Source organism: Cetorhinus maximus, unplaced genomic scaffold (genome assembly GCF_964194155.1).
Source record: "Cetorhinus maximus unplaced genomic scaffold, sCetMax3.hap1.1 HAP1_SCAFFOLD_464, whole genome shotgun sequence".
NCBI classification, from domain to species: Eukaryota; Metazoa; Chordata; class Chondrichthyes; order Lamniformes; family Cetorhinidae; genus Cetorhinus; species Cetorhinus maximus.
Genome location: NW_027596408.1, coordinates 48,397 through 120,485, shown reverse-complemented (window position 1 = coordinate 120,485; position 72,089 = coordinate 48,397). Strand labels below are relative to the sequence as shown.

Below are 72,089 nucleotides of genomic sequence, written 5' to 3'. Positions count from 1 at the left end.
CTGATTCTGGTGAAGCTGCTAAATGTTTTCAATCAATAAGTAATTAGTACTCATTTTGACAATTTCACAAGTTCAATAAATTTGCATTTCCTGACTGGGAATCGAACTGGGGCCGCAACGGTGAAAGCGCCGAATCCTGACCACTAGACCACCAGGGAAACTGGTAAGGTCGTTTCAGTTTGGTTTATTGACGCTGCTTTTATCCATGTTTCCATTTTAAATGGAATGAATTCTTCAGTCAACGACAACAACGGACATGAAATTGACAGTGAAGTGAAATAGTCCCACAAGCTGCTCATGTGTAACCATCAATTTCCAATTCCCACCAACCTCATCACTGCGGCCCCTGTGAAACTGACAAGGGAACACACGGCAGACATTCATCACTGAAAGTAACGGAGACACATTCAATTCTAAACACTTTCATGTCACATCTGTTTCTGCTTCTGTCCCTGCCTCACCTCCAGCTCCCTCTGCCCGTCCAGCTCCCAGGTCAATTAGCTGCTCGATGCAGACACAGTCAGTTCATGAACCCAAGCTTTCCCTGGAAAGCAGGGACAGAGACTGTGGGACCCAAGGATTTTTAGAAAGAATGGTAAAGATTACATGGTAAAGATAATCTGGGATCTCATCTTCCTGATTCTCCCAGATACGGATTACAGGAATGTGCAGAGTGCCGATTATCCAGAGTCGCAGGCTCCTTCCAGTTTTGTGCACGTAGTTGAGCTTTGAACCCACTCGCAAGAGTGGATTATAAAATGGCAGAATGGGTGTGAAAGAAGTGGTGTTGGGAAATATCAAATTATAGAGAAGCAAAGAAAGAGGCCATTCGGCCCTGTGTGCTGCTTTCAAAGAACTCTGAAGAGTTATATGGAATCGAAATATTAACTCTGTTTCTTTCTCCAGAGATGCTGCCAGATATGATGACATTTTTTCCCAGCGTTTTGTGTTTTTTTTGTTCAGATTTCCAGCATCTATATTATTTTGCTTTTATCCCTGGATTCCTAGCCCAGCGACAATATCACTGCGCCAATGCTGACCACTGAATAAGAAAATACGGACATGTTAGTACGTGTTTTCTCCTATTTAAATGATAAATCCTCAGGCGGCAGGATTTGAACCCTTGTGTTCATTATTAACAACAAATGTAAATTATTGAACATTCACTCACACTTAAATGAACAAGCTTGGATAATGTTTTTGCCCAGTTTCAACCCGTTACTCTGCCACATGTGAAATGACCGTGATCCCCACTGCCCTGCACAAACCCTGCGCTTTAAAGATCCCAATGGAGCTGTCTGGAATGTTAAGCGGTGACGTCATGGAGCAGCACTTTGGGTCTTTGTTTTGAAGAAATGGAATTCGGCTGTTCTCATTAGGAATGCTGGAGACAGACTGATCAACAATGTCATCATCAAATGGCACAGCGCAGTAAGAGGACCTTCCACCCATTCTATTTATAACCAGCCTTTTACAAAGATCTTGCCAATTAGTTCCAATTTCCTTCCCTCTTTCCATGAATCAGAATGTTCTCCCTTTCAACCATTACCAAATTCCCTTTTGAACAAGGAGTTTCTGCAGAATCCACGCAGTTTGCCTTAATGAACATTTCCCTTACCCATTGAAATGAAGAGTTTGGCTTGGGTTCTTTCTGCAGTTTTCGATACAAACAGTAGTTACTTACGCAATTCATTTCATATCGAACTTACAAAAGACGTTTATTCTGATCTGACATGTCCTCAGTATTTTCTCAGTCATGATGACTATGAAACTATCATTGATTGCCGTACAAACCCATGTGATTCACCAGTCATTTAGGGAATTCAATCGGTCGTCCTTACCTGGTCTGACCTGCATGTGACTCCAGACCCACAGTGATGTGATTGATTCTCAACTACCCTCTGAAATGCTTTAGCAAGTTACACAGCTGAAGGACAATTCGGGATGGACAACAAATGTTGGCCATCGATGCTCATGAAAGAATGAAGATTCATGATGAAGAGCGATACAGAGTAATTTTGCACCATCTCTCCCACTCCCTCATGTTAAATCACAGTATCAGTTGCATCTATCTTTAGGATGACGCTAGTCTTTGGATCACACTGGTAGTCATCTTTCAGTCAGTAAGTAACTGTGAATTTGCATTTGTAAATTCATTAATTTCTGTTGTTAATTAAAGAAACTGCTAGTTTTTGTGCCTAGTCAGTTTCATCCCTCTTGATTTTGGGGGGGCTTTTTGAGGCTTGGCGAAGGGCAGATTTAATGTGGCGGTGAGATACTATATTCAGTTAATATTCAACAACAAATGTGAATTATGGAACTTTCCCTCACACTTAGATGTGTAAATCTCGATAATGTTTCTACCCATTTCCAGACAGGGGACCTTTTGCGTGTACGTAGTAATCACTGCACTACAGAAACAATGGGAAGAACCACATGGACTGACTTAGAATATCAAACCGTGCAGTCTTACTGCACTTCCGAGCCCTGTTTTGTGGAAGTACAATTCGGCTGAAAAACATAGACATGCGGCAGAGAAATTGACCTGACATTAGAATCATAAAATGACACATCACATCAGCACGTCGTTCAACACTTCACACACGTGTGAACTACCTTATTGCAATTCGTTTGATTTGTCTCTTTCTCATAACCATGCCTTTTGGAGAAAATCAGTCAAAGCCTGGGGAAGTGCCAATGTCACATGGCTGTGAGATAATGTATTCAGCTATTATTTAGCAACAAACGGGAATTGTGCAACTTCTCACAGTTAGATGACTTAGTTTTGATAATGTTTCTGTCAGTTTTCGAACCAGCGACCTCGCACATGTGAAGCAAATGTGAAATAACTACTTGTTTCTCTAATCATTTATAGGATGTAGACATGGCTGGCGAGGCCACTACACCACAGAAACAATTCATGAGAAAACGCCAAAGGGACTTGTATGGAATGTCAAACTGTGTAGACATGCTGCACTGCAAGATCCTGTTTTACAGGAATAGAATTGGAGTGGGACATTTTGGAATGCTGCAGAGAAATTGATCTAATTGTAAATTGTCACAGCTCATTATGAGGCCATTCGACTCATCGGGTGTGTGCTTTCTTCTATTTAGTTCCAATATCATTCGCTTCATTCATAACCCTTCAGTTTTATTTTCCATTTCAATTAATTGCCCAATTCCCTTTTGAAAACTTTGATTGAAGAAAGCCCATATTTAAAGAGGTGCAGGAGCTTCTACAGTGTCCATGCACAGTGTGTGAAAATTAACAAAGTTTCCCTGACCCAATTACACGGAGAGTTGGGCTGGAGATTCATATATGGTCTTCAAAATAAAAAGAAATAATTAGAACAAAGAGTACTCCTCATTCGATATCTACAATCTAGTTCCTCTTGCTGTACAACCTGTTACAGACGTTGTTATGGAAAAGAGGCTTACTGCAGCTACACGAAGCCCTGGTTAGATCACGCCTGGAGGACTGTGTATAGTTCTGGGAACGGCACCTTTTCAAGGATCAAAAATTGTTTTGCAGCATTGTCCAACCCATTACCCACTTTTCCACGGAACTTGGTTTCATCAGCTAAAACACAGGCTCCAGCGAGAGTTGAACTCACGACCCCTGGTTTACGAGACCAGTGCTCTAACCACTGAGCTATGGAGCCAAATGCCAAATCACATGCACGGAAAGTCGACCGTATTTTTTGCACGAGGACCAGGATAACATTTCAGGCAAATGGCATTTGATAGACCTGGAAATGTCTGAGAGGGAGAACAGGAAGTTAAAAGACGCGACATGAAAGTGGCAGAATTTGATGTGTGTCAGTTACATTCAGTGATGAATTTCTGCTGTGTGTTCCCTTGTCAGTTTCACAGGAGCCGCAGGGATGAGGTTGGTGACATCTGGTTGAAATGAGGAATAATGAGAACTGTCGTCTGCAGGATTCAAACCGACCAGTGGATTTCAAATCCATCACCTTAAACATTGAGTTATGACCAACAGCTGTCCGAGCTCAAAGGTGTTCTTATCAAATCAGAGATGGCGAAAAAATAAGTCACTCGGCCCATCGCGCCTGTGCTGGCTCTTTGGAAGAACAACGCACCCAATTCCACATACCCGACTTTCCCCCGCAGCCATTTATATTTGTATTGCCTCTCCCTGTTCTTCCTGTCAAAATAAAGGAGCATTAAACCAGAATCTCCTCTTGCTCACCTAAAGGAAATTCCTAAAGTGCCTGAAAGGGGGAATATGACCGAAACTGTGGCAGCGCTGGGATTCGGACTAACTCCTATATTCACAAAAAAAACAAGTATCTGTTGGAACTCGCTGGGTGACAGCAGAGGTGGCAATTTTTGTTATTTATTTTATTCTGTTTGTCACTGAAGGACCCAGTGACAGCCCGGAACTGTGTGACTATGAATGATGTTCCAGCTAACAGCAATCACTGTTGTCATTGGCTGAGGAAGTCGTTTATGTTCGATATAAACGTGTCACTTTGTGGGAGAAACGTGTCTCTGGTGAGCGAGGTCTGGAATGAAAATAAAAGGCACAGGTAGCACAGATCACCCGGTTGTGAAGTTTGCAAACAGTTTCTCTGGTGCAGTGGTGATTAGGGATCGGCGCTTTCGCTGCTGCGGTTAAATATATACTTTTTGACATAAACATAATTGATTTCTGCAATTGATTTCATAGCGAATTTAAAACAACACATTTTTTCATATCAAGCTACCCTCGCTATTTCTGGGCTGATATCTACAATCTGATTCAATGTGCTCTACAAATGGGAGAGCTGGATTCAGGTTCCAGTCTCTGGCGGAGTGGGTCCGAATCCCGCGGCTGCCAAAGTTTCAGATGCTTCCCCCTTTCTGGCTCTTCAGGAATTCCGTTTGGGTGGACAAGACACAACTCCAGTTTAATGCCGGACGAGGGTTGGGGAGAAGCGTGCGGATTGCAGTCCTTGATTTTGTTTGGAAGAACGGGGAGAGGCAATACAAATATAAATTGCTGTGGGGGAAAGGCGGGTGCGTGGAATTGGTTGAATTGCTCTTCCAGAGAGTCAGCGCGGACACAATGGGCCGAGTGACTTATTTTGTCACCATCTCTGATTTGATATGAGCGGGCTTGGACTATGGATGTGCTGTCAGTCGTGGACGAGTGTTTGAAGCGATGGTTTGAACATCTATCGGGTCTTCCCAATGTAGGTTGCAATCCTGCTGACTGCGGCTCTTATTATCCCCGATTTTAACCAGGTACCAACAGGATTAATTATCAGGTAAATAGAATAAAACAAAAACACTCGCGCTTTCTTATTTAAATTAATCTGTATGGATTCACGAAATCTGCAGTCACAAATGGAACAAACTGAGCCAGTTGGTGACATCCTTTCTTTCTGGGTGTTTGTCTCCCCTCAGGCCTCTGTCACTCTCGGTGTATATGCCTGTGTTTGTTCCTCTGTCTGTGTCAATGTGGTTCCGTTCCCCGTTTTTCACAATCCATACTTCATTCACCTTGGTTGTGTGGCTTCATATTAAAATCGTAGAGAGAAAATAAAAATAAATTTAAAAGATTGAAGAGGAATTTTTTTCTGTATTTTTTTTTGAGTGGAAAATGTTCAGCTACTAAGTGTCTATGTTACAAATTGGAAGGTGATTGAAATTTTCACCGAGCAACATTTAAACAGACATTCACCGGGTCCTTATGGTCGAGTTTTTAAGGAAATGGACGCTGGAGAGAGATAATTTGTAAATACAAATAGTCCAAACTCATATCCATCGGACATTAGAAACTATTTCTTCTCGAAGCTGTTCCACGTGTGACATTTGCAGCTCTGATGTGAAACTTCAACTCTCACTCCACTGATTCGGGCGGAGCTGTTGCGTGTTTCCGTTTTCAATCAATATGTAAATCAGGCCTGTTTTAACAGTTTGTACCAGATCAATAAATCTTTATTCTCTGACAGGAAACGATCCTGGACCGCGGTAGCACAAGTGCCGAATCCTCACCTCTAAATCACGAGGACAGCTGTCTATAACTCTTGCAACGTGCTTTATCTGAGCCACATTTGCCATTTCTTCTGACAATTTCACCAGAGACAATTTTTTCCTACGGAATTTTGTGTTTAACTAGAACTCAAACGACATCTTCAGCTAATGACACCCATTCTTTTTAAGGGGTGAGTACAGTGGAGGATTGGCACCAATAAACTGTCGTTCAACTGGTCTGATTCCAAATCCAGTGCCAGAAATAACAAGAAAACCCCCTGAAATTGCTCAGTGTCTTGACTTCAAAAGCGTCGGATAGAATGTAAGAAAGTACATTCCCCAATAGTGTGCAATAAAATGTCGGAATGACAGTGAAAGAAGTAACCGTGATGCTGGAAAAGATAAAATTATAGACAGTTCCAGCAAAGAAAGAGGCCATTCGGCCTGGCGCGCTGCTTTCAAAGGGCAGTTGTGATTGATTAGCCAGGAGTGAAATTTGTGTCAGTGTAAACAGTCGGCAGTAAAATCTCTCACTTTACCACAGCAGACATTCATCACTGAAAGCAACTGACACACATCAAATTCTGCCGCTTTCATGTCGTATCTTTTAACTCCCTGTTCTCCCTCTCAGACATCTCCAGGCCGATCAAATATCATCCACGTGGAACGTTATCCTGTTCCCCTTTCCATTTTTTATGGGGACTTAATGTACCAGGTGGTAGTGTTCCCATCTATCTGCTGCCATTGACCTTCTAATTGGTAGTGGTCGTGGGTTTGGAAGGTGCTGTCGAAGGAGCCAGGATGAGTTCCGGCAATGCATCTTGTAGATGGTACACACTGCTGCTACTGTGCGTCGGTGGTGGAAGAAGTGAATGGTGAAGGTGATAAGTGAGGTGTCAGCAAGTGGGCTACTTTGTGCTGGATGGTGTCGAGCTGGAGCCAACAGTGTGTTACTGGAGCCGCGCTCACCCAAGCAAGTGGAGACTCCTGAATTGAGCCTTGTAGGTGCTGGACAAGTGTGGGGATTCAATAGGTGAATTACTCTCCGCAGCATTCTCCGTGCCCGTCTTACCAAAGAAATGGTTGGTAGGACATGAATTTCTAAACAAGAGCACACAACAGAATATACTACCAATGAATATTGTCGGTATTAGGCGATCTGTAGTTACAGTTTGAATAAGAGAGAATAAAACCAAATGAAAACATTCTGGTGAAGATAAATCTTTTATCTTTGTGGAATGATGCAGCATGATTTCTTTTCACACACAAACACAAAACAGGCGATGTCTCATCTGTAATACTGTTGGCTGTAATGAAAATAAATATCAGTAGCTGCGCGGAACAAAGGGTCAATGGGAAACTTCTAGTTTTAGGCCAAAGTCAGAGGCCCATTTCGAGCTCGACGTCCACCTTATAGAGACACGGGCTAGTGCAGTAACAACAGAGACAGAGTCTGGTCTGGTAATTAATGAGACAGGACCTAGAGCAATTTAAGCAGAGAGATTACTAGTGCAGTAATAATAGAAACAGCATCTAATGTTACTTAAGCAAAGACAGGAATTAACTGAGACAGGGTTCAGTTTGATAGACACGTGGCAGGTTCTACTGGAGTAATAGCTGAGACAGAGTCTTGTGAAATGCAAATAAAAACATGTTCTAGTTTTCTATAACCAGAGACAAGCTCTAGTGCAGTGTCATCTGGGGCATGGCTTATTGTAACTTTAGCCGAGACCTGCTTCAGTGCAGTCATGACTGAGATAGTGCCAAGTGTATTGTGGCCCTAGTCCAGTACATAAACAACTGTGGCTGAGCCAATTAGAGAAACAACTGAGAGATGACCTTCTCTAATATGATCAGAGACATGTTTTAGTGTAATTGAAACAGAAACGGCGTCTAATTTAATATGAACAGAGACAGTGCCAAATGCAGTAATAATTGAGACAGCGCCTGCTTCATGTGATGTGAGCAATCACTGTTTCACTGCCATCCACTGGTCAAACTTTGCTACTGCAGGTGCTGTGAAAATGTCGATACCATTTCCTGTTTCTGAGATCAATGGTGAAAATCAGAAATAATGGAAAACGTAGTCGGCAGGATTTGAACCTGCGCGGGGTAACCCCAATGGATTTGAACTCCATCGCCTTAACCACTCGGCCACGACTACAGACCTGTACAGTGGAATATATATATTTCATAGATGAAATCATAGAACATTGTGACAAAACAAAAACAGAATTACCTGGAAAAACTCAGCAAGTCTGGCAGCATCGGCGGAGAAGAAATCAGTCAACGTTTCGAGGCTTCATGGCCCTTCGGCAGAACTGCAGCATAGTTTCAACAAGGGAGAAATATACATTGGTTTAAGGTGGGTGGGAGGGGGAGGGGAAGAGACACATTGAGGGTGTGGTGTGAGCAGATAATAATCAAAAGATGTCACAGCCAAAAGGGTCAAAGAGGTGTTGAAGGTGGTGGTCTTTGTCTGAGAAAAGTGCTAATTAAGAATGGAAAACAGGATATTCAAAGTACAGCTCTAGTGGGGGTGGGGTGGAAAGACTAAAGGTTTTAGTTTTAGATTTAAAAATAATGGAAATAGGTGGGGAAAGAAGAATCTATATAAATTATTGAAAAAAAAGCGGGTGGGGGGGAAAAGAAACGGGGTGGGGATGGGGGGAGGGGGAGTTTAAGATCTAAAGTTGTTGAATTCAATATTCAGCCCAGAGGGCTGTAAAGTGCCTAGTCGGAAGATGAGGTGCTGTTCCTCCAGTTTGCGTTGGGCTTCACTGGAACAATGCAGCAAGCCAAGGACAGACATGTGGGCAAGAGAACAGGGTGGAGTGTTAAAATGGCAAGCGACAGGGAGGTTTGGGTCTTTCTTGTGGACAGACCGCAGGTGATCCGCAAAACGGTCGCCCAGTTTGCGTTTGGTCTCTCCAATGTAGAGGAAGCCGCATTGGGAGCAACGAATGCAGTAGACTAAGTTAGGGGAAATGCAAGTGAAATGCTGCTTCACTTGAAAGGAGTGTTTGGGCCCTTGGACGGTGAGGAGAGAGGAAGTGAAGGGGCAGGTGTTGCATCTTCTGCGTGGGCATGGGGAGGTGCCATAAGTGGGGGTTGAGGAGTAGGGGGTGATGGAGGAGTGGACCAGGGTGTCCCGGAGGGAACGATCCCTACGGAATGCCGTCAAGGGGGGTGAAGGGAAGATGTGTTTGGTGGTGGCATCATGCTGGAGTTGGCGGAAATGGCGGAGGATGATCCTTTGAATGCGGAGGCTGGTGGGGTGATAAGTGAGGACAAGGGGGACCCTATCATGTTTCTGGGAAGGAGGAGAAGGCGTGAGGGAGGATGCGCGGGATATGGGCCGGACACGGTTGAGGGCCCTGTCAACGACCGTGGATGGAAAACCTCGGTTAAGGAAGAAGGAGGACATGTCAGAGGAGCTGTTTTTGAAGGTAGCGTCATCAGAACAGATGCGACGGAGGCGAAGGAACTGAGAGAATGGGATGGAGTCTTTACAGGAAGCGGGGTGTGAGGAGCTGTAGTCGAGGTAGCTGTGGGAGTCGGTAGGCTTGTAATGGATATTGGTGGACAGTCTATCATCAGAAGTTGAGACAGAGAGGTCAAGGAAGGGAAGAGAAGTGTCAGAGATGGACCATGTGAAGATGATGGAGGGGTGGAGATTGGAAGCAAAATTCATTGTGACAGTTCACACAGCAACAAGAAAACAACATTCCCTGCGGAGGGCCAGGAGCGGAAGCGTGTTTAGTTCAAACACAGGAGACTTGTTCTGCCAATAACAGCATCGAGTGTCTTAGACATGAACATGAAGTGAACAGTGAGGTGAAATAGTGGAATAGTTTCTTTACCCAGAGAGTGGTGGGAATGTGGAACCTGATGCCACAGGGAGTGGTTGAAGTGAATTGTACAGATACATTTAACTGGAAACTAGGCAAAAATTTAAGGGAGAAGGGAATAGATAGTTACAATTGTAGATTTAAATGAAGGAAAATTGGAGGAGGGTGGAGTGGATGATAAACCCCGGAGCGGACTGGTTGGACCAAATTCCCATTTCAGTTTCCTCCATCCTGTCAGAATAATACCAGGTTCTGCCACCTTTCCAGATGATTGAAATAGCTTATCCCTGACACTGTTCATGTGAATACTGCCTGTAACCTCTCCAAAGACTTGACATCTTTCCCAAAGTGGGAACATAATATTTCAGCTGAGGTTAAATAAATGGTTTACAAACATTCAGCACCATCAGTTTGCTTTTGAACTCCAAGCCTCCATTAATGAACCCAAGGACCACATGAGCTATTTTTAAAGAAAGCAGAGAGATCAACTTGTCCTGCTACCTTCGAAGATTTGTGTACTTACAGCCCCATGTCACTCTATCCCTCTACTCAATTCTCCACCAAACAACCTTTCACAGCCCGTGTGTGTTTTTTCCTTCACCTCCTCGTTCCGAACACTGTCCACAAGCCTTGCAGAATGGCTCGTCCACTCCAATTTTGCCATTTCCTCGCTTCAGACCCGCTTCACCAGGGATAACTTTGTCCTACAAAATGGCGCGTTTACTTGGAACAGGAAGGGCTTGTTCAATGGCAATTGTTCAGCCAATGAGGACAACGGTTTCTGGGAGCTGGAACACGAAATCGACAGTGAGGTGAAATAGTCCCACAAGCTGCTCCTGTGTAAATTTCAATTTCCAAAACCCACCAACCTCATCACTGCGGTTCCTGTGAAACTGACAAGGGAACACGCGGCAGAAATTCATCACTGAAAGTAACTGAGACCCATCCAATTCAAAACACTGTCGTGTCGCATCTGTTTCTGCTTCTGTCACTGCCTCTCCTCCAGCTCCCTCTGCCCGTCCAGCTCCCAGGTCAATTAGCTGCTTGATGCAGACACAGTCAGTTCATGAACCGAAGCTTTCCCTGGAAATCAGAGACAGGGAATGGAAGTCCCAAAGCTTCCGGAAGAGAAGGGTTTGCAAATGACAGTGTATAGATAAAACAGGATCTCTCTTCCTGGCTCTCCCACATACTGATTACATGAAAAGGACACGAGGGCAATCCACTGTCTGTTTAAATGTTGCTCAGTGAAAGTTTCTATCATCCTCCGCTGTGTAACATTCGGGCACTGAGTCAACAAGCAGTCTGCACTCAAAAATAAACACAGGAAGTGGCAATCATATCTTACAACATTAAAACCTGTTCATTTCCCTGTACCATTTACCACGAAGGTACATAACAAAAGTGAACAAATTTTGCGCTGGGAAAAATGTGTTCTTCCCTCGGTGAACTAAACCACACTGACACACACAGAGGAGCACAGACAGACATATACACCGAGAGGGACAGAGGCCTAAAGAGAGACAAACACCCATGTCACCAACTTGGCTCAGTTTTCTTCCATTTCTGGCGATTTAGTGAATACTTTCAGATGAACGGAAATGAAAGAGCGCGCAAGTGAAGCGGGGAAAAAACACGGGAGTATTTGGAAGCTTCTGATTTCATTTCACCAGCAATTAGCTGTCGAGACAACGAAAAGGACAAACAGGGAAACAGCGCAGTTGGCAGGAGTCGAACCTGCGTGGGGAAACCACAATGGATTTCAAATCCATCGCCTTAACCACTCGGCCACGACTACTAAAGGAGCATGAATGTTTTTGAGCTAAAATTGCAGAATGGTTACAGTGGGAAAAGCTGGCACTTGGCCCCACCCACTTCCGGTCACCCTGCAATTTTTATCGTCTCTCCTCGTTCTTCCTACCAAAATAAAGCACCGCAGGCGTCAGCTGCCCCGAGCGCATCCCAATGGATTTTCGAAAAAGACAAACTACTTGAAATTTCGATCGCAGTGGGATTTGAACCCACGCTTCATAAGACACTAAAACCCGCGTTTCATAAAACGCTACAACCGAATTTCAGGGCCTTGGGCCGCTCGGACACGCACCGACAGAGCAAACAGAAGCACCGTAACCATCGCCTTAAGTGGTATCAGCGCTGAATTAGACCATAACAAATAGGAGGAGGAATGGAACCATTTTCCCCCTGGAGCCCCTCATAGTATTACATAATGACAGCTAATGTTACACCACAGATAGAGGCCATTCGGCCGGGGTCATTGAAATATAGGATTTAGCAGCAGGAGGAGGCCATTCGGCCCTTTGCGACTGCTCCACCATTCAATAAGCTCATGGCTGATCAGGTTGTGGTCTCAACTCCACATTTTTATTTGCCCCAAACCCCCATAACCCCTTCTCGATCAAAAAGCTGTCTAATTCTGCCTTGAATAAATTCAGTGACCCAGCCTCCACTGCTTTCTGTGGAAAATAATTCCACAGGCTAACGGCCCTCGACGGGAGAAAAAATCTTCTCATCTCCGTCTGAAAAGGGAGGCCTCTTACTCTTCTGGAAAATAACTGACCTGGTCCCACTCGCCCAACTTTTCCCCGAAGACCTGCATTTTCTGTCCAATTCTCTTTTGAAATCCTCGACTGTATCTGCCTCCCCCACACTCTCAGGCCGTGCATTCCAGATCCTAACCACTCGCTGATTAACAAAGAAACCCCTTTAAAACTGTACACTTTATGTGATGTTACCTCTCCTCATTCTTCCAACCAACAGGAAACACTTCACTCTCCCTTACAGTGAATTTCAGGTACGTTTTAAGAGTTTACGCGAGGAATTCCTGTGCATTTAGACAGTTCACACAGAGGCAAGAATAAGGTTTTCCCTGACTGGGAATTGAACATGGGCTGCGAGCGATGAAAGTACCAAACCCTCCACACGGAACTCTCCGACTTCCAGTGAAGCCAATGGCAGTTTTTGCTCAGAAACCAGCGGCTGTGATATTAACAAAGTGGGATGGAAAGAGATTCAGTTTGAGCGGTGACACTGCCGGAGGAATGGGGAGCTGGGGATCACCCATGAAAACAGCAAAGCTTTAAAAAAGAGCCGGCGCCCAACGTGGGGCTCGAACCCACGACCCTGAGATTAAGAGTCTCACGCTCTACCGACTGAGCTAGCCGGGCACACACGGTGCTTGCTTCCTACGCAAAAATTCAGAGAGATCAATATTGTTTTCCACCTGGAGCCTCAGCTTGTTCTGAATTTCAAAGTGTCGAAGGTAATCGAGCGACAAAAGCCCCAAGGTTACAATACATTCCTCTCAATCATCAATAACATCATTCACATCTTCCTCTTCTTAGCTGCACCTCCTTCCAAACATTGCAAACTCCACTTGCATCGTTCATCCTGATATTTTTCTCTTTGACATTTTAATATGAAGCTGCACTACTAATGTGAGTTAAGTTTGTGATGATGAATGTGTGTTCGCCCCTCGGGGAACTGAACCACATTAACACACACAGAGCAACGCACACAGACACTTACACCGAGAGTGACGGAAGCCAAAGGAGAGACAAACACACAGAAAGCAAGGTTGTCACCAACTTGGACAATTATTGTTCCATTTCAGGGGCAAAATGTATTGAATGTTTGTAGATGAACAGAAGTAAGAAACACCGTGGGTTTGGGTGGTTTTTTTTCCATTTAACAGCCAATTTATTCTGCAGACAGTTTATGTCAATCAGGAATGAGAAGAAGGGGAGTTGGCAGGATTGGAACCATGTAGAAAAACGCCTTAAGCACTCGGCCAGAACAACTGTGTAAAGGCTGCATGTTGTTTGTTTAAAATAATAGAATGAATACAGGGAGTTCCAGTGAAAGAAGGTCTTCCAGTCCGTGCCATTGCCTCATCTTTTCCCAGTCACCCTGGGATTTACACTGTCTCTCCTCATTCTTCCAACTGAAATACAACACGGCACAGCTCAGCTGCTCCTTTAGCGCACGGAGAATTTTTGGGAAGCGCCTCAAATAACCAACCACCAGAAAGTTTGGCAGCGGTGAGAGTGAAGCTCAAGTCAGCAGCGAGATCGAAACCTGAACCAGCAGCTGAGCCCGCTCGGCCTCACTACCACATTCAGATTAGACACAAACATTGTCTTCACCAACATTGACACTGAATTAGAACATTAAAAAATTATCATCAGGAATTGGCCATTCGAGCATCTTCAGCTACTGAATAAGATCATGTGAAAACTTCAATCATCATCCACTTTGTAACATCCGTACGTCCAGTTACTGAACAGTCTCCACTCAAAGAAATATCCAGTTGCATCTTTTAAAACTGCTTTTTTTTCTCTCTGTACCATCTTAATATGAAGCTACAGGACTAACATGAATAAAAACGAGAGACTGAACCACATTGACACACACACAGAAATTCACAAATGTGCACGTTGTTAAGATTTGAAATTGTGAATATTTTTGCCATATCCTTCAATAAGCAGAAAGTGGAGCTGTGATCAGCTTATAGCTCAGAAGATGTACAGCAAGTATGTATATAACAGGCTGATGCTCACAGTGCTTGTTGGGGCTCGGTGAGCTGCATCTGACGATTGAAACCATTTAAATGTCATTCAACGAATCCGGTTCCAAATTCTGTGCTAGAAATGATAAGGAAACTCGCTGAATTTGCTTATTGTCTTAAATTGAAAGCATCACATGGAAGACAAGAAAGTTCATCTTAACCGTGGTGTTAGGAAACATAACATGACAGAAAGTTACAACAAGGAAAGAGGCCATTCGGCCCTGTGTACCGCTTCCAAACAACAGTGTAATTGGTTGATCTGAATAATCAAAGATGTCAGTCATTTCGGAAGACTGGGCAAAAAGGAAAACGAGGCGGGGTCGCGCTGTTAATAAGGAGCGAGATCAGTACATCGGTGAGAGAGGGTCTTAGATTGAAGGGTCAAGATGTAGAATCAGTTTGGGTGGAGCTAAGAAACAGCAAACATTGGTGGAAGTTGTTTATAGGCCACCAAACTGTAGTGATAATGTTGGGCAAGGCATAAATCAGGAAATTAGACCTGCATATGACATGGGTAATAGAGGAATAATATACTGCCTCGCACCACCAGCTCTATAGTCAGTGCTTTGTAACCTATCACAGCCCTTCTCTTTTATTTTCACCCCCTCATTCCGAATCAGGATTTATTCCCGAGTTTTGCCCTTGTGACTTTTCCAGCTCTGATGTGAAAATTCCACTCTCACTCCAACAATTCTGGCAGAGGTAAACGGTGTTATTTTCAACCAGCAAATCAATCACATTGATTTGATCAGCTCGCCCAGGAGGAATAAGCTTCAACTCCCTAACCAGGAATCGAACGCAAGTTGTGCTGGTAAATTTGCGGCATTTTAACCACTAACACAGCATTTGGACACATATAGGTTGCTTATGGCATTTTTCCATTCCAGATATCTTACACCAGAAGCAAGTTTCTTTGGCCAAATGGCCTCTATCGGGTGAACACAAGTGACGTCTTCAGCCAATGAGAATGACCGTTGCTTTTAGCCGGAACGTGAAATCGATACTTTCCTCCTTTACAACAGTTCTTAAAGCCTCACCCTTTGACCCAACTTTTAGTCACCTGACCGAATATGAGGCTCGGTGTCACACTTGGTTATATAATGCTCCTGGGAAACGCCTTGTGACGTTTCATTAGGTAAAAAGAGCTTTAAAAATATAAGTTGTTGTTGTAGCCCATGGATAGAAAGAGATAAACTCCTCTTCCCTCTTTCATCCTGATATCTTTCGCTGTAATATTGAAATGTGAAGTTGCACAACTAATGTGAATACAGTTTGTGTTCGGGGAACTGAACCACATTGACCCACACAGAGAAAAACACCGAGAGTGACAGAGGCCGAAGGAGGGACAAATGCCAGAATGAAATCATGTCACCAAATTGGCTCAGTTTGTTTTTTCCATTTCCCACTGGGGATTTGCAGAAGGCTGACAAATGAATGGAAATGAGAGATCACGGATATGTTTGGAGCGCTTTTCCTCGATTCAAACGATAATTAATTCTGTCTGTGCCCGGTTAAAACCAGAAGTAATGAGAAACGTAGTCGGCAGGATTCGAACCTGCGCGGGGTAACCCCAATGGATTTCTAATCCATCGCCTTAACCACTCGGCCACGACTACAGCTGTTACACCTGCATCACTATTATTTGTATGAAATTATAAAAGTTACAGCAGAGAAAACGGTCTTTCTGCCGGTCCTGTCATTGCCATTACCTAACTTTTTCCCCAGAACCCTGCAATTTATACTGTATCTCCTCGTTCTCCCAACCAAACTGTGAATGAAAGAGTGAGAATGATCCAACCCGGCCAATTACCGCCCCATCAGTCTCCTCTCCATCATCAGTAAAGTAATGGAAGGGGTCATCAACAGTGCTACAGGCGGCACTGACTGAGCAACAACTTGCTCACTGATGCCCAGTTTGGGTTGCACAAGGGCCACTCAGCTCCTGAACTTATTACAGCCTTGGTTCAGACATAGGCAAAAGAGCTGAACTCCCGAAATGCGGTGTAAGTGACTGTCCTTGACATCAAGGCAGCATTTGATCGAGTGTGGCATCAAGGAGACCTAGCAAAACTGGAGTCAATGGGAATCAGAGGGATACTCCCGGCTTGTTGGAGTCAGACCGAGCACAAAGCGAGATGATGGTGGTTGTTGGATGTCAGCCATCTTAGCTCCAGTACATCACTGCAGGACTTCCTCAGGGTAGTATCCTCGACCCAACCATCTTCAACTGTTTGACCAGTGACCTTCCTTCCATCATAAGATCAGAAGTGGGGATATTCACTGATGATTTGCACAATGTTCAGCACCATACCCGTACGTGGGGCAGATGTTTCCATTAGTAGGAGAGACTAGGACCCGAGGGCACAGCCTCAGAGTAAAGGGAAGACCTTTTATAGTAGAGATGAGGAGAAACTTCTTTAGCCAAAGAGTGGTTAAACGATGGAAATCATTGCCACAGAAGGCTGTGGAGGCCAGGTCATTGAGTGTATTTAAGACAGAGATAGATAGGTTCTTGATTGGTAAGGGGATCAAAGGTTACGGGGAAAAGGCGGGAGAATGGGGTTGAGAAACCTATCAGCCATGATTGAATGGCGGAACAGACTCGATGGGCCCAATGGCCTAATTTCTGCTCCTATGTCTTATGGCCTTATGGTCTTATACCCGACTCTTCAGATACTGAAGCAGTTCATGTCCAAATGCAGCAAGGCTTGGATAATATCCAGGCTTGGGCTGACAATTAGCAAGAAACATTCACAGCACACAAGTGTCAGGTAATGGCCATCTCCAACAAGAGAGAATCAACCATTGCCCCTTGATGTTCAATGGCGTTACCATCACAAATCCCTCACTATCAGTGCCCTGGGGGTTAACATTGACCAGGAACTGAACTGGACTAGCCGTGCAAACACTGTGGCTACAAGAGCAGGTCAGAGGCTAGGAGTCGTGCAATGAGTAACTCACCTCCTGACTCCCCGAAGCCTGTCCACCATCTACAAGGCACAAGTTTGGAGTCTGATGTAATACTCCCGACTTGCCTGGAGGAGTGCAGCTCCCACAACACTGAAGAAAATGGACACCATCCAGGGCAAAGCAGTCTGCTGGACTAGCACCACATCCACATTCACTCTCTTCACCATCGACGCGCAGTGGCAGCAGTGTGTACCATCTACAAGATGCACTGCAGTAATTCACCAAGGCTCCTTAGTCAGCAGCATCCAAACCCACGACCATTGCCAGCTAGAAGGACAAAGGCAGAAGATAGATGGGAACACCAACACCTGGAAGTTCCCTTTCAAGTCACTCACCATCTTGACTTGGAAATTTATCGGCGTTCCTTCACTGTCACTGGTTCAAGATCCTGCGTGAAATGTATTTGGACCGTCTCAGCCCAGTTCCTAGTGGATGCTAGTTCACAACCCAGTTCCTAGTGGATGCTAGTTCACAACCCAGTTCCTAGTGGATGCTAGGTCACAACCCAGTTCCTAGTGGATGCTAGTTCACAGCCCAGTTCCTAGTGGATGCTAGTTCACAGCCCAGTTCCTAGTGGATGCTAGTTCACAACCCAGTTCCTAGTGGATGCTAGTTCACAACCCAGTTCCTAGTGGATGCTAGTTCACAACCCAGTTCCTAGTGGATGCTAGTTCACAACCCAGTTCCTAGTGGATGCTAGTTCACAGCCCAGTTCCTAGTGGATGCTAGTTCACAACTCAGTTCCTAGTGGATGCTAGTTCACAACCCAGTTCCTAGTGGATGCTAGTTCACAACCCAGTTCCTAGTGGATGCTAGTTCACAGCCCAGTTCCTAGTGGATGCTAGGTCACAACCCAGTTCCTAGTGGATGCTAGTTCACAGCCCAGTTCCTAGTGGATGCTAGTTCACAGCCCAGTTCCTCGTGGATGCTAGTTCACAACCCAGATCCTAGTGGATGCTAGTTCACAACCCAGTTCCTAGTGGATGCTAGTTCACAACCCAGTTCCTAGTGGATGCTAGTTCACAACCCAGTTCCTAGTGGATGCTAGTTCACTACACAAAGGTTGCCCCATAATCAGAACTAAAATGACAATCTTATCATGGAAGGACAAGAGAATGCTGCTCTGTTAAGTGGAACAAATAAACTTTTGTTCAGTTGGGCTACTGTTCCAAAATGAGGATAAGATGCATTGTAGGGTGGAGTAAGATAAGTTTTATTTTACATTTAATTTGTTCTGGCCTTCCTAACAGCACTGTGGGTGTACCTACACCACATGGACTGCAGCTGTTCAAGAAGGCAGACAATCTTCCCAAGGGCAAATAGGGATGGGCATTAAATGCTGGCCCAGACAGCGAAGCCCACATCCCATGAATGATTTTTAAAAAACATTCAGGTTAGCCTGCAAATTATATTGCCTTGTTCTCCTAACCAAATTAAAGCGCTGCAAACGTCAGTGTCTGGAGCAAGTCTGACGTATTTGCTCAGGTGAGGAAGCAGCTGAAGCTTCCAATATTGGTTTCCTTAACACCGAGTTTCCAAATGGGAATTGGACAATGGCTTGAAAGTGAAATAAAAATAGGGTTAAGGAGAAAGAGAAGGAAACTGTCATTAATTATAAAGCTCTTTGTACAAAACTGATATAGACAAGATGTGTGGAAGGTCCTCTTACTGAGCTGTGCCATTTGATGATGACATTGTTGATCAGTCTGTCTCCAGCATTCCTAATGTGAACAGCCGAATTCCATTTCTTCAAAACAAAGACCCAAAGTGGTGCTGCATGACGTCACCGTTTAACATTCCAGACAGCTCCATTGGGACCTTCACAGCGTAGGGTTTATAGAGGCGAGTGGGGGTCATATTCGCTTCACGTATGATGGAGCTGCGGTTTGAAACCTGGCAAGAACATTATCCAGGCTTGTTTATTTTAGTGTGAGCGAAATTTAGATAATTAACGTTTGTTGTAAATATGAACACAAGGGTTGGAATCCTGCTGACTAAAGTTTTCACCATTTTTGAATTTAACCAGTTTAATTATCAGTTAAATAGAAGGAAACCCATCCAAATACTCCTGTATTTTCTGATTCCCATTCATTTGTCAGCATTCAGGAAATTTGCTTTCGGAAATGGAACAAACATTGAGCCAAGTTGGTGACATCCTTGCTTTCTGGGAGTGTTTCTCCTTAGGCCTCTGTCACTCTCGGTGTATATCTCAGTGTCCGTGATTGTCAATGTGGTTCAGTTCCCTGAGGTGGTGAAAACGATTTTAACGTTGCAAACTTGACTCACATTAGTTGTGCGAATTCATGTTAAAATGTAGCAGAGACAATCATCAGCGTGAAAGATAAAACTGGAGAGTGACCTTTTCTATATATATCCAAAAACAACAACAACTTAAATTATAAAGCGCATTTAACCTAATGAAACCTTCACAAGGCGTTCCCCAGGAGCATTATATAACAAAGTGTGACACCGAGCCTCATATTCGGTCAGATGACTAAAATCTAGGTCAAAGTGGGAGGCTTTAAGAACTGTCTTAAAGGAGGAAAGTATCTATTTCATGTTCCAGCTAACAGCAATGGTTCTTCTCATTGGTGAAGATGTCACTTGTGTTCATCTGACACAGGCCATTTGGTCAGAGAAAGTTGTCTCTGGTGAAAGAGATCGGGAATGAAAAAAAAGTCAAAAGTAGCCTCCATAATCCACCTGTCCAGCTTTATTGGTAGTTACTCTGATGTCCAGTGACTGGGAATCGGCGCTTTCATTTGACCAACAGCGAAAAGGGTGGAGGGTTTTAGAAATTTAAAGTTGCACATGAGCAGCTTGTGGGACGATTTCACTTTACTGTCAATTTCATGTTCCAGCTCACAGCAACCGTTATTTTCCTTGGCTGAAGAAGTCCTTTGTGTTGAACCTAAACAGGCAGTTTTGTGGTGAAAGAGATCTGAACTGAAACACGATAGCTAAAAGCAGCGTAGATAAGCCGAATCGAAAAATGCTGGTGCACCTTCCCTGGTTATCTAGTGGTTAGGATTCAGCGCTCAAACCGCCACGGCTCGGGTTCGATTCCCAGTCAGGGGTTGTCGATTTATTGAGTTTGTTCGAACGAGTGTTGATTATTCATTAATTGGGAAAGTTTAAAAGCTCCACCAGAATCAGATGAGTGAGAGTTTAAGTTTCGCCTCAGAGCTGGAAATCATCTCACTTGGTTCAAGTGGAGTGAGGGTATTAAACTGATCATAGGAATGTTGGTGTGAGGCAAAATATGGATGGGAAACGTGCAAATTTTGCTGCCTACAGTTTGCACTGGCACAAATATCATTCCTGATGTATCAACCAATCACTACTGCTCTTTGAAAGCAGCACGCCCGGCCGAATGGCCACTTTCTGTGCTGTGACTTTCTATAATTTTATTTTTGCCAATAGCACGAGTCATTCTGCCATTTTGTCACCCACTCGAGTGAGATGTACTTTCTTACCTTGTATTCGGCTCTTTTGAAACCAAAACACGGAGCAAATTCAGTGAGTTTTCTTGTCATTTCCAGCACGAGATTTGTCGAGAGACTAATTGAACGATACATTAATGGTGCCAATCCTTCACTAGAGCTCACTGCGTCCAAAGAGTACTGTTATCATCAGCCTGTTAAGTACCTTCTTGAGTACATCTGCTGAACAATATCAGCTTATCACAGCTCTGCTTTCTTCACATTGAAACCCAGTGTGAAAATCAATTAAAAAGCTGAACAACTGGGAGGAGAGTGACTGTGGGTAATCGGGACTGTGCACATTCCTGTATCTGGGAGAACCAGGAAGATGAGATCCAGGTGTCTCTTTACTCACGATTTTTACCCATTCCCACGAACTGACTGTGTCTGCATCAAGCAGCTAATTTACCTGGGAGCTGGACAGATAGAGGGAGCTGGAGGCGAGGCAGGGACAGAAGCAGAAAGAGATGCAACATGAAAGTACTTTGAATTTGATGTGTGTCAGTTGTTTTCAGAGATGAATTTCTGCCTTGTAAGTTTCACAGGAGCCGCAGTGATTAGTTGGTGTTTTTTGAAGCAGGAAAATGTAAAAGTAAAAAGATAAAAACAAATTACTGCGAATGATGGAAACCTGAAACAAAAACAGAAAATGCTGGAAAAACGACAGCAGCTGGAGGGAGAAACAGGTTCAATGTTTCCAGTCTGTACGACAATGAGTCAGAATTTGAAATAGCAACTAGCTTGGGGTTGGAACGCACGAACCTGAATCACATGTTCTACCGGCTGAGCTAGCCGGGAATGTGCACAACTACTGCATATCCCAACATACATGGATGGTTTTCTTGCTTTCCAACTAATTCCTCAGCTTGGTCGGAATTTTAAAGTGTGAAACGTAATCGGCCCACGAATGCCCCAAGTTTGCAATTCATTCCTCTCAATCATCAATAACATCATTCACATCTTCCACTTCTTAGCTGCACCTCCTTCCAAATACTGTGACCGATTTTCCTCAGGATTTTCTTCTGCATTTAACACTTACCTGCTTTGTGTCCTCATTTTGAAATTAGATTCGCTTCAATATCCAACACAAATTGAATTGCAAACCTGATGGACAAACAATGGAAAACAAGTCACTCGGTAACACAAATCCCATGGTGCTCATTTTCAGATTCACAACAGTCAGCTTTTCAATAAAGTAAAGGAATTTTACAGGGAAGAGATTAGAAAGTTGGTGTGACTTTTATTTGTGACTCACTCACTCGGGTTTTCTGTAAAAGCTGTCGGAGGTTTAGTGACCGGGATATAATCTACCTGCGTTTTCCTGAGCCTGTGCTCGGTGTATTGGGAGGTTTGGCCCGGGTTGGAGTATCTTGTGTCCCAGGGATGGGCAGTAACCCGCTGATTGAAGCTGCAGTCGCTGCTTTCTGCTGGCAGCGGGTGATTGGAGAGTGCGGGGCCGGAATATTGCTGCTTTTCTGCTTTTCCCTGTCTCACTCACTGTCGAAATGAGGAAGAAGGAAGAATTGATGGAGTTGTTTGAATCCAATAACTTCATAGTTGTCCAGTGCGTTGGATATCGGTACTTGGTAGGCCTAATTGTTTTCCCATTACATTTGAAATGAATATTCGAAAAAAAGCCGCTTGCCTGGGAGCTCACCGGATAACAGTGGAGCCGGTAACATATCAGGAGACTTGACATTCAGTTCAACGACCCAATGGCAACCAGGAACTGTGTGACAATGAAGGCTGATGGGGAGAAAACAGTGACAGCTTCGTCCCTGGGTGGCCTTGAATCACCAACCTTTCAGTTAACAGCCGAACACGCTAACCGATTGCGCCACAGAGACCGAAAAAAACTTCAGCTGGGTGTCATCGAGTTAATGCTTCAGATTGCGGCGAACGGAATGACAATTGTTCTCTATCAGTTTTACTCTTCCAAAATAAAGGTTTGGACATTCATTGTGGACACATGGAAACAGTCTGACCCCACCTACTGCAGACACATCCATGTCACCGGGAACCAGCTCTCCTACAACCGGTGCCGTCTCCCTTCGAGCCTTTTGCTGTCTTGTCTGTTACCAAGTATTCTGATTGTCCTGAAGCCGATGTTTGGTTTGAATTCCTGATGTGCAGTAACGAGAATCCTTTCAATGCCTCAGATCAGTTAACTTTATTGATAACATCAGAGTCAATGTTCCAGCGTCTTAAAGAAGGGAAAGGTGCCTTGACTGTCTCTGGTCAGTCAAACAGTTCACCCTTCATTCTCCTCGGATTCCGGTTCCCAAAGTCTTTCTGAAGATACACAAAGCTGGAGACTGATTTTTCTGTTTTGGTTCCTTCTCCATTTTCCCACCTGCCAACTGACAATATTTTCCAAAATCTCGTTTCAGTCCTCTGCCTTTCATCATGTTCAGGGATGAGGAAATTCAGTTTGGTGGAGGGGTTACAGAGACCGGGATTGTTCCATTTAAAATAAAGAAGGTTAAACGGACATTTCACGGAGCTGTTCAAAATGATGGGAGTGAGGGCAGTGGGGACGGGCGGTTTCCACTGACGGGGGTCAGTAACCAGAGGACTGGGATTTAAGATAATTAAAGAAACACAGACTTGCTTTTATATAGCGATTTTCCGGACCAGTGGATGTTTCAAACCACTTTCCAGCCAATTGAGTACTTTTTTGAAATAAGAACAGAAAATGTTGGAAAAACTCAGCAGGTTTCTCTCTCCACAGATGCTGTCAGACTTGCTGAGTTTTTCCTGTATTTTCTGTTTTACTTTCCAGGTTTCCGCAGTTTTGCTTTTATCGAAGTGCAGTCATTGTTGTCATGCAGGGAACACGGCAGCCAGTCACCACTCAGGAAACATTGAAAACCAGACACGTCACAATGAGCAGACCATGTGCGGTTGGTTGAGGGATAAACACTGACCAGGTCACGTGGCTGCAACGTGAACCCACAGATTTTGATAATGGCTCTGCCTAGTTTTGAACCAGAGAACGTTTCACGTGTTAGGCAATCATGATAATCACTGCACCACAGAAACAGGAAACAGCGCAAAGACCCAATGGGCTTTACTAAAATGTTAAGCGGTGACGTCATGCAGCAGCACTTTGGGTCTTTGTTTTGAAGAAATGGAATTTGGCTGTTCTCATTAGGAATGCCGGAGACAGACTGATCAACAATGTCACCATCAAATGGCACAGTGCAGTAAGAGGTCTTTCGGACAATCATGTCTCTGTCAGATTTGTACAAAGAAATTTCTAGTTAATCTCAATTTCTTTGTGGCTTTCCATAACCCTGTTCTTTTTCTCCCTTTCTAGTCATTGTCCAATTCCCTTTGAAAACTCTGAGTTAAGAAAAACATTATTGAAAGAGGTGCAGGGCCTTCTGCCTTGTCCAGGCACAGTGTGTGAAAATTAACAAAGTTTCCCTGACCCAATGACATGAAGAGATGGATGCTGAAACATTTTATAGTTTTCAAATTTTTTGAAATAGTTGATGTCAAATCGAATTATCAAAAAATATTTACCCTGACCAATCATCTCCTCATTTTTGTGAATCGATATATACAATCTCATTACCTATTACCAACATTTCATTGAGTAAACAGCAGAGTCACACAGGAAAAAAGAAACATCATTTGAAACCTCGACATAATGAAACATTGAAAAAAGAAGTTAGCAGTGGAGATGATTTCTGCATGTTACAAAGTGCAGGATGGTCTGATTAACTGACGGAGCTGGTTCGAGTTTCCCAATGACCTTCCCCTGCTCCTTTGCTTCTGTTCTTTTCGTTGACAATACCAGTGAAGGAAATTATGAATGACCCCTTTTTACGTGATATCGCGGCTGAGCAGCCTAAGTCGCTGGTTTAAAGCTCTAGCCTCTACGGAAATGTAGTTTCGAATCCCATAGTCGCCAAACGTCCAAGTTATCTTCCTTTTAGGATCTGCAGCTGCCCCATTTGAACCAACAGAGACAAACTCATATTCAATCCAGTGCGGTGTGCGGTGTTTTACTTTGATAGGAGGAACGAGGAGAGACGATATCAATATGTGTTGCTGTAGGAAAAAGGCGGGGTGTGGAATTGCAGTCGGTGCGTTGCTCTCCCAGAGAGTCGACATGTTAACAATATGCTGAATGATCATCTCCTGTAGCCGTCTATGATTTTATACAAACTGCATTCACGCAAATCTGGGGATTGGATTCGTGACTAAGTTGTTAAGGCGACGGGTTTTGAATCTATTGGGGTCACCAGAGGTGGGCTGGAATCATGACAACTACTCTTCTTATCATTCCTGAATTTTAGAGTGTGCCTGCACAATTAAATGTCGATTAAGTTGCACAAAAAACATCCAAAACCCCCCAGCGTTCTCTAATTTCCATTCGTCTGCAAGCGTTCACAAAAGTTACAGCTAGAAATGGAACAAAAACAGAGCCAGGTTGGTGTCATGCTTGCTTTCTGGATGTTTACCTTTCCTTAGAGACAAGCCCTTGCCCTCTGTCAATCTCGGTGTATATTCCTGTGTGTGTGTCAATGCGGTTCAGTTCCCCATTTCACCATCCAAACATTATTCACGTTAGTTGTGTGGCTTCATATTAAGATGGTACAGAGAATAAAAAGGGCAGCTTTAAAATATACAAGAGGAGTTTTTTTTCTTTTGAATGGAGACTTTTCAGCTGCTAAGGGTCGGTTTGGTACAAAGTGGAGGATGATCGAAATTGTCACTAAGCAACATTTAAACAGACAGACACCGAGCCCTTGTGGTTGAGTGGCTAAGGCAATGGACACATCGAGAGAATGAATTTTAAATACAAGTAGCCCAAACTGAAATCACTCGGACTTTAGCAACTTTTTCTACTGCTGTCGGGTGTCGGAAGGAACAGGAAAATCAAAGTTGATTCACAAATGTTCCAGGAACGGATAGGTTATAATCACCAGGAAAGGCTGAACAGCCTGAAGCTCTTTTCTCTAGAAAAGAGAAGGCTGAGAGATGAACTCATAGAAATGGGATGCTTTGTCCCTGTTTCATCAGAGATTCGAGTTGAAATTTATTCACTCAGCTGCAGATTTACATCTGCTGAATCTGCATCAAACAAACCATGAAATGTTTAGGGAGATTGAAAGAAAGATTCTACATTGAGATGGATTTCTTAAGATCGAATTTTCTCATCTACTGAATCAACATTTTTATCAAACTCTCTCTGCTTTTAGATTACAACAGTGACTACATTTCAAAAAGAGTTAATTGGCTCTAAAGGGCCTCCCGTTGTCCTGGGTTGGTGAAAGGCTCTGTTTAAATGTAAGTCTTTATTTCTCTCTTTCTGTCTTTCAATCTAAGTTAAGGATCACGAGGAATGGTGAAGTGTATCTGTTCCTTTCAGTGTCTACCACTCTCTCTCCCTCTGTCTGCCGCTTTTTGTCCCTGTATATCTGCCTCGCTCTCTTTCACTCTCTCAGTCTCTCTGCCTGTGTCTCTATCTCTGTTCACTCTTGTGCTCTTTGTTCCCTCCATTCACTCGCTGTCTGTGTGCAACCAAGGTTCACTGGGTTGATTCCTGAGTGACAGTGAACATGCTGAGAGGCTGTTTTCCCCTGGCTGGAGCGTCTAGGACTGGGCTCACATTCTCTGGATAATGTGTTACCCATTTAGGACTGAGGTGAGGAGACATTTCTTCACTCAAAGAGTGAATCTTTGGAATTCTGTAGCCTGAAGCTCTGTGGATCCTCAGTCGATGAGTATATTGAAGGCTGAGATTGATAAACGTTTGGTCTTTAAGTGAATGAAGGGCTATCGGGATTGGATGCGAAATTGGTGCTGAGCTTGGGGATCTGACATGATCTTATTAAGTGGTAGCGGAGGCTCGAGGGGGATTATGGTTAATTACTGTTCCTTTTTCGATGTTTTTAATGTTCTGTTTCAGTGGAAACACCATCAAGGCGACGGGAAACAGCAGGTTGTGAGAGGTAGCCTGGCCGAATGGCCTCAGTCGCTGGATTCAGGTTCCATTATTTGTGGATCCGCTGCCAAAGCTATAGGTGGTTCACCTGTTGGTCACTTTGAATGCTCTCCTTTGACGACAAAGTGCCAGCTCAAAGTGAATGCGAGCGTGTATTGGGTTTAATTTTAACTGGGAGAAGGAGGAGAGGCAATACAAATATTAATTGCTTTTGTGAGAATGCACGGCAGTGGAAGTAGTTGAGTTGTTCTTCCAGACAGCCAGCACGGAGAAGATGGGCCGAAATCCCGCCTCTCTGCTGTAGTCATCTTATATACCAACAACATTAACCTGTTCATAGGGCCAGTTGCCGTGGCCGAGTGGTTAAGGCGATGGAGTCCAAATCCATTGGGGTTTCCCGCTGCTCATTATTCCTGGTTTTAACTCTGTGTCTACAGAGTTAATTCTCGTTTAGATTCAATCAAATCCATCAAAGTACCAAAGCATCCAAGGAGGTTTTCCTATTTCCGTTCATTCACGAAAACATTCACGAAACTTGTAGTCATAGAGGAACAAAAACGGAGCCAGGTTGGTGACATGCTTGCTTTCTGGGTGTTTGTCTCTCCTTAGAGACAAACCCTTGCCCTCTGTCACTCTCGGTGTATATGTCTGTGTGTGTTCCTCCGTGTGTGTCAATGTGACTCAGTTCCCCGAGGTGGTGAACACGTTTTTACCATCACAAACTTTATTCACGTTAGTTGTGCAGCTTCATATCAAAATGTTACAGTGAAAAATATCAGGATGGAAGATGCAGGAGGAGTTTGCAATGTTTGGAAAGAGGTGCAGCTAAGAAGTAGAAGATTCGGCGAGGAGTTTTCTGCTCATTTAACACGAGATTTGGGAGATATTTGTGTCGATGTAAACAGTAAAATCTTCCCTATTACCGCTATATTTTCCCTTGAACCATCCTCTCTATTGTCAGCGCTTTGCAGCCGATCACATCCCTTCTCTCATTCATTATCTTCACCTCTGTGTTTGTTCCTTTCCGGTTGTGACCTGATGACATTTCCAACTCTGATGCAAAACCCGAGCTCCCACGCCACTGATTCCGGCAAAGGAGTTCTGCATTTCTTTCAGAAAATTATTCAAACCCATTTCCATCGTTTGCACGAGGTCAACAAATTATCATTCCCTGTTTGGGAATCGAACGCGGGCTGAAGCAGTGAAAGCGCCGAATCCTGACCACTAGACCTCCAGGGAAGCTACACCGAATTTTTACAACCTGGCTTATCTATGTTACCTGTGACTTTTGTTTTTATTTCCGATCCCTTTCACCAGAGACACGTTTCAAACGAACATAAGAATATGAGATAAAGGAGCAGGAGTTGACCATTCGGTCCCTCAAGCCTGCCCCGCCATTCAATAAGATCATGAATGATCTGCCCAGGCCTCAACTCCTCTTTTGTGCCAGTTCCTCATAGCCCCCAACTCCCCGATATTTCAAAAATCTATCTACCTCCCCTTTTAATACTTTCAGTGATCAAGCCTCTACAACTCTCTGGGGGAGAGAATTCCAGACATTTACTACCCTCTGAGAGAAGAAATTTCTTCGCATCTCAGTTTTAAATGAGTGCCCCCTTATTCTGCAACTATGTTCCCTAGTTCGAGATTCCCCGCTAGTGGAAACGCCTTCTCTACATGAACCTGTCAAGCCTCTTAAGAATCTTGTAGGTTTCAATAAGATCACCCCTCATTCTTCTAAACTCTAATGAATAAAGGCTTAACCTGTTTCGCTGTTCTTCATCCCAAAAATGAGCCTGCTGAATCTATTTTGAACTGCCTCCAATGCCAGTATATCCTTTCTTAAATACCGGGGCCAAAATTGCACACAGTACTCCAGATGCGGCCTCACCAACACCCTGCACAGTTGTAACAAGACTTCCCTATTTTTAAACTCCATCCACTAGCAATACAGGCCAAAATTCCATTTACCTTCTTAATGACTTGCTGCACCTGCATGCTAACCTATTGTGTTTAATGCACAAGAACACCCAGATCCCTCTGTGCTGCATTTTTTTGGAGTCTCTCTCCATTTAAATAATAGTCTGCCTTTTGATTCTTCCGTCCAAAGCGCATGACCTCACACTTTCCTACATTAAACTCCATCTGCCAAGTTTTTTGCCCACTCACTTAACCTATCTATATCCCCGTGCAGATTCCTTATGTCCTCATCACAAAATGCACTCCCACCTATTTTTGTATCGTCAGAAAATTTGGATACATTACACTCTGCCCCTCCTCCAAGTTATTAATATAGATAGGAAATAATTGAGGCCCTAGGATTGATCCTTGTGGCACTCCACTTGTTACGTCTTTCCAACCTGAAAAATCCCAACTCTCTGTCTTCTGTGTGTTAAAATGGGCCCTTTACATTGCAGGGTCTGTGTAGGGTAATAGGGATCACTGTCTCTCACACACGGAAAGTTTCCCCGCTACATTGCAGGGTTTGTGTAGGGTAATAGTGATCACGGTTTATCACACACGGAAAGTTTCCCCGCTACATTGCAGGGTTTGTGTAGGGTAGTAGGAATCATGGTCTCTCAAACACTGAAAGTTTCCCCGCTTGAAGCATTAACAATATTAAATGTAGGGAAAGGTTGCATCATTCCCGTTTGTTGTTAAATAGTAACTGGATGCATCATCTCAAAACAAAGTGACATTTATACTTCACCAGGTTTTGAATGATCTGAAAAATGCATCGCTCGGAAATTAGAGGGAAAGATGGGGGCGGATTTGCTGTAAGGTTGTTCGCACATGTGTGAGGTGTTGAATGAGCTGCTGATGTGCTCTGTCACCTGATGATTCTAATGTTAGATCAATTTCTCTGCCGCATGGCTAAGGTTTTCCGCCGAATTGCACTTCCACAAAACAAGGTCTTGCAGTGCAATAAGACAGCACAGTTTGATATTCTGCAAGGAGCTGCATGTTGCTGTCGTAGCCTAGTAGTTATCACATTTCCTTTACATACGTAAGATTCTCTGGTTGGAAACTCACATTAGAACTGGCAACATTTGTGGAAAACTTTCCTGCCGCCATTGACAACCCGAATCCGTATGACAATGAGTGTTGATGGGGGGGAAAAGAAACATCGGAAGTTTCGTCACTGAATGGTTTTTCAGTTGGAAGAACACGCTAATCTATTTTGCTGCAGGAACTGATACAACTTCCTGTCTTCCTGGTACAAGCACAGCCAAGTCTCTTTGCACATCAACGCACAACTTTCTCACGTTTTGAAACAGGTTCTGCTTTGTTGCTTTTTAAAAATTACTTATACGACCAAGTGAGTTACTTCAGTCTTTGCTACATTTTTCTCCGCCTGCCGTCTTGTTATCCAAGCACCTCTTATATGTTATAAAAACAGAAAATGCTGGGAAAGCTCAGCTGGTCTGACAGCATCTGCGGAGAGGGAAATAGTGTTAACTTTTCGATTCCATGTGACCCCACTTCAGAGCTGAAGAGAAGGAAAAAGTGATGGGGTTTATACTGTTCAAGCAGGGCAGAGTGGGGAGGGGTGGGGAGGGTAGAGCAGGTGAAGCTGGGTAGAAGGTCAGCGAGAGGTGGGAGCTAAGTAGAGACTGACAAACGTATCATGGACACAAGAAAAAGGGAGTGTTAATGGCAGTGGTGAGGGCTGAAGAAGGTGCTGGTAGTTGCATAAAAGTACGAAAGCAGAATGTGTGAATAGCAGAACAAGAGTCAGCACTCTGTGAAAGAACAACATGGAACAAGTAACAGATGGCACTTTTGGAGTTGGGGTGGGATGGGAGGAGAGGGAGGTAGTTGGGAAAAAAGGATTAAAAAGGGGATAATAAGGGGGATGAAATAACGAATAAATGAATAAAAAATAAGTAAATAAAATACATTTTTATAAAGGGATTTTAAAAAGGGTGAAAATGGAGGAGAGAGTTCATGGTCTGAAGTTGTTCAACTCAATGTTAAGTCCAGAAGGCTGCAAAGTGCCTAATCGGAAGATGAGGTGCTGTTCCTCCAGTTTGTGTTGAGCTTCACTGGAACATTGCAGCAGGCCAAGGACAGACATGTGGGCATGAGAGCAGGATGGGGTGTCGAAATGGTAACCGACAGGAAGGCCTGGGTCATGCTTGTGGACAGATTGAAGGTGTTCTGCAAAGTGGTCACCCAGTCTGCATTTGGTCTCCTCAATGTAATAGTTGCAGATTTACAGCTTCCTATTTCCAAAACCCACCAACTTAATCAATGCGGCTCCTCTGAAACTTTCAATGCAAATATTGATTCTTTATAAGGTGCCGTTCCCAGAACTATACACAGTACTCCAGTTGTGACCTAACCAGGGCTTTGTATAGCTGTAGAAAACCTTTCCCTCTTTTCTATAACAGCCTCTGCAACAGGTTGTACAGCAAGAGGAATAAGATTGTATATATCGACTGAGAAAATGAGGAGATGCTTGATCAGAATAAATTTCGTTAAATCCAAATCAACAGTTTAAGTACTTTTTTTGTTCAAAAGCAATGTAATAATCATAAGTGCAATTCTTGGTGTCATTGAGTCAAGGAAACTTTGGTAACGCTGCAGAATTTAGCAGACTGGGCACCGTAGAAGCTCCTTCTCATCTTTCAATATTTTTATTAAATCAGTATTTTCCAAGTGAAATTGGAGAATAAGTTGAGAGGGAGAAATCGGGGTAATGCAGAGAAGGAAGGAAAATCGGATGAATGAGGAGGCTCTTTGTAAAAAGCTTAGGCATAGAAAGGATGAGTGGGAGGCTCTCTTACTGAGCTGTGCCATTTGATGATGACATTGTTGATCAGTCTGTCTCCAGCATTCCTAATGAGAACAGCCGAATTCCATTTCTTCAAAACAAAGACCCAAAGTGCTGCTGCATGACGTCACAGTTTTACCTTCCAGCCAGGTGCCTGCGCAGTTCAGAGGAGACAAGTAACATCCCAGATTTATCTGTAACTCAGGAAATTGAAGCGAGGGAAACTCAAGAAAATTACAATCTCCAGGGAAGTGATACCGAATAAATTGTTGGAGGTGCGGGTTCACAAACCCTCGGGTCCTGATGGGCTTTATTGTAGCATCTTAAAAGAAGTGACGAGTGAGATATTTGATGTATTCGTTTTAATTTTCCAAATTCCCTATATTTGGGCAAGATTCCATGAGATTGGAAAACAACAAATGTAATACGCTGGCTCAAAAGGTGAGTGAGACAGAAAACAAAAGGTTCGATGCTATTTTTAGTGACGTTATGGCAGAACACATTAAAAAGTTCAAGGTAATCAGGCAGAGTCAACATGGTTCTGTTAAAGGAAAATCGTCTTTGACCAATTTGTTAGAGTTCTTTGAACTAGCATATATTATGGATAATGGAGAACTGGTGGATGTGCTGTATTTAGGCTTCCAGAAGGCATTTGATAAAGTGACACATCAAGTGTTTTTTGCGGAAAGTAAAAGTTCATAGTGGAGGGGGTAACAGATTGGAATGGATAGAAGATTGGCTAGCTAACAGGAAGCAGAGATTAAGAAAAATGGCTCACTTTCTTGTTGGCAGGACCAGTGGTATGTCACAGGGATCAGTGCTGGGGCCTCGGCTTTTTACAATGAGTATAAATCAGTTGGATGAATGGCCCAAGGAATGGATGCTAAATATGCTGACGACAGAAAGATAGTTGGAAAAGTAATTTGTGGAGTTGACATAAGGACATGAAAAGGGATATCGATAGATTAAGTGAATGGATAAAGATCTGGTAAATGGAATATAATGTGGGCAAATGTGAAATTGTCCATTTTGGCAGGAAGAATGAAAAAGCATATTATCTAAATGGTGAAAGATTGCCGGGCTCTGAGATGTAATGGTTAGCATGCAAACATAGCAAGTAATTAGGAAAGCTAATAGAATGGTATTGTCGCTGGACTAATAGTCAAAGGAGCCAGGGTAACACTCCGGGTTCGAATCCCAAACAGCCCTTCTCTTCCTCTTTCATTCCCACACTCTGCCTCTGTGTTTGTCCTCGACTGTGATATTTCCACTGTAATTAGTGAAACGAGTGTGGATTGCTGTAAAAACCCGTCTGGTTCACTAATGACCTTTAGGGAAGGAAATCTTTCCTCGTCTGGCCACACGTGACTCCAGGCCCACAGCACTGTGGTTGACTATTAAAATACCCCCTGAAATGACCACTCAATTGTAAAAAAGACACATAAAAGGAATGAACGGACTACCCAGTATTTGACCAAGGCACTGGAAGCGACAATGGCAATCTCAGCCCTGTCGAGCCTGCAAAGTACTCCTTACCAACATCTGCCTAACAGACTAGTCAAGCAAACAGCCTGACATATGGAATCGTACCTTACAGATAATGCCTCAGACACCACCATCTCTGGGTATATCCTGTCCCACCGAGGACAGGCCAAGCAGAGGTGGCGGCACAGTCGGGAGGGAATTGGGAGTCCTCAATATTGATTCTGGACCCCATGAAGTCTCCTGGAAACAGGCCAAATGTGGGCAAGGAAAGTCTCCTGTTGACTACCACGTATCATCTTCTCTCAGCTGATGAATCAGTGCTCCTCCATGTTGAACACCACTTGGAGGTGGCAAGGGCGCACAATGTATTCTGGGTGTGACACTTCAATGTCCATCGCCAAGCATGGTTCGGTAGAGCCACTACTGACCTAGCTGGCTTAGGCCTAAATAACATAGCTGCTAGACTGGGTCTACAGCAAGTGGTGAGGGAAAAACATACTTGACCTCATCCTCATCAACCTGCCTGCCTCAGATGCATCTGTCCATAACAGTGTTGACAGGGGTGACTGCTGCACAGTCATTGTGGAGACGAAGTCCCGTCTTCACATTAACAATGTCCTCCATCGTGTTGTGTGGCACTACCACCATGCTAAATGGGACAGATTTCGAATAGGTCTCGACTGGGCATCCATGAGACGCTGTGGGCCATTAGTAACAGCAGCATTGTACTTGAACATAATCTGTAACCTCATGGCCCTGCATATCCCCCATTTTACCATCCCCAGCAAGCCAGGGGATCAACCCTGGTTCAGTGAAGAGTGCAGGAGGCCATGTCAGGAGCAGCACCAGGCATACCTAAACATGAGGTGTCAACCTGGTGAAGATACAACAAAGGGCCACTTGCATGCCAAACAGCATAAGCAGCAAATGATGGACAGGGCTAAGTAATCCCACAACCAATGAATCGGATCTAAGCTCTGAAGTCCTGTGACAATCAGTCGAGAATGGTGGTGGACAATTAAACGACTCATTGGAGATGGAGGTTCCACAAATATCCCCAAACTCAATGATGGGGGAGCCCAGTACATCAGTGAAAAAGATAAGGCATTTGCTACAATCTTAATCCAGAAGTGCCGAGTGGATGGTCCATCTCGGCATCCCCCAGAGGTCCCCAGGATCACAGATGCCAGTCTTCAGCCAATTCGATTCACCCCACATGACATAAAGAAGCGACTGAAGGCACTGGGTACTTCAAAGGCTATGGACCCTGACAATATTCTGGCAATAGTATTGAAAACTTGTTCTCCAGAACTTACCGCGCCGATGGCCAAGCTGTTCCAGTAGAGCTATAACACTGGAATCTATCTGGCTATGTGGAAAATTGCCCAGGAATGTCCTGTACACAAAAAGCAAGACAAATCTAACTCAGCCAATTACCGCCCCATCAGTCTACTTTCTGCCATCAGTAAAGTAATGGAAGGGGTCACTGACAGTGCTATCAAGCAGCACTTACTTAGCCATTACCTGCTCACTGATGCCCGGTTTGGGTTCCGCCAGGGCCACTCAGCTGCTGATCTCATTATAGCCTTAGTTCAAACATGGACAAAAGAGCTGAACTCCAGAGGTGAGGTGAGTGTGACTGCCCTTGACATCAATGCAACATTTGGCCGAGTGTGGCATCAAGGAGCCCTAGCAAAACTGGAGTCAATGGGAATCTGGGGGGAATACTCTCCATTAGTTGGAGTCATGCCAAGCACAAAGGAAGATGGTTGTGCTTGTTCGAGGTCAGTCATCTCAGCTCCAGGACATCACTGCAGGAGTTCCTCAGGGTAGTGTCCTCAGCCCAACCATCTTCAGCTACTCCATCAATGATTTTCCGCCCATCATAAGGTCAGACGTGGGGATGTTCGCTGATGATTGCACAATGTTTAGCACCATTCGCGACTCCTCAGATACTGAAGCAGTCTATGTCCAAATGCAGCAAGGCCTGGATAGTATCCAGGCTTGGGATGACAAGTGGCAGATAACATTCCTGCCACACAAGTATCAGGCAATGACCATCTCCATCAAGAGAGAATCCATTCATCGCCCCTTGATGTTCAAGGCATCACCATCACTGAATCCCCCAGTGTCAATATCCTTGTTGTTACCATTGACCAGAAACTGAACTGGACTAGCCATATAAATACTGTGGCTGCAAGAACAGGTCAGAGGCTAGGAGTCATGTGATGCGTAACTCATCTCCTGACTCTCCCAAAGCCTTCTACAAGGCACAAGTCAGAGTGTGATGGAATACTCTCTACTTGCCTTGCTGAATGCAGCACCCACAACACTCAAGGAGCTTGACACCATCCAGGACAAAGCAGCCCAATTGATTGGCACCACATCCACAAACATTCACTCCCTCCACCACCGATGCACCGTAGCAGCATTGTAGATGCACTGCAGGAATTCACCAAGGATCCTCAGGCAGCACCTTCCAAACCCACGACCGTAACCATCTATAAGGACAGGGACAGCACGTAGATGGGAACGCTACCGCCTGGAAGTTCTCCTCCAATTCACTCACCATCCTGACTTGCAAATATATTGCCATTCCTTCACTGTCGCTGGGTCAAAATCCTGGAACTCCTTTTCTAACAGCACTGTGGTTGTACCTACACTACACAGACTGCAGCGGTTTAAGAAAGCAGTTCACCACTACCTTCTCAAGGACAACTAGGGACGGGCAATAAATGCTGGCCTAGCCAGCGATGCCCACACCCCGAGAATGGATAAAACAAAGAAAAATATCAGCATGAGAGATATAACAAGAGATTGGCCCTTTCTATGTATATCCTACAACAACAACTTATATTTATAAAGCGCCTTTAACCAAATGAAACGTCACAAGGCGCTCCCCAGGAGCATTATATAACAAAGTGTGACACCGAGCCACATATTCAGTCAGATGACTAAAAGCTCGGTCAAAGGGGGAGACTTTAAGAACTGTCTTAATGTAGGAAAGTATCGACTTCATGTTCCAGCTAACAGCAATGGTGCTTCTCATTCGTGAAGAAGTCACTTGTGTTCAAGTTTAACAAGACATTTAGTCGGAGAAAGTTTTCTCTGGTGAAGAGATCGGGAATGAAACAAAAGCCAAATGTCCAGTTTATTGGTAGTTTCCCTGATGACAACTGACCAGGAATCGACGCTTCCATTGGACCAACAGCGAATAGGGTGGAGGGTTTTGGAAATTGAAAGTTACACGAATGTTGGTCCCACTGCACCAGGAGAACTCCCCTGTGGACAGGATGTGGAGTTGTTGAGCTCTCCTGAGCTGAGAGTGGAGCTGAGTGAGCTGTCGGGCCTGCAGTGTACCTTGAAGAACCGCTGTCTGGGATCTTTCCTCTTAATTCACTGGCTCCCAGCTGAAGTAGTTTCTGCAGTTAAATAGTTAACTTTGAATATCAATCGCAATTTAACCTTTGGAGCAAAATCTGCAACTTTAAATCAGCTGTAAAAGAGAAAGCAAATTCATGCTAATGCATTTGGAGAGGGCAAACAAAGCTGGAGAATACACAATAAACAGGAGAATATTGGGAGGGGTAGAAAAAGTGAGAGACCTCGGAGTCCATGTCCACAGGTCCCTGAAGGTGGCAGGACAGGTGGATCAGGTGGTAAAGAAAGCATATATTTATCAGAACTCACCATACACCAGAACATTCACACTGGGGAGAGGCCATTCACCTGTACGGAGTGTGGGAAGGGATTCACTCAGTTATCCAGCCTGCTGAGACACGAACAAACTCACACTGAGGGGAGGCCATTCAGCTGCTCCATGTGTGGGAAAATATTCACCCATTCAAACAACCTTGTGAGACACCAACGAGTTCACACTGGAGAGAAGTTGTTCAGCTGCTCCGAGTGTGGCAAGAGATTTACTCAGTCATCCCACCTACAGACACATCAACAAATTCACACTGCCGAATGGCCTTTTAAATGCCCAGACTGTGAGAAGTGCTTTAAAATTCCAGTGAACTGATGTCCCATCAACGTGTTCACACTGACGAGAGACCGTTCAGGTGCTCTCACTGTGGGACTGGGTTCAGGTGGTCATCTCAACTCACTGGACACCAATGAATTCACTCTGGAGAGAGGCCGTTCAGCTTTTCCGAGTGTGGGAAGGGATTCACTCAGTCGCTAACCTGCTGAGACACCAGTGAGTTCACAATTAACAAGTGATTGGATTTTGCTGTGAATCACATCCAGGTCTGAACCATGGTCATTGGGGTCTGTTTCTGCTGATGGTAATAAACTCCAGCCCAGTTATAGGGGTTTATATTCTGGATAACAATCAGATTTGTGTTAAACACATGATTTATTGAGTCTTTTTTAATATTGCCAACACAAAATAGTTCCTTTTGAACATAGGAACATGTCTCAGGACATTGGGACAGCAATGAACAAACTCAGGGTAATATTGGATACAGAGTCAAAACAACGTGATATTCTTTCTCCATGTGACCTGTCTCAGAATTCTCTCATCAAACAGACCATCAACATGAGAGGAATTGACATTTTAAGTCATTCCAAGAGGAAATTAGAGGCTGTAATTATCCAGGAAGTTGTTCTGAAATTTACACTACCTCCCACTGTCACCAAAGCTGGCAATAGACAGCTCATTGTTCTAATTGTGTTGTAGCCTCTGTCCCAGATGTTGTTCAATATAGATTTAATGTTCAGAGAAAGGGCTGAGATTGGATGGTCAAAACTGCTCACAGGCTATGGAGGGTGATGTTGACTTGAATGTGCCAAAAACAGTGTTCTTCATAGGCACCAATACTTTATCCCCAGTATTGGTCACTTTGGTCGGTGTTGTCCACCTGATAGGACAGGATGTGTCCTCATGTGTCTGTTTGTATGAATGCGGGTGTGTCCCTGAGTGTGGAAGTGTGTGTAAATGTGTGTGGGTGTGGAGAAGATGTCTGAGTGTGTGAGACAGAGAGAGAATGTCTGTGTGGGTCTCTGTGTGTGGTTGTCTGTGCTGCTTCTCATTAGCTATAACACAAACCTTCCTCTCCAAGCAGACAACATGGCTCCTGAGAATCCCATCCAGTGATGTGAATGGTACGATTCGGAGATCCTGCATCCAGGGTGAAACCACAGGCTGACTGTGTGCTGTGTAAAACCTGACACCTGCACAACCAGGCCCAACTTCTCCTGGAGCAACATGAAGTGTCTGCTGCTTTCCAGATCCATTCCTTTCCCCTCACCATTATCCTCAAATAGTTCACAAAATCCTTGTGTCCATCATCCTCCAACACGCCTATGGTTTCCACTTTAAATATTTCCATCAGTCTTTTTCACAGAGAGCAATGGGATTGCTGCTATCACAGGAATCAGTTCTGAAATACTGTCCCTCTGATCATTAGGCTCCCTGGAGTAATACACTGATCCCGATCTTCCCACCTAACACAAATCCATAGACCCATTTGAGTTCCAGATTTTAATGTGATCGTCTAATGTAGAAAACATATATCATTTAACCCATTTAAAACTGATTCAGCACACCCCCTCCACACACACTACAAGAGGTTGTCTTTGAGATCAGTTGTTCCTTTGTAATCTGGGTTGTTCTGAATGATAACAATATGAACCTTCTTCCTAACCTGTCCTAACCCTTGAAAGGTGGGAATGCGCCATTAACAAATATATGCTTCAAGTTAATAATTCTGCTTTGTCTGACTGACATGGTTAATTTACAGAAGGATTAGGGTATGGTCGAATGGACATATGTCCAATGGGGACATAAGGGGACTTCTTGCTAATGTCGGGATAACAAAGTTAGACATTATTTTTACATTGATTTTTTTAACAATTTGCTGATTTTTGATGGAAAGGGAGACAGTGAGAAGGAGCTAGAAAGTCGAGAAGGTCAGAGGAAGTGCACTTGTGGTGTGGGGTGGGAGGGGAATAACAGAGGAACCAGGTATGGGTGCAGACCATTTCTACATAGGCATGAACGTACAGGATCGAAATTATAAACAAGGGCACACGGTTCATTCTGTAATCATGATCAATGCTGTAATGTCCACAAAATACTACAAGCGTACGGGAGAAACTTGTATCGATGAGATGTCTTTGGAGCTCTCCTGTATCCCCATATTTGTCGTTAATGTTGCATTTCCATCTCACAGCTGACTCATGTTGAGTGTTTTAGATTCTCCACAACACCCTTCTGTCGGTTCATTCACTGAAACCACGGACTCTCCTTGTTGTAACGGTGACATTCCCTGTCTGCCCGGTTATTTCTTGAAGTCAGTCAGCCCTTGAATTGTTTGTACATTGTTTCATCATGTCCCACCCAGCTGGCCGCCAGTGCAGAGGCATTGGAGGAGGACGGTTTGGTCCACGTTGTTAGAGGCTGTGGACAGGCTGAGAAGGACAACGAGGGAGTTTTCCTTTGTCACATTCACATGGGGTGTCATTGGTGACTTTGGGAAGAGCTATTTCGATACCGTGACAGGGACAGTGATCTTATTGGAGGGATTTAAACATGGAGTTCTGGGAAATGTAGACATGGATTTGGGAGGTGATCAGGACTTTGGAGAGCAAAAGGAGGTGGGAGCTGGAGCGGAAGTTTAATAGGATCGTGGGGTCAAGTGTTGGTTTTATTGAGGACAGGTGATGATGGCAGATTTGAAGGAGAGATGGGCAGTACCAGGAGAGAGAGAACCATTAATATCAGTGAACATGGGGAAAATGGGTGATCAGCAGTTTAGCGGGAACAGGGTCGATGGAGCAGGAGGTGGGTCTCATGGACAAAGTGAGCTCTGAGAGGGCAGGAAGGGGAGATGGGAGAGAAACTGGAGAAAGATGTGGGTTCAGAACTCGGACATGGGGGATCTTTAGAGAAAGTTTGTCCCGATGGGCTAGTGGAAGGGAAGAAAGCAGCAGAGGCAGCTGATCGGATTGTCTCAATCTTAGTGGCAAAGAAGCTCCATGAGCTCCTCATACTTGTTGCTGAAGGTGAGGATGGAGGAGACAGGGGAGAGGGAGAGCCCTTCGAAAGGAACTAATGTCTTAGGGATAGTAAAAAGATTCAACATCATCTATTTAATTGAAAGCTTAATGATTTTATTTTTATCCAGAATATTAACACCTATAACTGGGCTGGAGTTTACTAACAACAGCAGAAACAGACCCCAGTGAAACATGGTTCAGTTGCAAAACTCAATCACTGTAGTTACTCGTGAACCTGCTGGTGTCTCAGCAGGTTGGATGACTGAGTGAATCCTTTCCCACACTCGGAGCAGGTGAACGGTCTCTCCACAGTGTGAACTCGCTGGTGTTTCAGGAGGTTGGATGACTGAGTAAATCCCTTCCCAAACACGGAGCAGGTGAAAGGCCTCTCCCCAGTGTGAACTCGCTGGTGTGAAATAAGATTAGCTGATCGCCTGAATCCAGTCCCACAGTGAGAGCACCTGAACGGTCTCTCGTCAGTGTGAACACGTTGATGGGACACCAGGTCCCCGGAACTTTTATAGCACTTCCCGCAGTCTGGACATCGAAAAGGTCTCTCCTCACTGTGAACTCGCTGGTGAGTCAACAGATGGGATGAATCAGTGAATCCCTTCCCACATTCTGAACAGGTGAAATGCCTCTCTCCAGTGTGACCATGCTGGTGTCTCAGCAGGTTGGATGACTGAGTGAATCCCTTCCCACACTTGGAACAGATAAATGGCTTCTCCCCAGTGTGAATTCATTGGTGCATAGTCAGATGAGATGATCACCTGAACCCAGTCCCACAGTAAGAGCAGCTGAACGGTCTCGCGTCAGTGTGAACACGTTGATGGGTCATCAGTTCCCAGGAACTTTTGTAGCACTTCCAACAGTCCAAGCATTTAAAAGGTCTTTCGTCAGTGTGAACTCGCTGGTGTTTCAGTAGGTAGGATGAACGAGTGAATCCCTTCCCACACTCGGAGCAGATGAACGATCTCTCTGCTGTTTGACTGCACCGATGTCTTTCCATGTAATTGAATCCCTTCCCACAGTCCCCACATTTCCACGGTTTCTCCCTGTTGGGACTGCATTTATGTCCTGCCACATTAGATGATTAGCTGAAGCCTTGTCCACAAACACAACACGTGTACAGTTTCTCCCCACTTTGAACAGTGCTTTTTCCTTCCATGTTCAAAATCCGATGATATTCAGGCTACGATAAACTGTGCAATCCATCAGATCCTGATGTGATGTTTGGTTTCAGTTTCTTGACTGCAAATCCTCTCCTTCTAATATCCTGTGGAATTGATTTAGAACAGAAAGAGGGAGTGAGAGAGAACCCACAAAAACACAAAGGCAGGTTGTGAAACTGAGCTGAATGGATCTGGGAATTTGTGGGGCCGGCACTAGGAAAAAGTGACCATGAAAGATGCTGGATTGTCACAAAAACTCAACTGGTTCACTAAGGTCCACCAGAGAAAGGACCTTCTACACAGTCTGTGCCCATAAATTTCAAAATTGTGCCTGAACACTAAGGTCTAGGTCATAGGAGCAGGAGTCCTAACACTGACTCCTGGGGAAATCCACTTTCAACCTTCCTCCATTCTGAAAAATCATTACTCTCTGTTTCCCTTCACTCAGTTATTTTGTATCCATGTTGCTGCTGCCCATTTTGTTCTATAAGCTATAACTTTGCTCACAAGTCTGTTATGTAGCACTTTATCGAATGCCATTTGGAAGACCATGTACACCACATTAACAGCATTACCCTCATCAACCACACTGTTAACTCTTGAAAAACATTAAGCAAGTTAGTTCAACATGATTTTCCCTTAACAAACTTGTGCTGGCTTCCCTGAATTAGCCCACATTTGCTTAAGTGACTATTAATTTTGTCCAGAATTATCACTCCCAAGGTTAAACTGACTGGTCTGGAAGTTGCTGGGCTTATCATTACACCCTTTTTGAACAAAGGTGTATGATTTGCAATTCTCCTGTCCTCTGTCACCACTCATGGGTCAGAAGGAGATTGGAATAATATGGTCAGTGCCTCCACAATTTCCATTCTGAATTCCCTCAGTATCCTTGGATACAACTCATCCAATCCTGGTGCCTTGTCAACTTTATCAGACAGCCTATATAATACCTTCTCCTTATCAATATTAAACATCACAAGTGTTTGAACTCCCTCCTCTTTAACCATGACCTGTGCAGCATCATCTTCTTTGGTAAAGACAGATGCCAAATATTCATTTATACCTCATCCATACCCCCTGTCCCAATGGGTAAATCACCTTTGCTTAAATCCCTAACCAGCCCCTGTCTCCTTTTACCGCCCTGTTACTAGGTATCAGCCAGAGAAAGCGTTTTGATTTCCTTCCATGTTAGCTGCCAGTCTCTTCTCATACTCTCTCTTTGCTTCTCTTACTTTCTTTTTCCAATTTCTCTCTGAATATTCTTTCTTTATCCTGTCTCTCAGTTGTATTAGCCACCTGATATCTCTGTTAGCAGACTTATTCATCTCCATCTTAATCTCTTCTCTTATTTAGTGAGCTGTGGATATGTTAGCCATACCTTCCTCATTTGTAAGAATATGTCATTACTATGTCTGATCTATTTCCTCTTTAAGGCAGCCCATTCCTCAATTACAGTTTCTCCTGCCAACTTTTGATTCCACTTTACTGGGTCAGATCCATTCTCACCCTATTGAAGTTGGCTTTCCCCAGTTAATTATTCTTTCTCCTACAAGTAACCTTTGCCCACAGACAGACAGGCCGACTGTTTACCTTCCAGATTTAAAGGCCGACGATATTCAGGTCCTCACAAATCGAGTGACTCTGCCAGATCTGAATTGATGTTTGATTTGAGTTTCCCAGCTGTCAACCCTCCACTTCTAAGATCCAATATCAGAAATTTACAAAAAACACTAACCGTCAGTCCAAGATAGAAATTGAGAAGAGACAAACATTTCTCTTGGTTTGAGTTTGCTGTGTGTAAATCCTCCCCTTCTAACCCCCTGTAAAAGGAGTTTCCAAAATCCATCCCTGTCAGTCCAGGATAGAAATGAACAACATTCTCTCCTCCTGCGACCTGGACCATATGGCCGCGCATGCGCCCTGCTGCACATTGCCCCCTATAAAGATGGCGGTTGTTAACTCGGGCCTGTCTCCGAGAGGAGACGCGGGTCAGAGTTGTCCCCTTTCCATTCGGTGTAACCGCAGGACCGGTAGCTTCTTATTCAAGATTTCAGACCTTTACAGGGTCTTCATGAAGCCTCCCCGCCCCCTCCATCCCTCCCCAAACACCGGCTCCTTTTACCCGCCTGTGTTCGCCATTTCTCAGCGTCTTCCACCAGCTCCAGGTACCGATGGTACTGCGCATGCTCCAGTCAGAGATTGCAATGCGCATGTATCAGTCAGTGACAGCTACTGCGCGTGCACGAGGACCGCCTGTCGTGAGGATAGAGCACATTCTGCCCCCCACTGAATCTTGGGTAAACGTACCGCCATTGAACGGCCTTTTCTGATAAGATAATTATGTTTTATTATCCGATGATGATTGGCGCCATAGGGCCAATATATAAAATTATGAATATAAAAACTAAAAGCTACTGCGGATGCTGGAAATCCAAAACAAAAACAGAATTACCTGGAAAAACTCAGCAGGTCTGGCAGCATCGGCGAAGAAGAAATCAGTTGCTTGGGGGTCACGTAACTATTTATCATTGAGGAGTCTCGTTCGTTATCGGAATTAACCAGACAAATCGCTCCACCAACTAAGAACGGCCATGCATAAAATTATGAATATTGATATGGCAACCATAGTGCACGGCCCCTCCACCATAGTTATGACCTGGGTGTAATTAACAACAGAACAAACCCTGACAGTTAGATCTGAACTCACTGGAGTCTCAGCAGCGGCGCAGACAAGTGATTTTTCTTCCCATACTCTGACTACTGACACTCTGTCTTGTCAGTTGGAATGTAGCAATTGTGGATCTAATCCTTTGACCTTCTAAAACTGGAGTGTTAGCAGGTGGGCAGTGAGCAAAGGGTTGCATACATGAAGTATCTGAATGGTCTCCCACAAGTATGACTGTGCTGCTGTGTCAGAAAATGGAATACCGAGGTGAATCCATTTCCACATTCAGCTGGTGTGATTTCATGGTGTGATTTTGCAACATGAGTTTCAGCTCACACTGGGATCTCAAACCCTTCTGAGAATGAGCTCTACATTCTCAACCACAGTTAGAGAAAGGTGGTGCTGTAAATCTGAAATAAAAAAACAAAATATTGGAATTTTCAGCAGATCTGGCAGTGTCTGTGGAGAGTGAAAGATGTATATAAATTTCAGGGCTGTGACTGTCCATCAGAACTGCACTGCATCAGTGAGCATACTTGAAAACTTAACTCTATTTCTCAATTCACAGATTCTCCTGGATGTGCTGAGTATTTCCATGATTTTCTGCTTTTATCTCTGATTGAAGAAGTTGCATATGAATTGTGCATTAGATTTATTGATGTCTAACGTATATTTATTCTCAACCATCTACAAGTGGAAAACTCTTCCACTTGTCTACCCTGTCAACCCCTTTCATTATCTTAAAGGCCTTAGTCAGGTCATTCCTCACTTTCTTTTCCAGAGAAAAACTTTTCAATCCGTTAAATCTCTGTGAATTTGAAATATTTTCCAATTCTGGCATCATTCCAGTAAATGTTTTTGCACCGTCCCCAGTGCTTCGCTCCTTCCTCTAATATGGAGACAGAGCTAATCTGAGCATCAAAGTCACATTGTCCCAAATTCCTGTGTATTGTAAGGATCATTATGGCAGTGGGAGAGGGGAATGTGGTGTCGAGCTGTTATTCACCATCCCCTGTTTCAACCATTCTCCAATTAGCTGAAAATAAGATTAGATGAAATTAGCAGATCTAATGAGCCAGTATGTGACATAATGAATCAATTACAAAGTTGTCTCTCAGCTTTACAGTGAAGCAGAGGGTATTTTTCATTCTAAATTTGCTAATTATACCATTAAGAATACCTGTCAGAGAATGACTAGATTTCAGCATGGGGCCACTGTAAAGCTCATTTAACATGATTACCAAGCAGTGAAAAGGTGAATTTGTAATTCACATGCACCTTGTTTGTGCATTTCCCAGATTAATAGTTGCACTGAGTCTGTTGTTCTCCATCTTGATATGTTCAAGATGGAAATCCATAAATATTTGGGCACTAAGGGATATGGTGATAGGATGGGAAAGTGGAGTTGAGCTGGAAGAACATTTAATGGTGGAGCAGGATCAAAGGGCCTTTTAGTCCAACCCTGCTCCTATTTCTTCTGTTCTTATGAACATCAGTGTGAATCATTTCCATTCAAGCACAGCAGATGCAGCAGCCCCCGTCCACCTCCTCCCTTCCCTCATTCCAGGGCCCAAAACACTTTCCAAGGGGCACCGTGATTTACTGGTACTTCTTGCTATTCAGTATTGTCTATTCACTGACCACAGTGCGGTTTTCTCTACATTGAGGAGATTAAATCCCAATTGGGTAACTGCTTTGTGGAACATCGCCTTTCAGTCTCCAAGTGTGACCCTGAGGTTCTGGTCATTTATCAGTTTAATCTCCACCCACTCCCACTCTGACCTCGGCCTCCTGCACTGTTCCAATGAAGCACAATTGAAGCTCGAGGAACAGCAGCTCATCTTTCATTGGACACTTTACATCCTTCTGGACTCAACATTCATTTTGACAATTTCAGATCATAACCACTGCTCCCATTTTTTCCTGACAGTAGGTGCTGGTAATGGTTCTTCTTTTACCATTTATCCCTCCTCTGAGCCTGTGTTGTTTCTCCACTTGTCCCCTTAGTTTATTTCCTTGTCTCATTATCACCCAATGCTGCCTTGCACCATCATCCCCTTTGTCATTTAATCACGAGTTCAGGCTTGGACAAGGGGGGTCTTTAGAGATAGTTTGTCCCGGTGGGCTAATGGAAGGGAGGGAAACAGCAGAAGCAGCTGATCAGATTGTCTCAATCTTAGTGACAAAGAAGCTCCGTGAGCTCCTCGCACTTGTTGCTGGAGGTGAGGATGGAGGAGACAGGGGAGAGGGAGAGCCCTTCAAAAGGAACTAACTTGTGCTAGAAATATCAAAACGGCTCAACTGTTCGTCGCAAAGCTGATTTATTCCAATTTTATACAGAATCTGTAACTGGGCTGGAGTCTATTAACATCAAAAAGGAACTAACTTGTTAAAAATAGTAAAAAGGTTCAACGCATTGTGTTTAACACAATGCTGATTTATTTGACTTTTATCTAAGTGGGCTGGAGTTTATTAATGTCTACAGAAACACACTATATTGAACATACTTCAGTCCTGAATGTTATTAAGAGTAAAATCCCATCACGACAGTTACTTGTGTACTTGCTGGTGTCTTAGCCAGTTGGATGACTGACTGAATCCCTTCCCACATTCAGAGCAGGTAAATGGCCTCTCTCCAGAGTGAACTCTCTGGTGTCTTAGCCAGTCGGATGACTGACTAAATCCCTTCCCACATTCGGAGCAGGTAAATGGCCTCTCTCCAGTGTGAACTGTCTGGTGCAGCAGCAGGTGGGATGACTGAATGAATCCCTTCCCACATTCGGAGCAGGTAAATGGCCTCTCTCCAGTGTGAACTCTCTGTGGTGTCTTAGCCGGTGGGATGACTGACTGAATCCCTTCCCACATTCGGAGCAGGTAAATGGCCTCTCTCCAGTGTGAACTCTCTGGTGCAGCAGCAGGTTGGATGACTGAGTGAATCCCTTCCCACATTTGGAGCAGGTGAACGGTCTCTCTCCAGTGTGGACTCTCTGGTGCAGCAGCAGGTGGGATGACTGAATGAATCCCTTACCACATTCGGAGCAGGTAAATGGCCTCTCTCCAGTGTGAACTCTCTGGTGTCTTAGCCAATCGGATGACTGACTAAATCCCTTCCCACATTCGGAGCAGGTAAATGGCCTCTCTCCAGTGTGAACTCTCTGGTGCAGCAGCAGGCTGGATGACTGAGTGAATCCCTTCCCACATTTGGAGCAGGTGAACGGTCTCTCTCCAGTGTGGACTCGCTGGTGTGCGATGAGATGAGATGATCGTCTGAACCCAGTCCCACAGAGAGAGCACCTGAACGGTCTCTCATCAGTGTGAACACGTTGATGGGACTTTAGTTCCACAGAACTTTTGAAGCACGTCTCACAATGTGGGCATCTAAAAGGTCTCTCATCTGTGTTAACTCGTTGGTGTCCCATGAGGTTAGCTAATTGAGTGAATCCCTTCCCACGCTCAGAGCAAGTGAATGGTCTCTCCCCAGTGTGAGTGCACCAATGAGTTCCCAGTTCCAATGGGGATTTGAATCTCTTCCCACAGTCCCCACATTTCCACGGTTTCTCTCCACTGTGACTGCATTTATGCTCCTTCAGGTCAGATGATCGGCTGAAGCCTCGTCCACACACAGAACACGTGTACGGTTTCTCCCCACTGTGAACGGTGCTTTTTCCTTCCATGTTCAAAATCTGAAGATACTCAGTTCAAGATAAATTAGGCGACTCCATCAGATCCTGATGTGATGTTTGGTTTCAGTTTCCTGACTGCAAATCCTCCCCCTCTAATACCCTGTGAAATTGATTTAAAACAGTAAAACAGAGATAACCCACAAAAACACAGGTAGGTTGTGAAATTGAGCTGAATGAATCTGGGAATTTGTGGGGCCGGCACGAGGAAAAAGTGACCATGAAAACTGCTGGATTGTGATAAAAACCCAACTTGTTCACTAATGTCCTTCAGGGGAGGGAACCTGCCAACCGGTCTGGGCCTACACAAGACTCTGGCCTCCATAAGAACATACGAAATAGGAACAAGAGAAGTCCTAACACCCCGTCGAGCCTGCTCCACCATTCAATACGATCGTGGCTGATCTTGGGCTTCAAATCCACTTTCCCGCCCACTCACCATATCCCTCGACTCCCTGAGAGACCAAAAATCTCTCCATCTCAGCCGGAAATATATTCAATGATGGAGCATCCACAACTCGCTGGGCTGGAGAATTCAATGTGACAGAGAGAGAAAGAGAGAGAGGAGTGAGAGAGACAGAGAGAGAAGGTTACTAAACAAAGCACAGTATGTCAATAAACAGAAATCAAGTACATGGGATTGGGGTAATATCCTGTTATAGATTGAGAATTGGTGAACAGACAGAAAACAGAGAGTCGGAATAAATGTCTCATTCTCAGGATGACAGGCTGTTATTTGTGGGATACTGCAAGGATCAGTGCTTGGCCCACAGCCATTCACAAACTATACAAATGATTTGAAGGCACTCATTTAAGCAGCACCTAAATTTTCACATTCTCATCCTTGTTTTCCTCCATGGTTTTGATCATTCCTATCTCTGTAACCTCCTCCAGCCTCACTATCCTCCCGAGATATCTGCTCTTCTTGAATTCGAGAATTACTGATTTTAATAATTCCATCACTGGTTGCCATTCTGTCAGTTTCCAAGACTCTAGAATTCCCTCCCTAAACCTCTCCACCTCTCTACCTCATTTGCATCCTTTAAGATATTCCTTCAGACCGACCACTTTGACCAAATTATTGGCCACCTGCCTGAGTATCTCCTTGGTTTCTAACATTTCTGTGAAATGTCTTGGTAAACGATATAAGAATAAATGTGCGATATAAACACAAATTGTTGTTGTTGATTTGGAGATATATCAATGTCCTTTCCGCATCACTGGGTGAATAACCTGTAGCTTCCTACCTAACAGCATTGTGTGAGCACCTTCACCACACTTACTTAATTAGTAATGGGTTGAAAGGTTATGGGGAGAGGGAGGGAAATTGGCGTTGAGGCCAAAATGAGATCAGCCATGATCGTAATGAATGGCGGGGCAGGCTCGAGGGGCTGAATTGCCCACTCCTGCTCCTAGTTCTTATGTTCTTATGTTCAAGGATCTATGGACATGCACACCAAGGTTCTGTACTTCCTCGGGTCCTACCATTCATCATGTACTCCCTTGTCCAGTTAGTCCTCCAAAAATGCATCACCTCACACTTGTTGGGATTAAATTCCATTTTCCACTGTTCTGTCCATCTGACCAGCCTGTCTATATGTCTAAGGGTTTCCTCCTCGCTATTTACCACACTAGTGATTTTTTTGTGTTACCTGTGAACTTACTGATCATACCTCCTACATTCATGTCTACATCATTAATGTCCACGAAGAACAACAAGGGACCCAGCACCAAACCCTGCAGTACGCCACTGGACACAGGCTTCCAGTCACAAAAACAACCTTTGACCATCACCCTCTGCCTCCTGACACTGAGCTAATTCTGGATCCAATTTGCCAAATTGCCCTGGATCACATGGGCTCTTACCTTCTGGACCTGTCTCCCATGCCAGACCTTGTCAAAAGCCTTAGAGAATTCCATGTGGACTACATCAATTGAACTACCCTCATCTACACACCTCGTCACCTCCTCCAAAAATTCAATCAAATTTGTTAGACATGATCCCTCACCGACAAAGCCATGCTGACTATCCTTGATTAATTCTTGCCACTCCTCATGGGGATTAATTCTGTCCCTCAGAACGTTTCCAAAAGTTTCCCTACCAGTGATGTTGGACTCACTGGCCTATTAGCTCCCTGGTTTATCCCCACCATTCTTCTTTAATAATGATACCACGTTGGCTGTCCTCCAGTCCTCTGGTACTTCTCCTGTGGCCAGAGAGGATTTGAAAATTAATGTCAGGGCCCCTGAAAGCTCCTCCCTTGCCCCCCACAGCACCTGGGATACATCTCATCTGGGCCTGGGGATTAATAGACTTTTAAGGCCCAATAAAACCGCTAATACCTCCTCCCTCTCAATACTCATTTGTTCAAGTATATCACAGTCCCCCTCCATGATTTCTATACCTACATCGTCCTTCTGTATAGTTAATACAGATGCAAAGTACTCATTTAAAACTTCATCTACATCTTCCAGCTCCTCACACAGATTGCCATTTTGGTCCCTGATGGCCCCTAATCTCTCCCTGGTTATCCTCTTGCCCTGAATATACTTATAAAATGCCTTTGGATTTTAACTTATTTCACCCAGCTGTGTTTTTCATGCCCCCTCTTCGCCTTCCTAATTTCTTCTTTAACCCCCTACACGTTCTGTACCCATCAAGGGCTCCTGCTGTTTTAAGCCCTCGGTATGTACCATAAGCTTACCTTTTATTCCCCCCTTATCTAATCCTGTCAATTCCTCAACATCCCAGTTTCTCTGGACTTGTTGGTCCTTTGTAGGAAAATGTTGGCCCTGTACTCTCACTATTTCCTTTTTGAATGACTCCCACTGCTCTGATGTTGATTTTCCTACAAGTAGCTGCTCCCAGTCCACATTGGCCAGGTCCTGTCTTACCATATTGAAATTGGCCTTCCCCAATTCAAAACCCTTATTTTCTATCCATCTTCGTCCTTTTCCATAACTACTTAAATCTTACTGAGTTATGGTCATTATCACTGAACTGCTCCCCCACTGATACTTCTACAACTTGCCCAGCTTTGTTCTCTAACAGGTCCAGCACCTCTCTTGTAGGACTTTCTATGTGCTGGCTTAAAAATCTCGCCTGGATACATTTGAAGAATTCTGCCACCTCAAAGTCTATCACACTTTGTCTATCCCAGTTAATATTGGGGAAGTTGAAATCCCCGATTATTATTACCCTATTATTTTAACACTTCTGAGATTTGCCTACATATCTTCCCTTCTATCTCTCCCTGACTGTTTGGGGGTCTATAGTATGCTCACAACAATGTGATTGCCCCCTTTCTGTTTTTAAGTTCTACCTATACGGCCTGATTTAAGGAAGCTTCTAAGATACCATCCCTCCTTACTGCAGTAATTGACTCCTTGATCAATATTGTGACACCACCATCTCTTTTACAACCTCTGCCCCCTTCCTGTCTCACCTGAAGATTCTATACCTCGGAATATTGAGCTGCCAGTCCTGCCCCTCCCTCAGCCATGTCACCGTGATAGCAATGATATCATATCCCCATGTGTTAATCAGCATCTGCAACTCATCTGCCTTACTCACAACACTCCTTACATTAAAATAAATGTCATCCAGCCTTGCCATGTTGCCTTGTGCCTTAACTTGACTTTGTACACTCTGCCTTCCAGACTGACTTGTTTTTTCTTATATACTTGTCTGTACATCACCCCCTACTATACCTCCACTCAGTATCCCACCCCCATACCAAATTAGTTTAAGAGCCCACCGACAGCACTAGCAAATTTCCACGCATGGTTCCTCACACCTTTTAAAGCACTTCTCACACTTAAATTAAAAGTTCTCTTGTCAGTGTGAATGGTGTCCCAGCAGGTGGGATGATGTCCTGAACCTCTTACCACACTGTGAGCAACTGAACAGCCTCTCGCCAGTGAGAATTCAATGTGTTTCAGCAGGTCAATCCAAAGAGACAAATATTTCCCTTAGTTTGAGTTTGCTGTGTGTAAATCCTTCCCTTCTAACCCCCTGTAAAAGGAGTTTCCAAACACTCGGTATAAACTGGGCTACGGGAGTTTCTAATCCGGGTTTGGAGTCCTACACCGGGTGTGTGTGAACCCTCCCAGTCCACCCTGCGGCTCCATTCCTCTCCTGCACTCGGCCCTTTCTCACCCGCTGGACTTTAAATTCCACCCCAACAAAAACAAAAATACCTGGAAAAACTCAGCAGGTCTGGCAGCATCTGCTGAGAGGAAACAGTTAACGTTTCGAGTCCATATGACCCTTCAACAGAACTAAGTAAAAATAGAAGAGACGTGAAATATAAGCTGGTTTAAGGGGGGGGGGGGGGGGTGACAAGTAGAGCTGGATAGAGGGCCAGTGATAGGTGGAGATAACCAAAAGATGTCACAGACAAAAGTGCAAAGAGGTGTTGAAGGTGGTGATATTATCTAAGGAATGTGCTAATTAAGGGTAGAAAGCAGGACGAGCAAGGTACAGATAGACCTAGTGGGGGTGAGGGGTGAAGGGATTGAAACAGGCTAAAAGGTAGAGATAAAACAATGGATGGAAATACATTTAAAAATAATGGAAATAGGTGGGATAAGAAAAATCTATATCAATTATGGGAAAAAATTCACCGCCTTCATCCCGGTCCCCCGCCCACACTGCGCATGCTCCACTCCCAGCAGGCTCCGCCCCTCTCACTCCGATTGGCTGGAGGACCAATTGCTCCCGCTCGGTCCTCCAATTCCGCCCCTTCTTCCTATTGGTCCGGAGCTGCCGCCAATCATTCGGTGTCGAAACATGCGCAGTCCGTGGAGACAGACGGGAGCTCCAGTGAGCGGATTTAAAATGCGGGTATGACAAAGCCCGAGTGCAGATCCAGAACCGAAAATAAACGCGTGAACAGAGATAGGGCCGGCGGATGAATTTGGAAGCTTGATAAACTCACGGTACCGGCCCCAATCCCTCAATAAGAATCCACCATCCCCGGGTTTGCTCGGCGCTGCGGGAGAAATGCCCTAGTTAACGGCCGCCATCTTTATAGGGGCAATGTGGAGATTGGCGCCTGCGCGGCCGCCATCTTGATGGGTCAATGTGCTACAGGGCGCATGCGCAGCCGCCATCCTCACGGGGACAATGAGCACCAGCCCGAGGGAGACGTTCATAAAATGTGTGTTCACCAGGAATTTTAGATCAGCAACAATAGAATTATAAACCCACAGTCACTCAGCAGTACAGAATTTAAGTATTGCTGAGAAAAGGAGACATATTGCTGATATTTCATGTTGCACTCATCCGGACAGATGCAAAAAACCCAAATTTCTGAGCGAATAACAATTTGTGCCGCACAAGGAAAGGGTGTTGACTGGTTGGCCAGTCAGCTCTGATTGGTCAAGGCATTGCCATGGAGAATGCACCAAAGAGCTATCATCCTCCATGCTTTTGTTTAATTCAACAAACGGCCCCATCCCTGGACATGCACCTTCTGTCTGCAGTGGACAGTTCCCTGTGTATGAATATATGTAGCTTCTAGCAAGCAAAAGTAAGCCACATTTTAAGCCCGACTTATAATCTTTGAAATTTGATGTTCTTGCGTCTGTCCTGATGAGTACAAGAGAAAAGGTTTCAACAGAATGTCTCTTTTTTTAGCAATACTCAAGTGTCTTAAAGGGGGAAAATGTGGTAGACAGAGGGAGAGGTGTAGGGAGAGAATTTCAGAATTTGGGAACGAGGGAACTTAAGGCAAGGTCATTAATGCTGGAGCGATTAAAATGGAGAATGTACAAGCTATCAGAATTGGAACAGTGCAGATATCTCAGAGGGTTGTAGGGCTGGAGGAGATTACAGAGAAAGCGAGGGGCGAGGCCATGGAGGGATTTGAAAACAAGGATGAGAATTTTAAAATCAAGCTGTTGCTTGACCGGGATCCAAGACAGGTCAGGAAGCAAATGGGTGACAGAGGAACAGGACTTGCTATGAGTGAAAACGTGGACAGCAGACTTTTGGATGGCTTCACGTTTACGGAGAGTAGAATGTGGGAGACCAGCCAGGAGTGTGTTGGGATAGTCGTTCAAGTCTGGAGGTAACAACGGCAGTGATGAGGGTTTCAGCAGCAGATGCACTGAGACGGGGTGAGGGCGGGTGATGTTACAGAGGCGATCTTAGTGACGGCACCGATATGAGGTCAGAACCTGATCTTGAGATCAAATGTAACACCGAGGTTATCAACAGACTGGTTTAATCTCAGACTGTTCCCAGGGAGAAGGATGGAGTTGGTATCTAGGGAATGGAGATTGGAGCAGGGACTGAAAACAGTGTCTTCAGTCTTCTCAGTGTTTAATTGGAGTTAATTAGTCATCAGGAAGAGAAGCAGTGACCAGAATGGACCATGAGACTGATCCCAGGTTTAACTTAGTTAGAGAGGGAGAGAAGGAAGGAAGGAAACCCAGGGAGGTTTGGAGAAACCATCTTCACAATCGCTCATTAAATCTCCACACAGTAAGTTTTGGACACAAGGTTAATGTCTGCTATTCTGTAAGGTCGGTCAGGGGGTTTCAGATTAATGTTTTATCACGAGTAATGACTGAAGTGAATGATGAAACATATTGTTATCTTCAGTTGGACAAATTTGTAACAAAGATACAGGAAGAATTATCCAAAATTCTGTTTGGCTTCAGCACAGGGAGGAGGGAGAGTGTGGGATGGGGATTTGCAGCTTTGGGAGAAGGAGACAGGAAATAATGTTCCATAGAAATGAGAATTGTCTGCTCTGAATTTCTATCCTGTTCTTATAGTGATCACTTTTGTAAACTCCTTTTACAGGGTATCGGAAGGGGAGGATTTACAGAGGGGGAACTCAAACCAAACATCACATCAAGATCTGACAGAGTCACTCGATTCATCAGGACCTGAATATTATTGTCCTTGAATGTCGAACGAGAAATATTTGTCTGTTCTGTCTGTGGGAAAAGATTTCAAACATCAGTGAGTCTGGAAAAGCACCGAGACACATACACCCCTGAATGAGAGTGTTCCAGTGAACTGACAGTGGAAAGAGCTTTAACCAGTTACACAGCCTGAAATAACATCACACCATTCACAGCAGGGGGACATTGTACACGTGTTCTATGTGTGGACAAGGATTCAACTGATCATCAAACCTGGAGAGACACAGGGACACCTGCACCATGGAGAAACCGTGGAAATGTGAGGACTGTGGGAAAGGATTCAGTTACCCATCCCAGCTGGAAATCCATCGACGCAGTCACACTGGGGAGAGGCCGTTCACCTGCTCCGAGTGTGGGAAGGGATTCACTCTGTCAGCCAACCTGCGAACATACCAGCGAATTCACACTGAGGAGAGACCATTCACCTGCTCTGAGTGTGGGAAGGGATTCACTCAGTCATCTGAGCTGCTGAGACACCAGCAGCTACACACTGGAGAGAGGCTGTTCACCGGCTCCGAGTGTGGGAAGAGTTTCAATCAGTCATCCCGACTGCTGATACACCAGCGGCTTCACAATGGGGAGTGGCCGTTCACCTGCTCTGAGTGTGGGAAGGGTTTCACTCAGCCATCCCACTTGCAAACACACCAGCGGTTTCACAATGGGGAGAGACCATTCACCTGCTCCGAGTGTGGAAAGGAATTCACTCAGTCATTCCACCTGGGAATACACCTGCGGTTTCACACTAGAGAGAGACCATTCACCTGCTCTGAGTGTGGGAAGGGATTCATTCAGCCATCCGGCCTGCTGAGACACCAATGGTTTCATACTGGGGAAAGACCATTCACCTGGTCCGTGTGTGGGAAAGGATTCACTCAGTCATCCCACTTGCGAATACACCAGCGAATTCACACTGGAGAGAGACCATAAGAACAAATGGAATAGGAACGGGAGCAGACCATTTGGCCTCTCAAGTTTGCTGTGCCATTCAATAAGATCATGGCTGATCTTCTTGTCTTTGAATTTCCACATTCCCATCTAACCTCGATAACTTTTGATTCCCTTGCCGAACAAGAATCTATCTACCTCTGTCCTAAAAATATTCAATGACCCCACCTCCACCGCCTTCTGAGGCAGAGAGTTCCCATTCGCACATCCCTCTGAGAGAAAAATTTCTCCATATCTCTGTCCTAAAAGGGCGACCCCCTAATTTTGAAACGGTGCCCCCTAGTTCTGGACTCACCCACAAGAGGAAACATCCTTTCCACATCCACCTTGTCAAGGCCATTCAGGATCCTGTATACTTCAATCAAATCACTCCTCCCTCTTCTAAACTCCAGTGGAAACAAGCCCAGTCTGTCCAACCTTTCCTCATAAGACAGCCTATTCATTCCAGGTAACAATCTAGTGAACATCCTTTGAACCGCCTCCAATGCATTTATATCCTTCCTTAAATAAGGAGACCAAAACTGCACACAGTATTCCAGGTGCAGTCCTGTATAACTGAAGCATAACATCCTTACTTTTATGTTCAACCCCTCTCGTAACAAAGGATAGCATTCCATTAGCCTTATTAATTACTTGCTGTACCTGCATACAAACTTTTTGTGACTCATTTACTAGAACACCTAGGTCCCTCTGCACCTCAGAATTATGCAGCCATTCTCCATTTAAGCAATACTCTGCTTTTTTGTTCTTCCTGCCAAAGTGACTAACTTCACATTTTCCCACATTTCACTCCATTTGCCAGATCTTTGGCCACTCATTCAACATATCTACATCCATCTGCAACCTCCTCATGTCCTCTTCACAACATACTTTTCCACCTACCTTTGTGCCATCTGCCAATTTCGCTACCACGTCTTCACTCCCCTCAAATAAGTCATTGATGTAAATCATAAAAAGTTCGAGGCCCGAGCACAGACCCCTGTGGGACTCCATTCATCACATCCTGCCAATCAGAAAAAGACCCATTTACACACACTCTCTGCTTTCTGCCAGCCAGCCTATCTCCTATCCAGGCTAATAAGTTACCCCCTACACCATGCGCTTTTATTTTCCATAATAATCTTTGATGTGGCACCTTCTCAAATGCCTTCTGGAAATCCAAGTCCAGTACGTCTACAGGCTCCACTTTATCCACAGCGCATGTTACTCCTTCAAAAAATCTCAAATCAAATGGTTAAACATGATTTTCCTTTCACAAAACTATGCTGACTCTTCCCAATTGCCTTGAGCTTTTCTAAGTGCCCAGCTATAACCTCCTTAATGATTGATTCTGATAACTTCCCCCCGACAGACATCAAGCTAACTGGCCTATAGTTTCCTGTTTTCTGCCTCCCTCCCTTCTTGAATAGAGGGGTTATATTTGCTGCTTTCCAATCTGACAGAACCTTTCCAGAATTGAGTGAATTTTGGAAAATTAACACCAGTGCACCAACTACCGCATTAGCCGCCTCTTTTAAGACCCTAGGATGTAGTTCATTGGGTCCCAGAGACTTGACATCGGCAGCTCCTTCAATTTGCTCAGTACCATTTCCCCAGTGATTTCAATTTCACCAAGTTCCTTTCTCCTGTCACCTCCTGATTTGCAGCTATTACTGGAATGTTTTTTGTATCCTCTATATTGAACACAGAAGCAAAATATTATTCATTTCTTCCACCATTTCCTTAACTACAATTAACTCCCCACTGTCATCCTCTAGAGGACCAACACTCACTTTGCTCACTCTTTTCCTTTTTAAGCACCTGTAGAAACACTTGCTCTCCATTTTTACATTTCTAGCAAACTTCCTCTCACACTCTAATTTCTTTCTCCTGATTAACCTTTCAGCCATTTTCGACTGTTCTTTAAATTCTGTCCAATCATCTGTCCTGCTGCTCATCTTTGCAGAGTTGTATGCTTTTTCCTTCAGCTGATGCTTTCCTTAACTTCTTTAGTTAACCACAGATGATGGGTCCTCCCTTTATAATTTTTCTTTATGGTCGGGATGTACTCATTCTGAATACTTTGAAATATCCCTTTAAATGTCTGCCACTGCTTCTCGATTGATCTATCCTCTAGCTTAGTTTCCCAGTTCACTTCAGCTAGCTCAGCTTTCATCCCCACATAGTTGCCCTTATTTAAGTTTAAGATACTAGTCTTTGACCCACACTTCTCCCTTTCAAACTGGATGTAAAATTCAACCATATTGTGCTCGTTGCTACCTAGCAGTGCCCTTACTCTGAGGCCATTAATTAATCCTGTTACATTACACAATACCACGTCAAATATAACCTGCTCTCTGATTGGCTCCTGAACATGCTGCTCTAAGAAACTATCTCAAAAGCATTCTAAGAACTCCTCATCCAGGCTATTACTGCCAATCTGATACTTCCAGTTATTGCGTAGATTAAAATCACCCATGATTATTGCCGTCCCTTTATCACAAGCACACAATATTTTCTCTTGAATACTTTGTCCTACACTATGGCTGCTGTTAGGGGCCCGTCAACCACTCCTGGTAATGACTATTTTTCCCCTACTAATCCTCATCTGCACCCAAACCGATTCTACATCCTGATCTCCTGATCCAAGGTCATCTCTAACTATTGCACCAATGCCCTCTTTGATTAACAATGCTACCCCACCACCTTTACCCAGCTTCCTATTCTCCTTGAATGTCATGTACCCCTCAACATTAAGGACCCAACCTTAGTTGTCCTGCAGCCACGTCTCCATAATTACTATCAGATCATATTTATTTACTTCTGTGTGGGTCATCAATTCATTTACTTTGTTTTGAATGCTACGTGCATTCAGATAGAGAGCCTTCAGTCTTGTCTTTTTGTTACCATTGTAACATCTAGTCTTGATTGTTGATTTATTCTTAGGTTTTTTCTCTCAGTCCTTTCCTGTCATTCTCTAACCTCATTTCTCATGTTACTATTTGGCTCTCCTGTCTTGACTCTACACCTTGAATTGCTACCTCTACCCAAACTTGATCCCTCACCGCTCTTGTTTAGTTTAAAGCCTTCTCTACTTCCCTAGCTATGCGATTTGCGAGGACACTCATCGCAGCATGGTTCAGGTGTAAACCGTCCCAACGGTACAGCCCCCACTGTCCCAGCACTGATACCAGTGCCCCACAAACCGGAACCAAGTTCTCCCACACCAATCTTTGAGCCACGCATTGGTCTCTCTAATCTTATTTGCCCGATGCCAATTTGCAAGTGGCTCAGGTAATAATCCAGAGATTATTTGAGGTTCTGCTACATAATTTGGTACCTAGCTCCTTATACTGACTTTACAGAACCTCTTTCCTAGTTCTACCTATGTCATTGGTACGTACATGGACCAGGACAACTGGATTCTCCCCCTCCCATTGCAAGTCCCTCTCCAGCCCTGAGCAGATGTCCGGAACCCTGGCACTGGGCAGGCATCACAGCCGTCTGGACTCTCACTTTTTGCTGCAGAAAACAGTGTCAATGCCCTCACTATACTATCCCTTACTACCACTACATTCCTTTTTGCTCCCCCTGCATGAATGGCTTCCTGTACCACAGTGCCATGGCCACCCAGCTCATCCACCTTGCACATTTCACTTTCATCCACACAGGTTGTGAGCACCTCAAACCTGTTTGACAATTGCAAATCCTGAGACTCCTCCAGTACTGCCTGCTCAGTCCCATTACCTGCCTCACTGACAGTCACATCCTCCTGTCCCTCACTGCTGATCAAACAGATGACCCTCTTCTAAGAGGTGTGACTGTCTTCCGGAACAAAGTATCCAGGTATTTCTCCCCGTCCCTTATGTTGTTGCGTGTCTGCATTTCGGTTTCCAGATCAATAATCCTGATCCGGAATTCCTCAAGCTGCTTACACTTCCTGCAGACGTGTTTGTCATGGATCACCTTGGCATCCAAAAGCTCCCACATCTCACAACTGCAAACTTAACCCCTGTCCTACCATTCTAAATTTGTTATTTAGTTAATTTACTTTAATTACTTTCTTCCTATGTATGCTACAATTTACTGTGTTTACTGAATGCTAGTATCACTGACAACTAAAGATTATATGCTTCTTAACTACAAGGGATGTGTATTAGATGTTTATTTAAGTAACTCTATTTTATTGCTTGTTTAAAATCTTTGTTGTTTTATTTGAATTTTAAAGTTTTCAAATTTTGGTTTATTACTGTAAAGTTATTTTTATTTATAGATCTACCTGAACTCGCCTGCCCTAAGCTGGTTTCTCACACACTGTCCCTTAGACTGAGCACTTACCGACCAATCAACGTACCTGCTTCCTGTGACATCATAGTTGCCTCTTTCCCCCCCTCTCCTGCTGCCTCACAGCAGCTGCAACAGTGAAACAGCCCGTTCCTCACTCAAATCCCCCATCTGTATTTATAGACGTTCCTAACTCAAATCCCCCGTCTGTATTGATGGACGTTCCTCACTCAAATCCCCCGTCTGTATTTATAGACACTCCTCACTCAAATCCCCCATCTGTATTTATAGACGCTCCTCACTCAAATCCCCCGTCTATATTTATAGGCGTTTCTCAATCAAATCCCCCATCTGTGTTTATAGACGTTCCTCACTCAAACCCCCAGTCTGTATTTATAGACGTCCCTCACTCAAATCCCCCGTCTGTGTTTATAGACGTTCCTCACTCAAATCCCGGCTCTGTATTTATAGACGCTCCTCACTCAAATCCCCCGTCTGTATTTATAGGCGTTCCTCACTCAAATCCCCCATCTGTGTTTATAGGCGTTCCTCACTCAAACCCCCCCGTCTGTATTTATAGACGTCCCTCACTCAAATCCCCTGTCTGTGTTTATAGACGTTCCTCACTCAAATCCCCGCTCTGTATTTATAGACATTCCTCACTCAAATCCTCCGTCTGTATTTATGGACGTTCCTCACTCAAATCCCCCGTCTGTATTTATAGACACTCCACACTCAAATACCCCATCTGTATTTATAGACGCTCCTCACTCAAATCCCGGCTCTGTATTTATAGACACTCCTCACTCAAATCCCCCGTCTGTATTTATAGGCGTTCCTCACTCAAATCCCCCATCTGTGTTTATAGATGTTCCTCACTCAAATCCCCACTCTGTATTTATAGACGCTCCTCACTCAAATCCCCCGTCTGTATTTATAGGCGTTCCTCATTCAAATCCCCCGTCTGTATTTATAGGCGTTCCTCACTCAAATCCACCGTCTGTATTTATAGACGCTCCTCTCTCAAATCCCCGGTCTGTATTTATAGGCGTTCCTCACTCAAATCCACCGTCTGTATTTATAGACACTCCTCACTCAAATCCCCCGTCTGTATTTATAGACGCTCCTCTCTCAAATCCCCGGTCTGTATTTATAGACGCTCCTCACTCAAATCCTCGGTCTGTATTTTTAGACGTTCCTCATTCAAATCCCCCGTCTGTATTTATAGACGCTCCTCACTCAAATCCCCCGTCTGTATTTATAGGCGTTCCTCATTCAAATCCCCCGTCTGTATTTATAGGCGTTCCTCACTCAAATCCACCGTCTGTATTTATAGACACTCCTCACTCAAATCCCTGGTCTGTATTTATAGATGCTCCTCTCTCAAATCCCCGGTCTGTATTTATAGACGCTCCTCACTCAAATCCTTGGTCTGTATTTATAGACGTTCCTCATTCAAATCCCCGGTCTGTATTTAGAGACGTTCCTCACTGAAATCCCCGGTCTGTATTTATAGACGCTCCTCACTCAAATCCCCCGTCGGTATTTATAGACGTCCCTCACTCAAATCCCCCGTCTGTGTTTATAGACGTTCCTCACTCAAATCCCGGCTCTGTATTTATAGACGCTCCTCACTCAAATCCCCCGTCTGTATTTATAGGCGTTCCTCACTCAAATCCCCCATCTGTGTTTATAGGCGTTCCTCACTCAAACCCCCCCGTCTGTATTTATAGACGTCCCTCACTCAAATCCCCCGTCTGTGTTTATAGACGTTCCTCACTCAAATCCCCGCTCTGTATTTATAGACACTCCTCACTCAAATCCCCCGTCTGTATTTATAGACATTCCTCACTCAAATCCTCCGTCTGTATTTATGGACGTTCCTCACTCAAATCCCCCGTCTGTATTTATAGACACTCCACACTCAAATACCCCATCTGTATTTATAGACGCTCCTCACTCAAATCCGCCGTCTGTATTTATAGATGTTCCTCACTCAAATCCTTGGTCTGTATTTATAGACGTTCCTCACTCAAACCCCCTGTCTGTATTTATAGACATCCCTCACTCAAATCCCCCGTCTGTGTTTATAGACGTTCCTCACTCAAATCCCGGCTCTGTATTTATAGACGCTCCTCACTCAAATCCCCCGTCTGTGTTTATAGGCGTTCCTCACTCAAATCCCCCATCTGTGTTTATAGATGTTCCTCACTCAAATCCCCACTCTGTATTTATTGACGCTCCTCACTCAAATCCCCCGTCTGTATTTATAGGCGTTCCTCACTCAAATCCACCGTCTGTATTTATAGACACTCCTCACTCAAATCCCCGGTCTGTATTTATAGACGCTCCTCTCTCAAATCCCCGGTCTGTATTTATAGATGCTCCTCACTCAAATCCTCGGTCTGTATTTATGGACGTTCCTCATTCAAATCCCCGGTCTGTATTTATAGACGCTCCTCTCTCAAATCCCCGGTCTGTATTTATAGAAGCTCCTCACTCAAATCCCCGGTCTGTATTTAGAGACGTTCCTCACTCAAATCCCCGGTCTGTATTTATAGACGCTCCTCACTCAAATCCCCAGTCTGTATTTATAGACGCTCCTCACTCAAATCCCCGGTCTGTATTTATAGACACTCCTCACTCAAATCCCCGGTCTGTATTTATAGACACTTCTCACTCAAGTCCCCGGTCTGTATTTATAGACGCTCCTCTCTCAAATCCTTGGTCTGTATTTATAGACGCTCCTCACTCAAATCCCCGGTCTGTATTTATAGACACTCCTCACTCAAATCCTCACTCTGTATTTATAGACGTTCCTCACTCAAATCCCCGGTCTGTATTTATAGACACTCATCACCCAAATCCCCCGTCTGTATTTATAGACGCTCCTCACTCAAATCCCCAGTCTGTATTTATAGGTGCTCCTCACTTCTCCCCGGTCTGTATTTATAGACACTCCTCACTCAAATCCTCGGTCTGTATTTATAGACACTCCTCACTCAAATCCTCACTCTGTATTTATAGACGCTCCTCACTCAAATCCTCACTCTGAACTTATAGACGCTCCTCACTCATATCCTCGGTCTGTATTTATAGACGCTCCTCACTCAAATCCCCGCCTGTATTTATAGGTGCTCCTCACTCAAATCCCCGGTCTGTATTTATAGACACTCCTCATTCAAATCCTCGGTCTGTATTTATAGACACTCCTCACTCAAATCCTCGGTCTGTATTTATAGATGTTCCTCACTCAAATCCTCAATCTGTATTTATAGACGTTCCTCACTCAAATCCCTGGTCTGTATTTATTGGTGCTCCTCAGCTCCCCACTGTCTCCTGCAGGTCTGCTCCGCTCTGACTCCCAGCAAGGTAGGCCTCACTTGAATCCCCGGCCTGTATTTATAGGCGCTTCTCATCTCCCGAGTATCTCCCACAGGTCCGCTCAGCTCCAACTCCCAGCAAGGTAGAGGGATGGAGCCAGTGACTATGGAGTGGAGTTTGTAGCGAGGACTGAAGACAATGGCTTTCGTCTTCTCAATATTTAAATGGAGGAAATTTCTGTTAATCCAGTTCTCCCAGGATCCTTGGGTGCATCTCATTTGGCTCAGGTGACTTCACAACTTTAAAGTCAAAGCAAAATACTGCGGATGTTGGAATTCTGAAACAAAAGCAGAAAATGCTGGAAAAACTCAGTAGGTCTAACAGCATCTGTGGAGAGAGAACAAAACAGTGAGTCATACAGACTCAAAACATTATTTACTGGACCTTTCTGTTTGTGACTTTAAACAGATGAAACCCTGTGGGTGTGGACCAGACATTTCAACATTTGTTACTGAAATGTGGGAACATGATAAAACAATGTACAAATAATTCAAGGGCTCACTTCAAGGAATGACTCGCCAGGCAGGGAAAGTCACCATTAGAACAAGTAGAATCCCTGGTTTCAATAAATGAACGGGCAGAAGGGTTAGGACAGGTTAGGGAGAAGGTTAATACTGTCATCATTCAGAACATCACATGGAAGCCCAGGCCTGGGAGGGGGGGATCCACCGCAGACATAGGAACAGGGGAACGAAAACAAAAAATGCCGGAAAAACACAGCAGGTCTGAAAGCATCTGCGGAGAGAGAGACAGAGACAATGTTTCGAGTCTGTAAAACCCTTTTTCAGATCTAAAAGGAGGTAGAGATGTGGTGAAATATGTACTGATTAAGGGGGGTGAATTTGCCCAATCTCTCTTCATAAGACAGTCCCACGATCCCCGGAACAAGCCTGTGAACTTTCGCTGCACTCCCTCTATGGCAATAATATCCTTCTGAGGCAAGGTGACCAAAACTGCACACACTACTCCAGGTGCGGTCTAAACAAGATTCTAAACAATTAAAGGAAGACTTTATTACTCCTGTACTCAAATCCTCTTGTGGCAAAAGCTAACATTCCACGAGCCTTCCGAATATCTTGCTGCATCTGCATGTTAGCCTTCAGCGACTTATGGACAAGGACACCCAGGTCCCTTTGTACATCTACACTTTCTCATCTCTTATCATTTAGGAAATACTCTGAACGTCAGTTCCTTCTGCCATTTTTCCACAATATATTCCATCTGCCATGTTCTTGCCCACTCACTAAGTCAAATCCTCCCATAGCTGCTTTCCATCTACCTCACAACACATTCCCACCTTGCTTTGTATCATTTGCGAACTTGGAAGGATTACATTTGGTCCCCACATCCATATTGTTAATATATATTGTGATCAATTGGGACCCAAGTGATCCTTGTGGTACCCCACTAATCACAGCTTACCAACATGAGAATTACCCGTTTATTCCTACTCTCTGTTTTCTGCCTATTCGCCAATCCTTAATCCATGTCAGTGTATTGCCTCCTATCCCATGTGGGGTTATTTTACTAATTAATATGTCAGGAGCCAGTGACTTATCAACTTTCAATCCCATTCTTACTGATATTAATTGCCTTCAACTCCTTATTCTCCCTACTCCCTTGGATCTCTAAATCTGGGAGATTTCTTGTATCTTCCCCGGTGAAGGCAGACTCAGAATTATCATTTAGCTTCTCTGCCATTTCTCTATTCCCGACTCTGCATTCAATGGTCCCACATTTGCCTAAAGCAGCTCTTAGAGTCTGTTTTTATCTTTTCTCTAGATTGCATTCATATGCTATTCTCCCTTTCTTTACCAGTTTCCTGGTCTTCTTTTGTTGTATCTTAAAAGCCTCCCAATCCTCGAGTTTACTCCCACTTCTGGCAACTTTATAAGCCTTATCTTTAAATCTTATACCATCCTTAACTTCCTTTGTCAGCCACGGTTGACTGACTTTTTGGGGGTTCTGCACCTTGAAGGAAGGTGTAAGTGCTGTAAGCTATTTAATAATTCTTTGAAGACTATCCATTGCCTCTGTACATTTTAATGTATTTTCACATTCTATCTCAGCCAATTTCTCCCACACGCCTTCATAATTTCCTTTATTCAACTTTAACACCCTTGCTTCAGAGTGAACTACCTCATTTTCAAACATAGTATAAAATACTATAATATTGTGTTCACTTGCCCCTCAAGGTTCTTTTACAACAAGATTATTAATTAGTCCTTTTTCATTACATAATGCTAGATCTAAAATAGCCTGTCCTCGAGTCGGCTCCTCAACATACTGCTCTAGAAAACCGTTCCCAACATACTCCAGAAATTCATCTTCCACAACATCAGTGCTCAATTGGTTTACCCAGTGTACATGTAGATTGAAGTCATCCATGATCAATGTATAGCCTATGCTACATGCTTCTATCATCTCCTGATTAATACATTACCATTACTATCTGGTCGGCTATGAACAACTCCAACCAATGTCTGCTGCCTTTTGCTAATTCTTAGCTCCACCCAAACAGATTCCACACATTGTTCTTCCAAACTGAGATCCCCTTTACTAATGCACTGATCTCAACCCTTATTATCAGCACAACTCCACCTCCTTGTCTGCCTTTACGAAACTTCCAGTATCCATGAATATTCAGTTCCCAGTTTTTGTCACCATGCAGCCATGTTCCCATAATGGCAATAATATCTTACTCCTATATCTGACTATTTGTGCCTTCTGATCATCGATTGCGAATGCTGTGCGCAGTCAGGGAGAGCGCCTTTAATTTTGTCTTTTTAACATAATTCTGCATTCGAAGCAGACTCAATGCTCTGCTTTGTTTCTCCTGCCTTGTAGCCTCACTACTACTTCCTGTTACCCATTTTACTTCCTTCTAATTTTACACGTAAAGGGGGATGAGTAGAATAAGTTAACAGTAACTTCACTTTGCGACACTTCTCCTAACTTTATCTTACTTTGGTTTACTTTATGACTATATTTCACTTTGACTTGATTTAACGTTATTTCCCTATTGCTGGTGATCCTTACTGAAATTCAGGTGGCTACCTCTTTATAAATGTTATTTTTTTTTCTAGTTTTAAGCTATTTAAACACACTCCCTAACAGCAACTTCTCACCAACCAAGTTTTCCTGCGATGTCACTCTTGGGTTTATTTTCAAACTCAGCCCGCTGCCCGATCAGAGGTGTTCCTCACAGGTCTGGCTGTCTCCTCTCCCAGAAGATGAGACACGTCGGGAAGGACCAGAAGAGAAAGTTTTCCTGTGTCGCAGCCACATAGGATCTCACTTGTGGCTTTGATGAGAACTGTTTTCGAACGGAGGCAGGGCAGAAACCTGATTGGAGGGATTCAAACAGGGAGTTCTCGGAAAAATGGACACAGTTTTGGGACATTACAAAATGTTTAAGGATTTTTGAAAGGAAAGAGAGGCTGGAGATGGGGCAGCAGCATGCAAAGATGGAAGAATGAAGGGCTTGTTTTTATTTAAGGATATATAATTAAGGAAGGTTTAAAGGAGACCGGAACAGTATCTGAAAAGAGAGAACCATTGACAATGACGGTAAACATGGGGAAGTTGGATGGTCAGTAGTGTAGTTTAGTGGGAATAGGGTCGATGGAGCAGGTGGTGCACACAGAACGCGTGAGAGGAGATGGGAGAGAAACTGGAAAAAGATGTGTTCAAGGCTCAGACATTGGGGGAAATTTAGAGACAGTTTGTCCTGGTGGGTTAGTGGGAGGGAGGGAAGCAGCAGAGGCAGCTGATCGGATTGTCTCAAACTTAGTGACAAAGAAGCTCCACGAGCTCCTCACAATTGTCATTGGGGCTGAGGATGGAGGAGACAGGGCAGAGGGAGTGCCCTTCAAAAGGAACCAACTTGTGCTAGAGATATCAAAACGACTCAACACACTGTTTATCGCAAAGCTGATTTATTCCAATTTTATACAGAATCTGTAACTGGGCTGGAGTTTATTAACCTCAGCAGAAACACACTCTTATGAATATGCTTCAGACAAGAATATCATTGGGAACTAAATCCAACCACAGCAGTTACTTGTGAACCCGCTGGTGTCTCAGCATATTGGATAACTGCATGAATCCCTTCCCACACTTGGAGCAGGTGAACAGTCTCTCCCCAGTGTGAACTCGCTGATGAAATGAAAGATGGAATGACCGAGTGAATCCCTTCCCACACTTGGAGCAGGTGAATGGTCTTTCCCCAGTGTGAAGTCGCTGGTGTTCCAGGAGGTTGGATGGATCAGCAAATCCCTTTCCACATGTGGAGCAGGTAAATGGTGTCTCTCCAGTGTGAACTCTCTGGTGTCTCAGCAGGCTGGATGAATCAGTGAATCCTTTCCCACAATCATAACAGGTAAATGGTCTTTCCCCAGTATGAACTCTCTGGTGTCTCAACAGGGTGCATGAATCAGTGAATCCCTTCCCACAATCAGAACAGGTAAATGGTCTCTCCCCAGTGTGAACTCGCTGGTGTTTCAGTCGGTTGGATGAATCAGCAAATCCTTTTTTACACACAGTGCAGGTAAACGGTCTTTCCCCAGTGTGAACTCGCTTATGTTTCATTAGGGAGGATGAATCAGCAAATCCCTTCTTACACACAGAACAGGTAAACAGTCTCTCCCTAGTGTGAACTTGCTGGTGTCTCAGCAGGTGGAATGACTGAGTGAATCCCTTCCCACACTCGGAGCAGGTGAACGGCCTCTCCCTAGCGTGAACTCGCTGGTGTTTCAGTCGGTTGGATGAATCAGAAAATCCCTTTCCACACACTGAACATATGAATGGCCTCTCTCCAGTGCTTGTACACTGCTGGATTTCCAGCTGGGATGGGTGATTGAATCCCTTCCCACAGTCCCCACATTTCCATGGATTCTCTCCATTGTGACTGTGTTTCAACAGGTCAGATGATCGGCTGAAGGCTCGCCCACGCACAGAACATGCGTGCGCTTTCTCCCCACTGTGAACAGGGCTCTTAATCACCATATTCAAAATCCGATGGTATTTGGGTTACGATAAATTGGACAACACCGACAGATCCTGATGTGATGTCGGGTTTGTGATTCTGGACTGCAAACCCTGTGAAAATAGTACAAAACAAAGAAAGGTGAGTGAGGGAGAACTCACAAAAACACCAAGGCTGGGTGTGAAATTGAGCTCAACGTGTGGGACTGGCATTAGGAAAAAGTGACCATGAAATTTGCTGGATTATCATAAAAACGCAACTGTTTCACTAATGTCCTTCAGGGAAGGGAACCTGCCTGCCAGTCTGGGCCTACACAACTCTACCAGAACATTGACAGAATTTCCCAATCCCTTATCCTCCAACCTCCATAAGGACCAGGGTAGCAGGTGAATGTGAACACCATCACCTCCAAGTCACACTCCGCCATGATTTGTCTGACATCCATTACTGGATGGACAGAAACTTTCTCCATTTAAATTTTGGGAAGACTGAAGCCATTGTTTTCATTCCCTGCTACAAACTCCACCCCCCAACCTTCAATGCCTTTCTGATAACTCTGAGGCCGAACCTGACTGTTCACAATCTTGGTGTCATATTTCACCCCAAGCTGAGCTTCTGACTACATACCACTAAGGCCGTCCATTTCCACATCAGTCATTTTGCCTAATTTCATTCCTGCCTCAGCTCAGCTGCTGCTGAAATGCATCCATTCCTTTGTTACCTCTAAACTGGAATCTTCCTAGCCTGCCACATAAACAATGGAGTCATTTAAAACACCACTTCCCATGTCTTTACTCACACTTTGTCTCGTTCATCCAATGCCCCTGTTCTCATTGAGCTACATAGGCTCCTGGTTAAGCAGCACCTTAATGTTCAAATTCTCATCCTTGTTTTGAAATCCTTCAGTGACTACGCCCCTCACTATCTCTATCATATCCTCCAATCTACATCCCTCCCAGATATCTGCACTCATTTCATTCAGGCCGATTGAGCATCCCTGATTTCAATTGACTCACCATTGGTGACCGTGTCTTCAGCTGCTCAGGCTATAAGCTCTAGAATTCCCTAGTTAGGCCTCTCTTTCTCATCCTTTAAGACTCTCCTTAAAACTTACCTCTTTGACTAAGCTGTTGATCATGTGCCTCAATATCTCCGCATATGCTTCAGTGTTAAATATTCCGGTATAATATTCCTGTGAAATACTTTGGAACATTCTATTCTAATCAGTGTGCTACATAAATGCAACTTGTTGTTGTTGATTTGGACATTTATCATCGCTCAGTGAAAATCCTGTAGCTCCTTACCAAACAGCATTGTTGGAACACCTTCACCACAGTGACTGCAGCAGTTTGGGAAGAAGGCCCACCAACACCTGACCAACAGACAACTGGGGATTGACAATATCTGCTGGTCTTGTTAGTGACACCAAATACCAAGAATCGTGTTAACCAAAAATTTCGGAAAAAAATGCAATGTAGAAATATTTGTTACTAAAACAACACTCTTCAATTGAATGGACGTTTGTCACTCTGTTCTCCCCAGGATCTACCTCCTTTAACAGCCTCACACTGGAAATTGCTGGGCCTGACTGGGTTGCAAAGTTCTCGGGGTTAACCCCAGCAGCTTCTCCTCCAATTCCACTCCAGCTCAAAATTAATGCAACAAAAAAGACCCCCATTCAACACCCACCCTAATTCAAACCGGCTCCTAATTGGTCTGCCTGTGTTTCCAGACTCGGCTGCATGAAACAATAAAACAAAAGCAAAGCTCTGGAAGACTGGAACTGAAATTAAGAGCTAAAATATTTTAAATATCCAGCAGGTCAGGCAGCATGAACAGATTAAGAAACAGAAGTCGGGGCTCAGGTCGCTGACCTGCCTTCAGGCTGCACGGTAACTCTCGGCGATGGCCGCCGACTAATGGCGGGCAATATTCCCACAATGCAATGCGCTCCAGAAACCGCTCTATCTAAAAGTTGTTAATTTCCTGTTGGAAGGTCGGTTGCCGCAATCGGCAGGTGGCAACTATGGCGCCGGGAGAGTCAAGGAGGTGAAGAACTGCAGCAAAATACAGGAGGACGATCACCCGCCATTATTACAGAACAATAAGCCGCGCATCTGCGCTTGCGCACACACACCAGGGCCGGGACTAACAACTGTCCCGCATCCAGAATCACCGGGACCTGCAGCCTGGAACTGGGAGTGGGAGAAGCGTGAAGAATGAGGAAAAACAATATAATCCAACACTCACAGCAACCTCCAATCCACCTCCATTCCCGGGATAGTGAGACAGAGTTTAGAAACACTTTTTTTTTGCAAAAATATACTTTATTCATAAAATATCTTCAATCACATTCCAAACCATTCCAAAAACACCATTACAAGGGTACAATCCTGTTCAACTTTTACAAATGTATCACCAGGTGCATCAGTACAAACAATATTACAATCATTTACAGCCTTTCAGTTTGAGCTGTACAGCCCGAGGGGGTTTAAACAGTTCCCAGTTCCTCGGTGCGCTGTGGCAGAAAGGTCTTAGACAGCGACCCTTCCCCATTGCGCCTTTGCGGCAGCAGCCACAAGCTTAAGTTCGTCCCTCAGCACGTAGTCCTGGACTTTGGATTGTGCCAGTCTGCAACACTCGGTCGGGGACAACTCTTTGTGCTGGAAGACCAACAAGTTTCGGGCAGACCAAAGCGCTTCTTTCACCGAGTTGATGATCAAGCTCACCAACACGATTCCAGTGAAACTTCCACGAGGAAAGGGGGAGCAGTGACTGTGCCTGCTCTGATATAGCCCCAGACCTGTCACTCAAACCCCCCCAACTCCGCCCAGTTCACAGCTCAACCTACCAGCTTGCAGCTTCCTGCACCTTGACCCCACCCGGCCCAGGTGTGGGACAGTCCAAGGTGACTCCTTCGTGTTACCAGGACAGTGGGGGAGGGGTGACCTCCTCCCCTGTGCTGTGTCCCAAATGGTTCCATCCTCCCCTCCCCCAGGGCCCACTAAACACTGCATGCAGACGGCTGATGGACCTTGGGGATCCTCACTGACCTGCACAGGTACATTATGCTGCTCCCCACCCCCGATACACTCTGTAAACAAGTTGCTTTTCTTTTTTTTCTGCTGTACCTTCGCGTAAACATCTAGTTCCATACAAGTTTTGTTTAAGAATTGTTCAATCTTGTTTAATTGCAGGGCTATGGGGCAAAGTCAGGGATGTGTCATTAGGTAAATTGTCCCTTCAGGGAGCTAACACAGATACGACTGGCTGAACGGCCTCCTTCTTTGCTGTAACCATTCCATGGTTCCCTGACTTGTCCCTATCCCGTTGCTCCATTCAAAGTGATTCTCAACTTCTGCTTTTGTTCCTGGTTCCCTGTTTAATCAAGTAATTCCTCCCCTTTCCCCTGCTCACCCTGTGCAGTGTGTGTCAGACATCCTCCGGACACCTCCCCCTGCCACCATCCCGGCCCCTTCAACCATCAGCAGCTTTCTGCTTGTCTGGTTTTAGTCTAAATTTACATAATTGCAGGATTTAGCTTCAAACTCGCCTTCATTGAATCCAGCAAACTGCAATTTTTTGTCCCACACAACAGGATAGATTATTTTGTTTAAAGTCAAAGCCAAAAATGCAGTTACTGTCCTCAATTAAAGAGGCTCCTCATTTTATTCCACACCAGACCAGTATATAAAAGAGTGAACATTATTCCCCAGACCCGAATATAAATCAGTGAACATTATCCCCCAGACCCGAATATAAATCAGTGAACATTATCCCACCAGACCCGAATATAAAACAGTGATCATTATCTCCAGACCCGAATATAAAACAATGAACATTATCCCCCCAGTCCCGAATATAAAACAGTGAACATTCTCCCTCAGAACCAAATCTAAAACAATGAGACTGGAGTTGCATGAGGCCGAGACTTCTGTTATCGATTTGGCAAATTCAT

The 72,089-nt window shown here is 44.3% G+C and overlaps 1 protein-coding gene and 4 non-coding genes across 5 annotated transcripts; all 5 read right to left on the bottom strand.

Annotated features, from left to right (window-relative positions):
- Positions 1 to 3,589: 3,589 nt before the first annotated feature.
- On the bottom strand, positions 3,590 to 3,662 carry trnat-cgu (transfer RNA threonine (anticodon CGU)). Its single transcript has one exon. It is a non-coding gene; the product is annotated as a tRNA-Thr (tRNA).
- A 7,884-nt stretch (positions 3,663 to 11,546) lies between these two features.
- trnas-uga (transfer RNA serine (anticodon UGA)) lies at positions 11,547 to 11,628 on the bottom strand. The gene has a single exon. It is a non-coding gene; the product is annotated as a tRNA-Ser (tRNA).
- A 1,314-nt stretch (positions 11,629 to 12,942) lies between these two features.
- Positions 12,943 to 13,015, bottom strand: trnak-cuu (transfer RNA lysine (anticodon CUU)). Its single transcript has one exon. It is a non-coding gene; the product is annotated as a tRNA-Lys (tRNA).
- Positions 13,016 to 15,949: 2,934 nt separating this feature from the next.
- trnas-aga (transfer RNA serine (anticodon AGA)) lies at positions 15,950 to 16,031 on the bottom strand. Its single transcript has one exon. It is a non-coding gene; the product is annotated as a tRNA-Ser (tRNA).
- Positions 16,032 to 40,316: 24,285 nt separating this feature from the next.
- Positions 40,317 to 68,789, bottom strand: LOC144673777 (uncharacterized). The gene is made up of 5 exons (XM_078535447.1): positions 68,759 to 68,789; positions 67,345 to 67,673; positions 46,817 to 47,220; positions 46,580 to 46,730; positions 40,317 to 40,721 (listed from the first exon to the last, which is right to left on the bottom strand). Exons 1-5 carry the CDS (start codon positions 68,787 to 68,789, stop codon positions 40,317 to 40,319), a joined length of 1,320 nt encoding a protein of 439 aa, XP_078391573.1.
- Between the last annotated feature and the right edge of the window lie 3,300 nt (positions 68,790 to 72,089).

Coding starts and splice junctions, on each gene's coding strand:
- LOC144673777 (XM_078535447.1), bottom strand. CDS start 68,789: ATGACTGATGTGGAAATGGACGGCCTTAGTG. Junction 46,731..46,816: donor AGAGTTCACACTGGAGAGAG/GCCATTTACCTG, acceptor CACTGGAGAGAG/GCCATTTACCTGCTCCGAAT. Junction 40,722..46,579: donor ACTGGCTAAGACACCAGAGA/GTTCACTCTGGA, acceptor AGGCATTTCACC/TGTTCAGAATGTGGGAAGGG.